This window comes from Dunckerocampus dactyliophorus, chromosome 16 (genome assembly GCF_027744805.1).
Source record: "Dunckerocampus dactyliophorus isolate RoL2022-P2 chromosome 16, RoL_Ddac_1.1, whole genome shotgun sequence".
Lineage (NCBI taxonomy): Eukaryota > Metazoa > Chordata > Actinopteri > Syngnathiformes > Syngnathidae > Dunckerocampus > Dunckerocampus dactyliophorus.
Genome location: NC_072834.1, coordinates 15,399,529 through 15,463,579, shown reverse-complemented (window position 1 = coordinate 15,463,579; position 64,051 = coordinate 15,399,529). Strand labels below are relative to the sequence as shown.

Sequence of the window (64,051 nt, the reverse complement as noted above, 5' to 3'; positions counted from 1 at the left end):
TCCACCATTGATGACATGCAAGGTTTAGAAGAAAGCGGAGACATGAAAGAAGAAGACGTTTGACTTTATTCAAACGGACAAACGTTGTCTCGCAAACTTCCGGCAATGGACGACCTTAATGAACTTCTTCTTCTTCTCATGCGTTATAGAAGATGTGAAACGTTCTCCGAGTGAAGGGCTAGATCTAATTAGGGCGCCAAATGCATCCTCAACAATGAGAATGGTCGATGAGGAGATTGGATGGATCAAGTGTGGAGACGGGATGAGAGACGCCTTTGAACAAATAACAGCCGCGCTCCTTCAAGACAATGTCAAACATGCTCAACTGTCCGCTTGACTTTTTTTTTCCTCCACAAACTTTGCTTTGACCTCACATCCCACACGGAGACTTATTTTTTTTAGAGGCCCCAAATCTCCCAGACGCCCACTGAGGAAACTTGGAGACAGACGATATTTCCAAGGTCTTAAGGACGTGTGAAGAGAGTTGGTGTTCTTGAATATTATATTGTCTTGTCATGCTTTCTGATATCTCCACCATGTGGAAGACGTTACGAGGATGCTATGTGGATGCTGCGACGACACTGCAAGGACACTACAAGGATGCTGCTAGGACGCTACAAGGATTCTGCAATGATGCTACATGAACGCTGCAAAGATGCTTCTAGGACGCTACAAAGACGCTACAAGGACGCTGCCAGTACACTACAAGGATGCTGCTAGGATGCTACAAGAATGCTAAAAGGAAGCTGCCAGTACACTACAAGGATGCTGCTAGGACGCTACAAGAACATTACAAGGAAGCTGGGAGGATGTTGGAAAGAGGCTAGCAGAACACTGCGAGGATGCTGCTAGGACTCCACAAGGACGCTCCAAGGACGCTGCGTGGATGCTACAAGTACGCTGTGTGGATGTTGCGAGGATACTGTGAGGGCCCGTAAACTTGAGTCACTATGAGGCAACACATGACAAATATTATAAATAAATACATGAATTATAATTGGTGTGTAGTAGTATAGTCCTGCCGCACGGTGGCCGAGTGGTTAGATCTAGAATGGTTAGATCTGGAAGATCTGGGTTCGAATCTTCGTTGGGCATCTCTGTGTGGAGTTTGCATGTTCTCCCCGTGTGTGCGTGGGTTTTCTCCAGGTACTTCAGTTTCCTCCCACATGTCCAAAAACATGCATGTTAGGTTAACTGGCGACTCTAAATTGTCCATAGGTATGAATGTGAGTGTGAATGGTTGTTTGTCTATATGTGCCCTGCGATTGGCTGGCGACCAGTGCAGAGTGTACCCCGCCTCTTGCCTGACGTCAGCCAGCCGGGATAGGCTCCAGCATACCCCGCGAGCCTAATTAGGATAAGCGGCATAGAAAACGGATGAATGGAGAATAACATTTATTTTAATAATATAAAAATAAGCAAGTTAGAAATTTGCCTATAATTTTCCAGGTGTGCTTTACCTTCCAGAAGAAAATTAACTATTCTTAATCAATGTTTGACCTGATATACTGCAATATATCACAGTTAAGCTTTCCAGGCTCTAAAAAGAGGACACCTGGTCACCCGTGCACACAGTGAAACGATGTAATGAGCTCCTGCAGGAGAGCTCCTCTATCAAATATTCTGCAGGACAAGGACGAACAACCCTGAATTGGATCAGCACCAAATTGTACATCCTGTATCTCCTGTACATAATTGTCTCATTGACATTCATCCCTTATTCCCTTTGGAAACTTGGAGGAATATGTAGGAGCCTTTATCCAGATTCAGAATGAGTTCCTACAAGGTTCTTATTACAATGAAATGGACAGTGTCCACGGAGGTACATGGAGGAGGTCAAAATATGAGAAACAGGCGTCAGTATAGTGTACCTAATGAAGTGTCCTGCTGCTGCTGTGACTTAGGCGTGCAAAATGGCACTAAGAGGACACTTGGGAGAAAAGCATGAAGGGTGTTCAGGTGTTGGATGTGTCATATTGCCGGTGGAGGAAATTGCTTCACTGTCCTCCAAGAGTCTTGTATGAGCTCCTCCCCATAAAACGTCCCACTCCTCAGATCTTCATCATCAAGAAGGCAAGTGGTCATTAAGGGGAAAAAACAACCCAGGGGGGTTGTTAGTGGCGTTCTAATGAAGGATGGAATATGTAAGGTCCATATGGGGCCTGCGCGGATGGATGTATCGCCAGGATGCTGCACGTATGATCATGAGTGGAGGTGTGGAGGTGTTACATAAGCATACGTGATGTGGGCACAAGAAGAAGAAGAAGAAGAAGCATTGCGATGTGGAATCTCCTTTGACGGCCCATTTGCTGTCTGGCAGCTTTTTTTTTTTTTTCCTATTCATGGTGTGTAGGTCTGCCTGCATGCATTCATGCTTTCACACAGTTACATAAGTACACAACGTAATCATCTTTTGTGTTTGTGGTCGCCAGCCTGCGCAAATATCACAACCAGTGACAAAAGAAGACGGAAGAAATGGTTGTCACGTCTCTCTGAAGGAGTCTTTGGAGACAAATATGACAAAACTAAACATTCCGTACCCTTAAAAAGTCATATTTACTGTCTGGACACTTGATTAAATAAACCAGCTCATCAGATGTTCAATACAAAAATAATATTATATATATATATATATATATATAAAAATATACTGTAATATTTGGGGGTGCCAAAGTAAAGCATCTATTGTGATTAATTAATTACAGTCATATTATATTATATTCAGTATGTTGTGTTTTTTAATCACGTTAATGTAATTTTTAATCTCTAACTGTTTCTGTATGCAAGCTGCCTTTTTTAGAAAGTTTGTTTTTATAGCGCTTCGGACGTCACGTGACTAATTTTGTTTATAGCGCCATGTTGGCAGGCCATGCAGCAGCTAAAATGAACACAGTAATATTCTCCCCGGTGATGGAACTAAAGGTAGCAGGCAGCACTTGAGACTAGTCTCAAATACACTTTGCGCTTTAGGTTTCGTGGTGTCAGTATCACTGTTTTTCAAAATATATTACTTAATAAAGCAGCTGTGCTGTTTCGTGGTTGACAACAGCCTATTATTCGTCCAAAAATATGCATAATTAAGCAAATGTTACATATTTCTGGCCTAAATCAAGCATAAAAATGGCTATCTGAAGTAAAATACAAATATCCAGAAGATGCATTCAAATAGATGTTTTTTATGTGGTATTCTACACTGGTCACCAGGTGTCAGTAACCTTACATTGATGAGACAGTAGCCACTGTTGGAAGTACTCAGTGTGACTTTCCCAATGCTAAAATATTTAGGTCTTAAATGTCTTATTTTATGTCTTTTATGTCTATTATATTGGGTAATACGAGTGTAAAGGTGACTATAGGGGGCTAATAATGTGAATAATTGTATTTAGAAGGTCATAAACATGTGTTCTACGCTCTAACTATGAAAATATCCATCCATCCATTTTCTATGCCGCTTATCGTCATTAGGTTCGCAGGGGCATGCTGGAGCCTATCCCAGCTGACTTCGGGCGACAAGCGGGGTACACCCTGAACTGGTCGCCAGCCAATCGCAGGGCACATATAGACAAACAACCATTCACACTCACATTCATACCTATGGACAATTTAGAGTCTCCAATGGGAGAAAACTGCCAATTAACCGAATGTGGGAGGAAACCGGAGAACCCAGAAAACCCCACGCACGCACGGGGAGAACATGCAAACTCCACACACAAATGCCCAGCGGAGATTCGAACCCAGATCTTCCCGATGTCCTGACTGTGTGGCTTGTGTAGCTGTGTGCTAACCGCTCAGCCACCGTGCAGCCCAACTATGAAAATATTCATGTTTTGGTGCAAATGCTCTTAAAGTTACATGTTTGACCAGGAAATAGCAAGTTCAAAAGAAGACGGCTTTTTTATGTGGAACAACTGACAGTTTGTGTGGATCTTGTGAATGATTGTGACTGAGCTAGGACTCAGTAATTAAAGTCTACACACGACGGCTTCATTGATTGAAAAACGAAACTTTTTCGTGCATGAAGCTTCTACTTGAGTTGGTAATTTGGCCGCTATATGCAGTCAGATATTGACCAAGGGAGACAAAATGGGTGGCCGCTGGCCGCGTTGGACAGGTGACTGCTATACACAGGGTCTATAACGTGTAAATTTGCTGCAGGGGATTTTTCAGTGGCTGCTATAGGCAGGTGGCCGTTCTATAAAGGTGCCACTAAGACAGGTTTGACTGTATATATATATATATATATATATATATATATATATATATCTTTTCTTTTATGAGATTAAAAAGATTAATTTGATCAATTCGTTACAGATCATAATTAATTAATCTTTACAATTTTTATACCTTTTTAAATCTTTTCACAGCACTAAGAATAGCACTATAAATATGTATTATTGTGCTTGTCACATCATACCGAGAAAGTTTCTAATATTTTGACCCTCTCATGAAGCTAGTCAAAATATTACGACCAGCACTCAGTAGGATGAGATGCAAACAAAACGACAGTAAGTTCATTTTATTTCCAACACGAAACACAACAACAGATTTCCCGTTTCAAAATGCAGTTCATATTTTTCACTCCACTGTAGCACAGAAACCTACAACACACAGCATTCCTGTACACTTCCAACATGCTAACACCCTGAGACAAAGGCTGGCACACCCCAATTACCGCACATCCCATACCCAGAAAAATAATCTAATAATACATCATTCATATACAGGTATCTTCCAATAAAAAACAGGCACGACTCAAGCCACCTCTGTGCAAGGCAAGATACGGATCAATAGGGACACTTTTCGACTCACAGATGCTAATTTTTGTCTCTAGGCACTAAATCCTTAACGGTGTCTGAAAAGCTGCTATAGCAACAAGTCAATTGGAAGCACTGGGTTGCAGAACTGCTCTAAGCAAAAATGCTAATTTGATTGACTGGTAGCGTCACGTGGGCCGCTGTGCCGGCTAGAAGCAGAGAAGCGCTGTCCTTTCATGTTGCCCAGAAGACGAGGTGACAACACGTGTGCACAGAACTTTTAACCCACATTCACGAGGAAGGGGGAGGAGAAATCATTTCCAAGGGTAACTTTATGTCAGGGAAAGGCTTGGGTGCTGAACTCCAAAATGCAGACACCTTAGTATGAGTAAAAGATGAGTTTATTGATGCTCAGAGTTCATGAATAGGGGAGGGGGAATCCTCGGAGGGCAGTGCGGGGACGGCTGGGCTGAGAACACAGCAACAGGGTCGGGCAAGGAAGAAGATGAATCCCACTGCAAAAAGTGCACCAAAAAACAGGTGGTCAAAAGGAGTAGCAAAAACACAAAGACACAATCTTACTTGAACATTGAAGCCAGTGTTACCACGAAAGGGTTGTTGAATTTGGTGAATGTTTCTCCTCTGGGTGGGCCTTTAAGGGATGCCATGAAGGAAGACACAGGATGATTCCACATCAGAGCCATCAAAGGTGTCCATAAAGGAATGCAAGGTCGGAAATGGGAAGAGGGGAAGGAGGGATCTGGGACCTGACACTTTACTGTTTTGACCTTTTTTTTCATTTTCCATCTGACAACATCAAACATTCATATAGAAAATTGATCATTCATTTGCCAGGTTTGCCAGGACACGTAGGAACCCGGTTTCAGGTGCATCCATGACCAACAACTGAATGGTGTACAAAGGAGGGCGATTCCACCCAAATGACTGCAGGTGGTTAGCAGAAACCTCACTTCACACTGTAACTTAACGGCTGTCGTTTTGCACCACAAAAGAGTGAAACCTTTCTTGTTGAGGCTGTGCCTCTACTTTAGAGGATAACTACTTTGGATCATCCCCTCAGACGAGAGCTGTCCTGTCTAGTCTTTGACTGATCGTTTATGGACAATTAGTTCCCAAGTCCCGCCCGTGTCCCTGCCAAGACGTTTTGCTGGACAGTGGCCATGTTTTTCAATCAGTCTCGCTCAGAATTTACACACATGTGCTGGTCAGTCCCCTGAAGGTGTGTACCAAATTTTGTGGCAATTCGACGAAACACCCTCAAGTTACAGCAGGTGTTTTGGGGAGCGAGTTGAGCTGAGTGACAAATTTCAAGTCAATCCGACTTATAGTTTTAACAACACTAACGCCATGTGGTGTATTTGTCCAAAAAAAACAATAGCACAAGCAACATGTGCACATTTGTGGTTGTCATCAAACTGAGCTTTTTATGTCGCTGAATGGCTCAGTAAAATATTATGACGAGTACAATCACAAATACAATAAACACTTTTAATAACACCTCTCTGACACGGAACATTATCACCTGTGATGGTGGTGTGTGAGGCATAAAGCAGATTTTGGGGGCGGTGGGAGGTTAGCCCAAGAGGAGATAATGATGGCGGCTGGCGGGGGAGCGGCGAGCTGAGGAGGTGTAAGCGAAACTGGCCACAAGGATAATGAGTCATGGCTCAATGTGACTCCGCTAGCGCGCCAGCTCCACGATGTCACAGCGACCGCCAATGCAGCAGGCGCTGATGATGATGATGATGCTGCCATCGCCTCTTTGGCAAGGCTGTTTGCTGACTCTGCACTTTTAGCAATTATGTTGGCTTTGTGACCACTGACCTTCATTCTGACCTCAGCCATCTATTTACTTCTGATTCTGCATATTTGTGTTGTACTTTGCATGCATGCACCACATATATTTTTATCTTTGATTTGGACATTCACGTAGGAAAATGACAGCTTTATATGAATTTTTCTGAAAAAAAAAAATTCTTTTAAGATGAACATGTCTACTCTTGGCTCTGGCTTTACTCTACTAAGGTGAGGTTCAATACTTTGTTTATGTAAGCATGTTTTTTTTTTCTTCTAAGAAGTAGGCCTTTTGTCTTGGAATAAAGATTTTTTATTTTTCTTAGTTCCTGACATTTTTCATTAGAAAATAGGACTTATTTATTTTTCTGGTTTTTCAATTTTAAAAAATCTGCCTTTTTTTCCTTGAATTTGTTTTCTTAGGGGGCCGCACTGTGGTCTAGTGGTCAGCATGTTGGCCAACACAGTAACAGTCTGGAGATCGGGAAGAGTCTGGGTTCGATTCTCCCTTGGGCATTTCTGTGTGGAGTTTGCATGTTCTCCCTGTGCGTGTGTGGGTTTTCTCCGGGTACTCCGATTTCCTCCCACATTCCAAAAACATGCATGTTAGTTTGATTGGAGACTCTAAATTGTCCATAGGTATGAATGTGAGTGTGAATGGTTGTTTGTCTATATGTGCCCTGCCATTGGCTGGGCTAGTGTATTTATGAATATGAGTATTTATGTACATTGTACACTTTTTCAACATGCAAGTTACAAGTCAAAATGATCTACCGCTTGCTATAAAACAAATATATGAAATCTAACCGGTAAACTTTGAAACTACTATACTAAATACTAGGGTTGTTAACAATAAACCGATGCGACCGGATATCCGGTTTGATGAATGAACAGTTTTGATGCGCTGGTCAAAGCTTCCTGTATCGATAAATCTTTAGATTAATCGATTTTGGAGACATGCACCGGGTATTGTGACGGAAGCAATCGGGTGACAGTGTCTCATAACAACGCAGGAGCCTGGGCTGCCGGCAAAAGGATCGTCACGCCATAACTTGCCATAGCTGACGACGAAAATGGTGTAAATCAGGGGTCACCAACGTTTTTCCTTGTGAAAGCTACTTTTACAAAATGAAAATGGCCAAGAGCTACTCATTTTTCTAACATTTATTTTCAGAGCTTATTTTAAACCCAAACAAAGCGAATATGCTTGTTTTACCAGAACATTAACAAAATGCTGGTGTCCACAACTCATATTTTGTATTTCAGAATGCATTTCTTTCTACTGTTCTTTCATTATTAACTGAAAACCTGAATGAAAAGCAGGCTTGCGGGCACCTCATGTGGTCGTGGGGGGCTACCTGGTGCCCGCGGGCACCACGTTGGTGACCCCTGGTGTAAATAGTAGCAGGAACGCTAGATAGCCAGCCGCTAGAAAGCCACTAGCTAGCACGCCTGCTACTATTTACTAGTCACCACTACTTACCGCTATTTCCTAGTCATCACCTAGCTAATCACTGCAAAAGATTTTCATCCCACAGACAAAAAAAAAAAGGAATACAGTTTGGAACGTCTTTGGATTTTACAAAACCTGAGGAGCCAGACCAACAGATGCGTGGTAACTAGCAACTTGTTTACTCTGAAATGTTCCACTGCTGAAAAAAACAGCATAGACTAGCATGGAAATGATGCTGGTCAGTGCTGGTCTATGCTGGTTTGGTGCTGGTTTAGCAGGTGGACCATGCTGGTCGACCACGCTGGTATGCTGGTCATGCGGAGAACATGTAAACTCCACACAGAGATGCCCAAGCAGAGATTCGAACCCAGGTCTTCCTGCTCTTCTGACTGTGTGGCCAACATGATAACCAGTCGGCCACTGTGCGGCCCCATTTAGCATTTTAACACAAAAATAAGTGTTTTTCTTACTGGGGAGTGGGCAGACAAACGAAGTTGCTGTTCATGTCTGTCGTGCTGCCCATGTGTCCTATTTTGGTCAGACACTTATTCCATCCTGCAAAGTCTGCGTTGTCTCATCCACACTATAAAAGTCAAACTGAGTCCATACTTTTGATTTGAAGTCTGCTACCGGAGCTTTCCATTTAACTTCACCATCTGAGTCTAATATTACTCGCGGTTTATTTGTTTTCTTCTTCTTCTTTCATTTATTTTTCTTCTGTGGTTTCCGCCCAATTGAATTCCGTTCTGTTGACGAGCTCCTCCTAGATGCCATGTAAAATGGTGACTCAGCTCATTGAGAAGGAACGACGCTACAAGTTTATAGCGGTTATATTTTAATAACAGTAAAAAAAAATGACGCAAGGCGAGAGCCGTAGCAGGGTTTAATATTGCGATAGTTTGAGATAAAGATGTTTTATCACACCCCTAATTGGGAGTGACCGGCTCCCAGCATGCACTGTGGTACTTGGTTTGTAAGTAGCTGAAGTCATGTGTTCAGACTTAACATAGTTGTTTATTATTCCCCATGGTAGTAGTTGCCCTATGTGTGTTTACTTACCTCTTGCATGTTGTGCTGTCATTTTGTGTTAGCACGGCAATTGTCGGCTCTGTCGAGTGACCCCCCTGTCTCCATGTGATAATACCACTGTTAGTTCAGCGCTCAGTGTTGGTGTTTACTTGTCGCGAGCTGCAATTACACTACTCTTTGATGTCAGGTCGAGGGCCGCAAAATACGAGTAGGCTGGCCGCAAATGGCCCGTGGGCCGCAAGTTTTTGACCCCTGGTTTAAGGCATTACAAGACGTTTATGAACTTTACTACTCTGGCTACTCTGGTGTCACTAGTAACCCACACCAGACTTGATTGCCAACGACAGGCTTTTATTATTTTATAATTATTTATCTCACAACAGACATAATAACATACAGTAACATAGTCATAATAACAGTCATCATCATCATCATAATAAAAACACACGCTACTGTTGTGGCCGTGCTCCAGCTAACATTCAACTTTGAATCCACGACGTCACTTCCTGTCCACGTGTTCGGAAGTCATTTATTGAAACACACATGAACATGGGTCTTATTTATGTCTTAAATGGCTTATTTTCTCTGATTATATCTACTATATTGGGTAATATGAGTATAAATGTGACTATAGGGGTGTTATTTCATGTCTAGAGGGCTCTAATAATGGTAAAAATATTTACAAAGTCATAAACAGGTTTTCTATGCTCTAACTACCAAAATTGAATTAACCGCAATATACGAGGGATTACTCTACACGGGTATTGCTTTCCTATGTCGCAGTAAATTGCTTGTCGGGTTCTATGTTCATCACTTTTTCCTTGCCAATAAGAATTCAAAGAAAAAGCAAAAGAGATATTTCAAAACAGGGGTGCCCAAACGTTTTCCTACACATATAAAAATTAAACAAAACATCTTAGCTTTGTGATAATAGCTGCAAAGCAAATGAGTGCAATATTGAATATTTGTCATTAAGAATCGCTTTACTTCATTTACAGATTATGCCGAGCGGCATGAAGAAAGTAGATCATGCCTCAAAAAGCCCTCAGGATGCACGCTGGACACCCTCTTGTTTCTGTACCTTTTCTTGCCAGGATTAAACATTGGACTTTTTTCTTCAAGTTTTATTCATAAAATTCACATTTCCAGTTCTGACTAGAAATTCATCATGAAATTATGCCTCCTGGTCTAATGTCTCCTTGAATATTAAATCTTTTTTTTTTTTATTATTATTTTACATTTTAAACTCCTGCCAAGCTAATAAACAAAAGTGGTGGAGCTTAAAAGGTCATTTAGTAGAAAATGATGGAATAATCCACTTTACTGAACAGCACTTTTACTTCTCCTAAGGGAGGAGAGAGCTAGCACTAATAAATAAGATGGGCTTCTGGTTAATTCCGCATGTGGTCTCCGCAGCGCTTAGCCAGGCCTGATCAATCGATGATGAGCGGAGGACGGCCGGAGGGGAAAGACAAGCGTAGGAAGAAGTCGAACGAGCAGCGAGAACTTACACCTAGTCTTTTGAGTGCATGTACACAGTGCACAGGGTACACAGTATTCTTACTGAAGTGTACTGACGGATGTGTTCCATTTGAGACTAAGCCCCGGGGTTTTCATTTGTTGCTTTGTCGTCAGTGACGGGGTCTCGGGGGACTGAATGAGGAAGAAAGCAAGAAAGTCAACTTTTGTGCATGGTCACGCTGATGGCGTGCTTCATCACTTGGAAGATCTCACGGATGAAATGAACTTAACTACAAAGTCAAGACAAAAAAATCCATCACAGCACATTTGCAGAACCACAAATGGTATACCTAATTGTAGGAGCATGTGGCAGAAAACATCAGACAATGTTCTTCCAAACATCTGAAGGCTTTCCACTCGGAGCTGTTTGTTTCACAGACAAGATGACGAGGTGTTCCACAAATAACATCCCAGCTTGCTTTGCCCCTTTGCATGGTAGCTTCTTTGTTTTGATGGAGTTGGGTTTCTTCTTCTTATCAGGGGGATTAGCGAGGGGGATTGGAGGCTCTACTCTGACATTTTGACAGCTTTAAAAGAACAGCGATTAGATCTTGCCTTTGCTTTCTGTTAGGAGTCTACTTTGCTCCAAACATGAATGAGACATTTATATCAGCGTAATGATTTTACAAGTTAATTATTCTCCCTGTCTGAAAGCTAAAGTTTACTTTAGCATCCATAATACCAGAGTACCATAGAGACTAACCAAACAGCAGACATGGGAGACTACAGCCTGCGGGCCATGAATCTGGCCCGCCAGACGTTTTTTTTTTTTTAATTATTTAAAAAAAAAACTTTTAACATTGAAGCTGTAGCCAGGAATAGGATTTGTGATGCTATTTTTAAATTACCCTAAGTCTTGTACTATCAAAATGATTCCAATGAATTCTGAAGCAAGAGGCTGTGCCTTCTAGTGATATAGGGGTCATTACGGTAATCAGGTAAACTACGTCACAGCAGCTCCACGAGCCCGTGTGAAGGAGAGGGACAGAGAACCAAGCTTTCGACCACAAGGTTCTGCATAAAAGTTATATTTCATATTTTATGGGTGTGTTTTACCCTTTGCTTTTGTGTTTTACTGTGTTTTTGCATGATTGCAAAACAGGTGGAGGTCGTCTGGGAAGTAAACAAGGAGGGACGTTCATAGACTCCCAATGTTTTAAAGTTCATATTTTAAATCCTACATGCATTATCCATGTACATTGTGGGTGTCTCATTCTGTAAAAAAACAAGAAAATTCTATTTGTTTTTTTGAGGCAGTCTGTCATTCTAACATTTTTAGTGTGCAGTAGTGTAACGCAACCGCCACATGTTTAAAGCGCTCGTACATACAGCAGGATATACAGTAAACCCTTGTTTGTCCCGGTTAATTGGTTCCAGACCCGTGATAAGTGAAATTCCATGAAATAGGATTCCTTAATCATAAATGGAATTATTTTTATTATAGTTTTCTATGCAAGAGCATAGAAGACCCGTTTACGACCTTCTAAATGCGGTTTTTACCATTATTAGAGACCTCTCGACATGAAATAACACCCGATAGGTGGTCGAATCTGGTGTTTTTACTGACACCTAGTGACAAGTGTAGACTGCTACGTATTATCCCAACATCTATGCATGCGTCTTTTGAATGACTCATAATTATTTGCATTTTACTTCATTTATTTTCTGACTAATAATAGGCCGTATTCAACCATGAAACAGCATGATTTATCAATATTATATTATATTTTTGTAAAATCGTGACAGAGTGAAGCTAGAAAATTCGAAGCACGAAGCGGAGAGGGATGACTGTGCAGCAGATTGTCTAATACTTTTGCAGCTAAGACGAATCATCCCAGCGAAAAAGTTTACCCATCCCTCTTGCCAGAGAGAATAATATGCTTACAGTGGAAGCTCCAAACGTGGAACAATCAGCCAAAATATTATGAAAAAATATGCCTGGCGTTGAAACCAGACTTCATCTAAACTGGTATCCAAAATGAAGCCCAGGGACCATCTATAGCTTATTCCAAAAATAAAATTAAACATGGCCCGCTTCAGGATGAGATATATTGGAACACACCAACAAAAGAGAAAAAAAGTTAAATATAGACTTTTTTAGTTTATGCTACTCATTTTTTAGGATGTCTTCAACTACATTGGATCAAGGTTTGTATGTTTAATAAAGAAAAAGGTCAAAGCATTCTAAAAGATTAACTCCATATGTGGGTTGTGCTTTTTCTTTGAAATTTGTAGTGTTTTTAAGAAGACATTTGGACAATTGTATGTTTGTGGGAACACTTTGGGGAACATCCTTTTCTGTCCATAAAGCAAGGTATGGAAGAGGTAGAACAGGGGCCAACATGAGTGATTTCTGACCTCACAAATGGACAAAAATGTCTCACATACGAGAGGTGTGGACAATGAATAGCAATGAATGTGTGAATTACATTTCTGTGCACTAAATCCTGAATGATACGTCAGCACTCTGGTCTGGTCACAATGGTCTTATTTAAAAACAATTCAAAATACATTCATTGTATTCATGGTCAATTTAATTGGTGGATTTTTAAAATGGCATTTATTTGGTAAACACTAAACAGTGCTTATGACTTGTAATGACTCAAAAATTTCAACCCTATGAACTCAAACCAGTGGCAGACTTACCATTAGGCAAACACAGGCAATAGCCTAGGACCCTGAGATTTCCAGGAGCCCACAAACGTCTCATAAAAATGGATTGATGTATTAATGTTTTCGTCCTAATTATTAATAAAAATTCTGAAGGTGTTAACCTTTTTTTTTTTTTTAAGTCACAAAAAATGTAGACACACGATGACAGCAAGGTGCCAGACGCTCTCAGCCGCGCAGAATGCAGTATTTCTACAGATGAGTGAGTTTTAAAGCGGTAAATTATTTTAATTACATATTTCAAAAGCAGGAAAAAAGTGACCAAAATTACATATACCTATTGTCAGTGCAGTACAAGGATGTGGAGGGCCCCATTGACTGGGTTTGCCGTGGTACCCCAAATATGCCCCTGCTTAAGATTTGACTTGATCTGCCTTGTCTTGACTTGAGACTTGACTTGGACTTGCATGTCTTTACTTGAGACTTCACTCGAGATTTAAAGATTAAAGACTGAGATTAAAGATGGAGGCTGTTTGTGTCCATCGATGTTTGTACTGTTCTGGGGGGACTTTCAGTATCAGTGTTTGGCCTCTACTTGATAGCTCAGCAGACAGTAAACAGGTTGTCAGTAACGACTGCAGTAGAGTTCCATTTCAGAGCCTTTACTCTGAAGCACTATAAAACCGTAAAGAAATAAAGCATGTCAGTTCTGACTTTCATAACAACCAAATCATTTCTCTGAGGCATTCAACATATACAAAATGCATTTAAAGAAAAGCCCTAGCAAGATGTTTATTTGCATTGGAGAGCGATTTAGATTAGAGCGATTTCCAAATATGACAACTAAAGCGAAAAAAATATATATATTCTGTCCCCTGGGGGGGTTACATAACAGAAAATAATGGCGAACCACTGGCGTAAAGAGATGATGAAAGAGAGCGTTAACTTCTTGTTCAGTCCGTTGTGTTCTTGTCATTGAAAGGTGGGTGAGCAAATGTTTTGTATATTCAATACGTTCTACCATCAGTGCTACTAAATGCACTGTGGTCTTAATTTCACAGCATGGACATGCGAGTGACATGTTTTCACACACAATCCATTGAGCTGATACATGTATGAATGATGGATGAGCACATGATTAGTGGTCGTATTTTTAATGGATTGTAAAAGGACAATTGGATGACGGATCATAAATGGATAGATGGATGGAATTATTGTTTCACGAGCGAATGAAGTTGCAGATTTGAAGCTCTTGAGGTGAGGGGAAACAAACGCTCCCTCGGGGATGTCTTGCCCCTGCTACACAACTGCTATCCACGGACTGATCAATGGAGCAGTCTATGATGGATGACAGACAGACAGATCGATAGTTAGACAGATGGCTACTAACAGTTTGGACCCCGTCCCTTTAACTCATCCTCTGGTACTCAAATCTCCCATGCTGAAATAGCTTTCATTGTTTCAGTCACCTGTGTTTCAAGGTCACCCGGGAGTGATTTGTATGGGCATTTAGGTTCACGTCAGCAAGATATATGCATTCAATTTTGTCATAGCCTTGTTCAGCACTTCTGATGATAGATATGAGACTATCCTCACTTTATCTTGTCAACAGGTTAGACTGAACAATTTTCTCCATTTCCACAAACGTTGCTTCAATTTCCTCCAAGTCTTTTTCCAAGTACTCTTGAAGAGAGCTAAGTTCTTTTCTCTATGGCGTTTCAACTTTGAGGACTCCAGCGTTGTGGCCTTCACTTGCTTCTATGAAAGTAACTAAGGAGTTTAGCGGATTGTTCTCGTAACTCTTTCTCCGTCATCTTGTCTGCCATTCTACACGTGAAGTTAGCTTTTTACGTTCTGTCAATTGAGCTTCCATTTTTTAATGGTTTCTCGACAACAGTTTGATTTGGAACTTTCCAAGGAACTTTATTCACTATCCTTTCCATCCAACACCTGCTTCGATGGTTATCAAACTGTCAACTGTCAAACTGCTCTTTTGGACGTTAGCCAGCCTGCATTTGAAAAGGTTGAGAAGATAGTTAGATGTAGTTACATATACAGTAGGCCTCTCTTGGCACATGTTAGGTAGCGTGACCAGAGCAGACTGGTTCATTCGCTGTACCTGTATCACTCGCCTCTGGCCTTGCATTTGCTTATCACAACCTTTGGCACTCTTAGTTTTAACCGGCGTCAACCAGCTAAGAAGACCACTGTGTCACACCTAGACACATGCGTTTGTTTCACTTGAACTACTTACAGGAGCTTGTCAGGTTAGGTTGATAACCTTTGAACCAAAGGGGAATAGCATCACAATGCTACTCAGTGTAAACACTGTTCAATGCTAAGAAAGAAAGAATCAGTATTTGCACTACATGTAGCCACATCTCAGAAGCAACAATAGTTGTTACTGTACATACCTGTGGTCTCTCCGGTCTCTCCAGTCATTTGAGTAGTGTCTATTGTTGTCTATTACATTTTCCATTTAAGTTCTGCACAACGACCTAGCTTCATATAATGCATGTCACACAGGTACCAAACAAGTCAATTTTTGCATCGTCACCATCATTTTGGTATCAGAGGTTTGAAAGATGTTTATTTTTAGCATCTTAATGGTCATAACAATTCTCATAATCTTTGATGAACACTAGTACAGTTGTGTCGTGTTAATATTTAACAGTATATTCTCAAACAGGCCAAAAGTTACCAAGATTGTGGAAGTGTTTGACCTGCCACTATGACATAATAAAGTAACATTACGAGTTTAAAAAAAATATAATTATGTTGTGACGATGGGTCACTTGATTGCATTTATTTGTATTTTGCTTTGGGGTTTTTTTCTAAAAAAATATCTATTGTGTTGTGACTTGGACAGGATTAGCCACAGTAGACTGAATTGACAACTGCATTTTATTTATTTATTATTTATTTAGAAAGAATTCAGTTATGTTTTTGTTGGTTATTTTAAATCCATATGTTCCACTTTCATCGTGTTATATTATATGTGGTTTAAAAATATGACTGTTTTGACTTGTATTTTTTTATTTTCAATGAAGATATTTCAAAATAACACATTTTAGAGCTGTAATTATAATACTGTGCAAACGTCAAACCGTGATATTTTTGCCAAAGGTTATCATACTGTCAGAATCTCATACCTAATCGATACTGTACAGTTGTATGAAAATCTATACTAATATTGGAAACCTTAGTCTCAGTAGTATCGATATGTACTGTAGGCAGGGGGCGGACTTACTATTGAGCAATTGTCTAGGGCCCCGCAATTTCCAGGGCCACCAAACGCCTCATAAAAACTGATAATTGTTTTTGTTTTTTTTCAATTTAAAGTACGTATTACTGTTTAGTCTTAATTTAGTCTTAATTTTTTTCGTTTAAAACGACATCCCTCCCCCTTCCTTCTCATGCAATGGACCATTCCGTGTTACTGCGCATGTGCAAATTGATTGTGGAAGATGGGAACGAAAAAAACACGCAGAGTTTCTCCAGTGAAGAGGAGATGACGAGAGGAAACCAAACAGATGTTATTGAAACTACTGAAGTTGTCAACCTTTTTCACAGTCACAACAAAGTAGACACGCGAGAGCAGCAGCACCGCTACTGTGGGTGTCAACCGAGGACGCAGTCGTTTCAGAGATGACGCTTTTCATCACAAAATGTGAGGACGGTATTTTGAGACTTTATCGAGCTCAGGAAATAGGAGAATTTTGTCACATTCACACTTGTTAGTCGATGAAAACATAAATATTTAAAATCGTTTTTGGCGGGGTATATACAGTAAACATGTTGCATGTAACTAGCAACTTAAGATGACAGATAACTCTAACAAAATTCAAAAGCAGGAAAATACTGGCCTAAATTACATACTCACATTTAGTAACAATTAAAATTTTAAAAAGAAGGGTGTGGAGGGCCCCAATGACTCGGTTTGCCTTGGGCCGCCAAATGACTAAATACGCGAAATCGATCCAAATGTCATTCTGGCCATACAAACACAGCCGCTATCGATCACATGATCAAAGATGGCATTCACTGATCACATGATCAAAAAAGGTGGCCATTAATTACGTGATCAATCAGATAGCAAGCATCGAGGGACTTCATTCAAGGTCTAGGATAAAAAGAGAAGTGATGCTGTGAAGATAAGCAAATAAAACGTGTTTGACAAAAGGGTTTCGTTATTTGTCTTCTCTGCTGCTGAAAGCATCCACTTATTATGAGACGTAAATACAAACAGTCAGCTCTGCTCGGCTGGGCTAATCGGACGGGCCGGACCGAGCACACTGCTGCAAAAGCTGTCATGCAGCAACATTAGCATTAATATCATCACTCGACTCTCTCGTGGTAAATATTAGTACTAACAGTTTGTTACAGGAGACCAATGATACTAAGCAATTATCACAGCACATGACCGCCGCCGTTTCACACATTAAGAACCATCTGAAGCAAATGTGTGACACCCATTCTACACTGGAAAAGAGTAATGAAGCATTTGAAGGGTTATTTCACTGTAGAAAGGCTGGTGGTACGTACAATGGTGACCTTCAAAGCATAAAGTCTCATTTTGACGCAACTTGTTACTATAGCAAAAAAAAACGGCAGTGTAGCGAGCGTGCGCTTCCTATGTGTGACCTTACAACGTGTCCTTGTGTGCCAGTTCACATTTAAAGCAGCAGTGGCAAAGAAATAAATATTTTTTTCAAGAGATCTTTGCGATAAGAGGAACATGTCTCCTTCTTGCCACAGATTGCATCAGGGTGCCGCTCCAGCTCACACGTTATTTACTTCACAGCACCCGTCTGAAAATAATTGCTAGAACGTATCACAACAACCCTCTGGGCGCGGGGAGGTGTGTGGGGTGGGGGCAATATGACGGCCTGGAGGGGGCAAAAGACGTTGTGACACGAGTAATTATATTAACATTAAAACATAGAATTGGAATTATTATCATAATAATGAACACAATGTCTGTTCTGACTCAAAGAAAGGAGGCAAAAGACACTGACACATTGACAGGTAAGTCACGGAGTCCAAATGAGGCTTGAGTGTAATGAATAGTAATTTAATGAAGCTTAAGAAACATTTACGTTTTACATCCCGCTCTGTAAAACAGGGCAAGATCCACCCTGGTGGCATCGTGCCTCACGAGTGCGTGATTCATGAACGCATAGAGCTCCATTAGTGTCCCGCGGAAGCTGAATGTGCACTGGCGGCTTGTGACTGCTTTGGGATGGGGCGGACCACAAACTGTAGAACAATACGTGCTCTCACATTTAAGTCCCCAAATACCAGAAAATTCTCCAACAACGGCGAGTCGCTTTTGAGAAAATATGTTGCCTAAAGGGTTTGGAATGTTGCCAGATTTTGCGACAGATTTGCCAAGTTGGTAACACTGAGGTGGTCAGGCACACAATTGTGACAGTTAGGCGCTAATTGTTTTTCATTTTTATTCACATACCACCTATGGCAGCTGGCGTGCTCTTGGAGGTACAGATAATCCAGTTTGGGAACCTAGGATCTAGACTACTACGTTTGCCTTTCACGTCCTATTTAGTCCCAAATGCTGATATTATGTGGGAATGCATAAAGGTCAGATTTGATGATGTTATTGAGCGTTAATGTGCATATTTGTGCTGTGCAGCTCTCTGTAAAACAAAGCCCATGCTCAGGCTGGTGGATGGTGTGTCTACAGTATATTCATTTAGTGCTTTTAATTTGATGTTCCTGTCATAGTTTTACACAATACATAATAAATAAGAGAAATTAGATCGATATAATGTTTTTCTTTTGTTGAAAATCTTTCCCGGGGACTAGCTAGCGTGCTGCTAATGCTATTTTCATTCATTTTCGTCTTCAGTCATGGTCACATTGACACAAGTGTCACAAGTTGTCCCAGGATAATTGGCTGCAGGTGTGACCAGGTGACTCCTCCCAGGCCAAAGGTGTGCTGCAATAAAGCACAGATAGGCGGCAGCACTACAGAACATGACAACAATCCCCCAAATAGCTGTCCTCGGCTATGCCTGCCAGTAACTAGCAGCTCATAGCCCAAATTTTAGCTCGCAGTTCAAGACAAAAAATCAACCGAGACACAGCTCACATCTAAAAAACACTCATTATTTGGGGCACTCGTATGCCAAGGTACAGTATAAATGACAATAAAAAAAATACCGGAGGCAATACCTTTTCGCTTCTCTCTAGCCGTCGACGTACTCCGTGACACATCAGCTCACAGCGACAGTAGATACAAATAACTTTGGTCTTGTTGCGGCAGCCATCTGCCAGGGTTTTGAAGCTAACCATACCGTTCAAAATACCCTTTTCATTGTCCATTTCTGCTCAGTATTTGTTCCTGCTTGTGGCTCCACATCCACAGCTGCGTTTTCTCAAACTATGGTGTGGACTGAGGGTCAAACAGGATGTGGGCACGTTAATTGCATCTCAAAAAAAAATACTGCGGTTAAAATTTTCTTAACGCGTTATTATTGACATTGACAAATATACATTGACAGCCCTAATAAAAACATAATTATATTGATTATGAAATTAGTATTATTTTTAGTAGTGGTTATGGTAGTAGTAGTAATAATACTAATAAGAAATATAGGTAATTTATGATTAATCATTAATAAATAAATTGTTATAATACAAAAAATAATTACTATTTTAGTTATTATTTTATCATTAGGAATTGAACATCTCAACATCTCAGGCCATGCACTTCGGGTTTGCTCATCAGAGCTAGCTGATGTGCTTGCTGACATATTTAACCTGTCGCTTGCACAAGCATCTGTACCGACCTGCTTTAAGTCCACCACCATAGTGCCCGTACCCAAGAAGAGCAACGTGACCTGCTTGAATGACTATCGCCCTATAGCACTCACTCCTATTGTTATGAAGTGCTTTGAAAGAATAGTCATGACCCACATCAAAAAGAGAATCCTGGCCACTGTGGACCCTCTACAGTTTGCATCGCCAGAACCGGTCCACGGATGATGCAGTCAACACTGCCATCCACACAGCCCTTTCTCACCTACAGGGCCAGGACACATACGTCAGAATGCTATTTATAGACTATAGCTCTGCTTTTAATACAGTCTGCCCCCACAAACTCACAAATAAGCTCCTCACACTTGGCCTGTCTCCCTCCCTCTGTAACTGGGTGTTTAACTTTCTCACAGGCAGACCCCAGTCAGTCAGAGTCCACAATCGCACATCCAGCTCAAGAATTGTGAGCGCTGGGACCCCACAGGGGTGTGTGCTGAGTCCACTCCTCTACACGCTCTTCACCTACGATTGCGTGGCCTCCCAGAACAACACCAGCATCATTAAATTTGCGGATGACACTACAGTCATCGGACTGATCACTGGTGGTGTTGAAACATCATACAGAAGAGAGGTGGCGGACCTCATAGCTTGGTGTCGTGATAACAATCTCCTTCTCAATACAGATAAGACTAAAGAGATGATCATCGACCCAAGAACAAGTGAAAAGGAGCCGCATAGACCCCTGTTTATTGATGAGACTGAGGTGGAGAGGGTGAAAACCTTCAAGTTCCTTGGCACACACATCAGCGAGGACCTCACCTGGTCTCACAACACCCAACAAATTCTGAAGAAGTCCCAAAGGAGACTGTACTTCCTGAGAAGACTGAGGAAATTTGGCATGTCCACCAAAATCCTTAGTTGCTTCTATAGATGCACTATCAAAAGTGTCCTTACCGCCTCCATCACTGTTTGGTACGGTAACTGTACAACACGTGATAGGAAGGCACTCCAGCGGGTGATCAAGACCTCACAGAACATTGTTGGGGCAGCCCTCCCCTCACTGGAAGACATTTATAAAACTAGAGTCCTACGCAGAACACACAACCTCATCAAGGACAGCACACATCCACAACACTCATTATTCACACTCCTACCGTCAGGCAGACGCTACAGGAGTTTGAAGTCCAGGACCACAAGGCTGGCGAACAGCTTTTACCCACAGGCCATCAGGCTTCTCAACGAAGCACTCACACACGCCACACGCAACACACGCACACACTTATAGCACTTTATTTATTTATTTATTTATTTGTATTATTTATCTGTATTAATGTCTCTTCTGTTGTTGTTGCTTAATTTATTGGTATTTATGTTTCTTATGTTCTTATTCTTTTTCTTGTGTTTTCTTTCTTTTCTTGGGAGAATGAACAGAATAAGAATTTCATTGCATGGTATAACTGTCCGTTTTAATCTTGAATCTTGAATCATAACAACAATAACAAGAAATATTAGTAATTATTTTAATTATTAATAAATACATTGTTATAATAATTAGATATTATTTGAAATATATTATAAGTAGGCATTTAATAATAATATTAAACAAATATTATTGTATTGCTGTATTCAAATTACAATTACAGCAGGGAACCTTATCGATAACACTTTATAACTGTAATACGTGTGCCTTATGTAGCTGGATGAGAGGGTCAGAATATTAGAAACAGCTGTTACACATAAAAAGTGCAATGCGCCTTTAGTAAAGGATTGAAATAAATACAGTACTTTGAGATTGAGTTTGGGTTGGAAGTAATGCAAGCAAAGTGCACGTTGTCTGCCCCCTGGTGGTGGTAATGCAAAGCCTTCACAATGATCTAATAAAGTGCTACATCAAAAAATCGAATTCATATTATAATAATAAGAAGAAGAATATAGTAATAACAACAATAAATCCTTTTTATACACAATCCCCCCAAATAATAACAAACATCTTGTTATATGAATGCCTCTCTGACCATGTCAATCAAAAATCAACATTCTCATCAGAATTTTTCTATTGTCTTTTTTGTTCTGTTGCACTTTATTGTCTAACTCCAAGCTTGTTTGCTATGGAATCAATGTGCTGTATATCTAACTAGTAGCTCCAAAGAAAAAACAAACCCAAAAAGTTGGCCGTCAATATGTGTTGCCTGAGGCCGCCAGCTGGGCAAAGCAGTGATCAATAATAAATCTATGCTATCATATTAAAAGGCAAAAGTACACAACTTCCTGTACTTTTTCATCTAGTGCTATTGATTGTTGTGCTCTGCTGCACCCGCACGCACGCACAGACATACGCACCCGCACGCACACACGCACGCACACAATTCAGGACTTTGGTTTGAAATATTCATTCATGTCTGCGGTCGGTGTATGTTGCAGCAGTCACCAGCAGGGCGGCGATCATGAGGCGACAGTCAACTGGTATGTGCTTATGAAGTGATATCGTTCAAAAAAGGAGGTCCTTGAAAGTTTGCGGACTAATTATTCACGCCTACAGTCCTGCACATTGCCTTGCGTTGGCAGCAGTGACAGGCACAATGAGGACACCCCATCTGTGGCGCCCCCTATGGGTTGTGTCCAAAATGCTTTGGAAGACATGCTAGCATACAGTACATGTAACACAAATATCCTTAAAGTTTAGTTAGTAAGTACTGTAATGCTGTTAGTTAGCAATGTAGTAGTAGTAGTAGTAGTAGTAGTAGTAGTAGTAGTAAACTTAACAGTCAGGGATGTTGTAATACATTTAGGAGCCAGCGGGCTTCTTTAGCTCAAAAGAGGAATGTGCAGACGATGAAGACATGCCTGTCAATAATGTGAACATCTATTGATTTTGTGTCCGTTCTGTGTCCTGCAATGCGTTTTTAATTCTGCGCATGAGTTCCTCCATTATGAAAGCATGCAGCCCACATTTGAAAGCATTTTTTAAAGCAATCAGCCTGTCTGCTTGAAATCAATTGATGCCAACTGGCAGCCACACGAAAAGTGTTTGCTTGAATGTAAACTGCAACGTGACGCAAACTGCGTGCGTGCTGCAAAGTCCTGCAATGATGAGGTTTGAGCTATTTCCTGTTCACGGGTGATGGAAGTCATGCAGACCACCGAGCGTGTGGCGCACTACAACACCACGACGTCCTTGGCTGCACCATGCATTGCATGAATGGAGGTAGGAGAACCCATCCAGGATAATATGTTGTATATATTTTTATACTGTGTATGTATATACACAGCGGCCACATCATTAGGTACACCATCTAATGAGATCCAATCCAAACATTCAGTCTTTACAAAAATAATAATGCCCAATTTGACGGACACACATTTAACAATATGTTTATTATTGCGCTTGTAGTGTGCACATCGCACTGACTGCTCTTTCTAATATTTTGGCCCTCAAATATGGTCACCTTTTATCTCCTAGACTCATGCAACCATGCTGGGCCGCATTACATTTGGACTATTTATGCTTTTATACAAATAAATGATCCAATGTTGCTTTAAGACACTCGATTGTGAATGGATTATTGCAATAACAATGTCGCTAGCTTACTTTTATATTGCAGAAATAAATGTAAAAATACTTCCCAAGGAAGATTTTAGAATTCAGGAGGGTTTTTTTCTTTGTTCCTTTTTTGCACTCTCGCATTTTTAAGGCTTCCCAAGGTAAGACCTGAGTGCAGTATATTTATTAATTCTGTATTATCTTTTTACAGTATTCGTTTAAATAAAATATTATAAATATTACATAATAGTGCCTGTTATTATGATTATATTATTTGTATAGTGCTTTTGAAAGTTCAGATTATTTTCATGTTAATGTCTGTTGTTGTGTCCTCACTGTGTGATAAACAAAAGAAGTCGTTTTTACGTCCCACTATATAAATGGTTTAGTGTCATTTTATAATATAGACATAAATAAAATTTAATTTGCATTTTGTAAACATCTGTTTTCCTCAGAGTGCTTGGTTGCACTGACGTTGTGCTCTGTGGCTTTGTTTGTTTCCGTGTGCCTCAACCTTGCTTTCTGCGTCACACGACGAGCGTCTCTGTGGAGAGGTGCGTATGGTCACTTCATTATGCACACAGTTGAATAATCACATGAATTTATTATTATAATACAGTACACTCCTGGTCAAAATTGTAAAATTGCAAGAATTTACATTTTGCACTGTTGAATCTTAAGGAGTGGCCTAATGGTTAGCATGTTGGCCACACAGTCAGGAGATGGGGAAGATCTGGGTTTGAATCTCCGCTCGGGCATCTCTGTGTGGAGTTTGCATGTTCTCCCCGTGCGTGTGTGGGTTTTCTCCAGGTACTCCGGTTTCCTCCCACATTCCAAAAACATGCATGTTAGGTTAATTGGAGACTCTAAATTGTCCATAGGTATGAATGGTAGTGTGAATGGTGGTTTGTCTATATGTGCCCTGTGATTGGCTGGCAACCAGTCCAGGGTGTACCCCGCCTCTCTCAGGTGGGATAGGCTCCAGCATACCCCGTGACCCTAGTGAGGATAAGCAACATAGAAAATGGACGGATGGATGGAATCTTGAACATGACCTATTATGCTTTTTCTCTTTTCTGACCTATAAATGTTGTTACAATGTTGTATTCTCATGTTAAACGATGCCAATACGTCAGATAATGAGGTTTGCGCATTTGGAAGTGAGACCTGAAAGCAGTTTTGGACAGAATTTACATTTTTAACACAGTGTTCCACTGACGTCAACGCAACCCAGACTTCCTTATATGGGCATGCCCAGGCAAAGGACGAGGCGCCATCATGATCTTTCAGTGGAACAATGGAGCTTCAGGTTGTGCAGGGGCGTCAAACGGCAGCTGGCTATGTGGAGATGTTGCAGGGGGCATCCCTCATGACTGAAGGCCGTTGTCTGTGTGGTAATGACTGACTTTTTCAGCAGGACACCGCCGTTGTTCACAATGTACACCTGACAAAGGACTTCTTCCAGAGGAATAACCTCACTATTTTGGACCATCCTGCGTGTTCCCCTGATGTAAATCCAATTGAGAACAGTTGGGGATGGATGGCACGGGAGGTTTTAAAAAATGGACATCAGTTCCAGACAGTGGATGACCTCCATGAAACGTTCTTTACCACCTGGAGCAACATTCCCACTAGCCTCCTGGAAACACTGGCATCAAGCATGCCTAAACTAATTTTTCAAGTGATGAACAAGAATGGCACAGCCACTCATTACTGAGTCCTTTTTTGAACATTTGATTTCTATTTTGGGGGGTTTAAGTTTTAGTTTATTTTTATTTTAATTTTTATTTTTTAGCTATGGTTTTAAACATCTGATCAGCTGATGAACAGCATATTTCACTTTAATTTAATGCCTTGAACCTCCTTAAGATCCAACAGTGCAAAATGATCTTAAAATTTTGACAGGAGTGTAATAATAATTATTCAGCAAGTGTACCAGTTTTTCCTTTTCATGGCAGAAAGCTGCTGCTGTCCAAAGAAAGGTGCAGCACCGAGGTGACTTTACTGAATATTGTTGGCTTTTTTTTCACGCTACAACAACAGTTCCACTTTCTTAAAAGAGCCTGAAATTGTTGTTTGTGTGTTGTCAAAGGCCCTCACAGAACAGAGGTGGTTATGTTGGTCACCTCCACGGAGAAAAGGCTAAGCAGGAGAGATGGGAGAATCCAATCTATGGCAACATCCATGTGCACAAAGGTCGGAAGTGATGCTTGGGTGGAGGAAAAAAATGCTTTTTGATTTTTATTTGTTTTTGTTTGACTTTTCATGGACTGAAATGTTTTTGTGTTCAGGTTGTGACACTTTAAAAGAGTCTCACTTGGACCCTTGTTTGAATTCATCACTGCAGCTGCAAAATCAGGTGTCCATGCTGGAGTTTACTCTTTTATTCTCTTCTTCTCATACTTTTACACCAAACCTAGCCTGGCATCTTCTCTACTTAACTCAGGGGTGACCAAAGTGTGGCCTGAGGGCCATTTGTGGACCGTGGCTGTTTTTTTTATTGGCCCGCAGCACATTGTAAAAATATCATTTAACAGGAAAACTGAAAAAAAAATCCAGCAAAAACGAAAAAAATAAGCAGTAATTTACAAGAATAAAGTCTCCCACTCGAAGTCAGCTGGGATAGGCTCCAGCATGCCCCCGCGACCCTAATGAGGAGAAGCGGTATAGAAAATGAATGGATGGGATGTTAGGAGAAAAAAGTTGTGATCTAACAAGAAAAGTAATTTAATGCAGCGTTGTAATATTTTAGTTCATCAATTCGATCATTTTAGTTGCATGAAGTTGAAATATTACAGAAAAATATATTTTTTTAAAAGTCATAATGTTATGAAAAACGAAACAAAACAATGAATAAAGTTGTCATTTTTGGAAATTTAGGTTGTGGAAAAAGTTATAATATTAGGAGAATAAAGTCAAAATATTATGGGAATGAAGTCATAATTACGAGAGGAAAATTTACAAGATAAAAAAACAACAACAGAAATTTTAGCTCTTTTTTTAAGGGAATAAAGTCAAACTATCAAGAGAAAAAAGGCGGATGGAAGAAAGTTGAAATATTTTTTAAAAAAGCAACAGGAAAAATGGGAATAAAAATAGCAAAGAGCAAAGTTCATACTAACAGTACACTTTTTCACCTAATGTATATCACAAAGCTGAGATGCAGTTTTTAGCATCTTTACAAATACAGTATCAAAGTGGCCCTTGTATACTTCCATTTTTCAGTATTTTGCCCCCGCTGGAGCATTTTGGACACCCCTCACTTAACTTTTTTATGCAGTAGGTGGGCGACACTTTAAATGTTGGTATTGATCCAATACAGAGTAAATACAGGACTGGTATCGCCGATACCGATATTTTTTTTCTTCAAAATTTTGAAACTCATTGAATGATTTTGTGATTTTCCCTTTAATTGGTTGACCATGATTCTAAACAGAATGAAACACGGGACAACATTTTTAGGCAAACAAAAAAAAACAATTTGTACCAACACACTTATTTGCGAACCATTGAACAATCTGTAAATACAATAATAAAAGACAATGCAATAATATTAACAAAATAATACAATTATTCCCTTTATTACATACAATCGTATGAGTAAAATACTATAAGGTGAAGACGTGAATAAGTGCAATACAAGTAAAGAAAAGTAAAAACTACTATTGGCTCTAATTCAAATCCTTCAAAGCTTACCCAAGGACCAAGGACTGATTTATTGAGTTTGTCAAGAATATATAAATATAGGCAGCGGAACCTCACTTGGTGTGTATTTTGGTTAACTTTGGAAATTTACGGCAAAATTTGATCTCAATTTGCGTACATTTTCCAGTTAGCGTACGTCTTGTTGTGTTATTAACACACTGCATGAGTCCAACTGTGTTGCTAATGTGCAGTATATATCCTTGTTGGTGTCCTATTAGTACCTATTAATACACGGAAACAGGAAGCGGAAGTCATGTCTTGTCATTAGCGTTTGACCATGTAGTTCTTTGCTAACTATTGCGCCACAGGTGTCAATAATGATGACACAAAACACGTTTTTATAGTTTTACATGCAGAAAACAATTTTAAATTCATATAAATGATGAATGAAAGGGATAAACGAACATTTAAGGTTACGTTTGCATTCAGTGAAGATGTGATTGTTGCCATAGACACGATGTGGCAGTGAGATCCACCTGCTTAGTATTTTGCTGTGAGTTATTTCTTGAATTTAATAGTGTTTCTTGCCTTCTTTCTCAAAATGTTGGCACTTGCAACTTTCCTTGGCTCCATTTTGTAGCTGTTATCAAAAGAAAAACAGAGACTTGAGGTGAGAAACACTGCTGAATTCAAGAAATAACTCATAGCAAAACACGATAGTTGGTGTTGATCCTGCTGCCACATTGTGTCTTTGGCAGCGATCACGTCCTCAATGATGGTATATGATGTATTTATATGCATTTTGAATTGTTTTATGTATGTAAACCTATAATTTGAAAACTATAAAAAACATTTAAACTATAAAAACATTTTTGGCTTTCTGTAACGAATTCATTGGATTTACATTGTTCCTTATGGGAAAATTGATTTGGTTAGAATCACACCATGTGGAACTGATTAATGACCCTATCCAAGGTTCCACGATGTCCATCCATTTTCCTCATTAGAGTCGTTTGGAGCAGGGAGCCTATCCCAGCAATACACCCCGGACCGATGGCGGGACAATCGCATGACACATATAGACTAGTTCCACCCCACTAGTCGACCCAGTACCAGTACTACTCTGGTATCAATACTATAAACATTTGGACTGATCTGCCCCCACCTTTTAATAGAAACGTTCAAATGTCTGCCAAGTAAGAGTTTGTATGTCTCAGGAGATAAAAGAATAGAAAGAGTTGATTTGCAAAAAAAAAACATGTCAGTTTTTAGACATTTTGATCTACCTCTGGTCTGCTAAATATTACTTTCAATGTGCAGTCTAGAAATATCTTTTATATAAAATATTGTTTGCCAAAACCGCAATATTTGCTTCAACATTTGGTACAGTGTTTTTACTAAAAATCTCTGGAGGTGTTTTATAGTTTACAGTGCATCATTCGCCACTGATGAGGCAAAATATTATATACATTTCATTTCCATTCAATTCAATTCAGTTCAGTCGTGTCTTAGTTACTTAGCAGCATTAAGCAAAAGCTGCAGTTTTCACCAGACTTTGTCTCCACTGCATTGTCATGGTAAGTTTTGGTGCATATCAGGATAAAGGTCTGTATCAAATAAAATACAGTATTTTCATTTTCCCACCATTCAAGTCACCGTGGTGCATGTAAAAGCCATCGTCCATATTAGCGTCATAGCTCTATGAACCACAAAGTCATACGTTTACTAATAAACACATGGAAAACATACAAATATGGTGCTTTTTTTTACTTTTTGCTAACAGTTAAGGCTTGGTGTTAATTCTTAAATCAGTTTATCTTTGTAAAACCAGAATATCCTGTACTGGATCTACTGATGACATCTTTCGTATTTAGTTTTCTGTTTAGTCATGCAGATTTGCTTTCAGAGCGGAACACATTGTGGTCACCGTTTCCAAAAATAAACTAGAGGTGTGCGCTTCTTCAACCACAAGCTGCTGTCTTACAAACGCTTCCTGGATGCAAACAACAGCACTGACCCGTGTGATGTCTTCAAGTCCTCACAGGACCTCAACTACGCCTTTCTGGACCTGAAGGCGGCAGTACAGCGAAAAAAGAAGCTCCGAGGCGACCAGCTGCAGGTGATGGAAGTCTACCTGAACAGCGAGCAGGTGGCTGAGGAGAGGCAGGACACCATGGAGAGGGGGGACATGGACGGGAGGGTGGAGAACTCGTCGTGAGAGTCCACAGCATCCAGTGGGTTTCACACCAAAAAGCTGAGTAGCCCACCAACATTTTAAAGTGCATGCAGAGCTAGATAAACTTGCACAGTAGTTCAAATGCAGCTATTGCCATCTTGTGGAGTTGATAAAAAAAATGACACCAGGAGGTTGTCTACAGCCACAGCTGTTAATGCCATTGTTTGTTGTTTTACCAGCCTGCGGTGGCTATTTGCTCTTGTAGACCACACACACGGTGACTATAGGAGACTCTGCTTTGAATTGGAGCATTGACAGTATTCTTGTATGTTGGTCTCTTCAGATTAAATGCAATTTGCTGTTTTGCACGTACACATGTGCTTTTGTCTTCAACCAAGTTGAATCCGTATCTGATCCAGATCTGGCAACGTAACGTAAATGCAATAATCAATATGTTGACATCAGATCAGATTGTTATTTAAAGCGTTACGTAGGATCCTATAGTTCATCAAAAAGTAGAATACAAAAGTCTGCTCATTTTTTTGTTTTAAGTTAGAATCTTAGAAACTACAAAAAACAACAAACAAAAAACTGCAACTGTGTGTATATTTATTCTGTGGAGTTCATAAATCAAGCAAGCTGTACTGTATGTGTGATATAGTCTTTACTGTCCCCGGGGAAGGACGGGGGGAGTGGCACCATTGTCATCTGCAGCACTTTGGAGCCAAAATCATCTTTTGAAAGGACAGCTGCATAGCAGAATGAAGTCCAGTGAGCACATTCAGCACAGACTGACAGATAATCAATGCCTAACGATGGATCCTCCCCTGGCTCTGCTCGGCCTTTTTCTTCTTCATTCAACTGGTGCCAGCACACACACACACACACACACACACACACACATAAAGAACTACATTTAGAAGTGAACAAACAGAAAAGTGTGTTTATTAGCACGGGTGAGAGAGCGAAAAACTGGTAAAGTGCTGACATAACAAAACCAAGATGGCCTTTGACCCTAGCTGCATCAAACATTTTGGGATTGGACGTCACTGAAACAAATCAGTAGTGTTCTTCTTCTTCTTCTCCCGACATAGAACCGCAACGCTGTCTGATTATTTCCACGATAAAGTAACAGATGCTGTACAACTGAAGTCAAATATCCCGTACATGGCAGGAGCGCTGCTGTTTTTTAGAAACCCACGGACCAAAAATGCTAGTCAAAGATCTTCTCTAGTGGTGTCAGAGTGTTTGTCCCCTTCCTGATTTCTTATTTTTTTGCATGTTTGTCACGCTTAAATGTTTCAGATCATCAAACAAATTGAGATATTAGTCAATGACAAACCAACGGAACACAAAATGCAGTCAAAATGAAACTTTTTATTTTTAAGGGAGAAAAAAATCCAAACCTACATGGCCCTGTGTGAAAAAGTGATTGCCCCCTAAAGCTAATAACTGGTTGGGCCACCCTTAGCAGCAACAACTGAAATCAAGCGTTTCCGAACTTGCAATGAGTCTCTTACAGCGCTGGCCCACGCATCTTTGCAGAATTGTTGTAATTCAGCCACATTGGAGGGTTTTCCAGCATGAAGCGCCTTTTTAAGGTCATGCCACAGCATCTCAATAGGATTTAGGTCAGGACTTGAACTAGGCCACTCCAAAGTCTTCATTTTGTTTTACTTTAACCATTCAGAGGTGGACTTGCTGGTGTGTTTTGGATCAATGACTATATTTACATGTCATCAATATTCGAGTTAAGGTCAATATTCCGGTTTCTGAAACATTTGGCATAACCCGTTTACAAAAACACAAAACGTTGTCCGCACGGACAACGTCTCGACGCACGGGAAATTTTCTTCCTGTTTCCAAAAACAACAACACCGGCATGGAGGTTCATGAACGCCTTTGTTTGCGTTTTGGTGCTGGTACTGACCCCCCACCAGTACTTGACACTATTCTGTCTCACTTTCTTCATTAATGGAAGGCAACAACGTGAAGAAATAGGAAATGGAGCCGGAGCTGTGCCATCCACATCCATGCTGTATAACCATGCTGTATGCCCCCCGGACACTTTTGAAGATGCATTCATACGAACCCTGCTTCGCGTAACTACTTGCTCACCTTCTGATAGATTTCGCTATTGCGGTACTTTCTACCGTCAATAAAAGACATCATGCTCCTGTCTTTCACCACCGCTCCAAAAGTGTGGGGTTTCGGAAGTTCCTGCCGAAGACACAAGATTCCTTTCGAATAGAGCATGCGCTGAACACAAATTAGTGTACCTTTTGATCGGGATATCCCGATAGGTGTGTACATGACCTGATTTTCGGTTTAGAAAAGGAGTGGTAATATATTTGGGTTTTTAAAAAACGGAATATGATCCGTTTTTTCCAAAGGGTTATTGGTGTTTACGTGGCCATGAGCAACCGGGTTATTGCTAATATTCCGGTTATGATGGGGTTATTTGACTGCATGTAAGCGTAGCCATTGTACTGCTGCAGAACCCAAGTTGGTTTCAGCTTGAGGTCACCAAAAGATGGCTGGACATTCTCCTTCAGGATTTTTTGGTAGACAGCAGAATTCATGGTTCCATTTTCCCAAAGGTCTTGGCACTCTGCTGTTTCATAGGACCTACTGGAGAACACGCTAGTCAAAGATCCTCTATATAATAAGGGCACTCTGCTGTTTTTAAGGACCAATGCTAGCCAAAGATCCTCTACATGACAGGAGCACTCAGCTCTTTTTAGGAACCTATTAGCAAAAATGCTATGCTTTATTGAAGGTAACACTGAGTGTCAATAACAGCGTGAGCACAGGTGCTAGCATGCTAACACAACATGAGTGTCCCGGCTGGTCCACCAAGATGAAAGTCCTCCAAGCAGGTGATTAGATGTCGCCATGGCAACAAAAGACAGACAGCGTTTCAGCCACATGATGAGTTGCTATTTGATGGCGAACCAATTCCATATTATTGCTTTAATTGTGATGCCCATAACACACCCCCTATGTGGAGACACGTGTCATGACGGGCCACAAGGTAGCGTCCTGCGTGTCATAAGGTCATCATCGCCAAACATCAGAGCGCTGTCGTCCCTCATCAGAGAGGAAAGTTGTCGTTCAAAGAGGTGGAAAATAGTCCAATATCCATGTAGAGTTTCCCAGAATGCTACAAGAAAGCGCACTTGGGAAGCCGAGCGAGGTTCTGACTGCCAGGAGCCGTATCGGGAAGAAGCAATGCAGCGGCCCGCGAGCCTCCAAGGAGTGTTACCACAAGCAACAGCGTGACTCCCAGTCATGCCAAGTGGAGAGTGAAATTAAGCCACAAATACACTCCAAACACACTCCACACTTTTAACGAATCCAACCACCTTAACGTCACGTGACTTGTCTCCATGACAACTGGCTGAGACTGCTGGAGTTGTACCTGACATGTGAGGAGAGGTGCACCGTGTACTGCCAACCACCATGGAGACCAGAGACAACACTCAAAGTACTTTACAAGAAGACCACCTGCAACCTGCCACCTCTGCCGAGGAGGCCCAGCGGACCTCCACAGACCTCCTGCTCACAGGACGAGAGCAGGAGGTGACCGAAGGCAACAAGCGGGAGAAAGATAAACAGGTGGGTCCTGAGGAGGAGAAAAATAGTGACCAGGAGGTTGAGGAGAAAATGAGTTACCACAAGAAGGGAGAGCGCGACCATGATGAAAAGGAGAAAAAGAGCTACCAGGAGGAGGAGAAAATGAGTTACCACAAGAGGGGAGAACAGGACCATGATGAAAAGGAGAAAAAGAGCTACCAGGAGGAGGAGAAAATGAGTTACCACAAGAGGGGAGAGCGCGACCATGATGAAAAGGAGAAAAAGAACTACCAGGAGGAGGAGAAAGTGAGTTACCACAAGAAGGGAGAGAGGGACCATGATGAAAAGGAGAAAAAGAGCTACCAGGAGGAGGAGAAAGTGAGTTACCACAAGAAGGAAGTGAGGGACCATGATGAAAAGGAGAAAAAGAGCTACCAGGAGGAGGAGAAAGTGAGTTACCACAAGAAGGGAGAGAGGGACCATGATGAAAAGGAGAAAAAGAGCTACCAGGAGGAGGAGAAAGTGAGTTACCACAAGAAGGAAGAGAGGGACCATGATGAAAAGGAGAAAAAGAGCTACCAGGAGGAGGAGAAAGTGAGTTACCACAAGAAGGGAGAGAGGGACCATGATGAAAAGGAGAAAAAGAGCTACCAGGAGGAGGAGAAAGTGAGTTACCACAAGAAGGAAGAGAGGGACCATGATGAAAAGGAGAAAAAGAGCTACCAGGAGGAGGAGAAAGTGAGTTACCACAAGAAGGAAGAGAGGGACCATGATGAAAAGGAGAAAAAGAGCTACCAGGAGGAGGAGAAAATGAGTTTCTTTGTGACGAAAAAGGAAGGAAAAGAGGATGGCGTGGATGAACACTATGAGGAGAAGGAGGTGGAGAAAAGGACATACCACAGGGAGAAAGAGGGGGACCATGAGGAGGACGAAAAAGAGCGTGACGAGGAGGAGGAGGGAAAAAGTTGCCACCAGAAGGAGAATGACGAGGAGAAAGAAGAAAACAAGAGTGATCCGGAGGAGGGGGAGCGTGATCAAGAGGCGGCGTGGCACCAGAAGGCGGAGGAGAGTGATGAACAGGAGAGTGGCCAGGAGGAGGAGGAGAGTGATGAAGAGGAGAGTGGTCAGGAGGTGGAGAGTGATGAAGAGGAGAGTGATCAGGAGGTGGAGAGTGATGAAGAGGAGAGTGATCAGGAGAAGGATAATGATCAAGATGAGGAGAGTGACCAGGAGGAGGAAAAGAAGGACAAGGAGAAAGAGCGTGACCAAGAAGAGGAGGAGAGTGACAATGAGGAAGAGGAGGAGCAAAGCGACCAAGGGGAGAAGGAAACCGGGAGTGACTATAAGAAGGACGAGGAGGAGGAGAGTGACGATGATGACGAGAGTGGCCAGCAGGAGGAGGAGGAGAGCAACCATGAGGAGAAGAGAAATGAGGAGCAGGAGGGCGACAATGAGGAGGAAGAGGAGGATAAAGACAGTGACCGTGAAAAGCATAGCGAGCAAGCAGAAGAGAAGGAAGACGTGGAGAATGGAGGTGAGCAAAAGGACAGCGATAATGAGGAGGACGAGGAAGAGGAGGTGACGAGTCTTGAGGAGCAGGAGGAGAAAAGCATCAAAAAGGCCATGGGTGACCACGGGGAGGAGCACAACGTCCTCCAGGTAGGGCAGGTGAGACTGGGCCACGAGTGGAACGAAGCATCAAGGAGGCGCTGGCTGGAAAGATGGAGGAGCGGGAGGAGACTGAACGGAAGGCGCTCAGTCATCATGAGGGGGAGGAGGTACAGAGCAATGAGGAGGTGCTGGATGACGATCAGGAGGAGAAAAAGGGCAAGGAGGAGAGTGGCCGTGATGAGGAAGAGGCCTAGGAGAGCAACAGTGTGACCATTGAGACAATAGGGGCATGACCACGAGGAGCAGGACCGCAAAGAGGAGGCGTGACTATTGGGAAAGGTGGTGGGGGGGAAATGCTGATGAGGAGAGGATCACCAGGATGAAGATAAAATGAGGAAATGAGCAGGCACAGTGTGAAACAATGTATCAGTGCCAAATAAGGAGAGATGAGTTTGAATATGCAAATAATATTTATGAGTAAATTAACTGCAGCTATTATTAACATACAAACTTTAATTACAGTATTAATTAGTAGTATTATTAATATAATTAATTGCAGTTTAAGTGTGTGTTACAAATAACCCAATAATAAGAATAAATTCATCTGAAATTTTGCTGTTTTGTTGTTGTTTTTTTCATTAAAAAACAACCTTGTTTGCTGTTGCCGAATTTGTAGTGACGTAATATGGTGCCCAGCAGCCGGGAAGTTGCACTGCTGTGCTTCGTACACTAGAGGGCGTCCGTACACCGCTGTGCCTCCACAATACAATGGGCGAGGCTTCCCCACTGACGACCACCGCGCTTCCAGTTTGGAGAGCCAAGACTTTTTTTAAAGGTCTTGTGGGAGGAACGAAAGAGGACGATAGAGCTATCGTTTCGCCGCCGGTAAGTCGTTTTTGTTCCCCTTATGTATAACTTCCTTTTCAGTGTTTTGTTTTGCCTCACTTTGTCAACGTCAGATTTCAAACACCAAGCCTACCATAGAGCTATAGCTTATATCCCAAATGAGTCTCACTAAAACCTTTTATTTCCTACTTTTTTACTTTTCCTACAAAGCCATGCGGTTTTTATGATTTAGGTCAATCAGCTATGTGGTGTCTCTGCTTTAAATTCCGAATAAAGTTGTGCCAGTCCCACCGATGACACAATGGACAAAAATAGCTTGTACATACATTTGATATGAATTGGACTTGTTGAAAGAGTTTCTATACATTCCAGGCTACATGTCCCAGAGGCCAAAGGGCTTGAAAGGAGCATTCCAGTGTAAACATGGATGATATCTTCACACAGTGTCGGGAAGGGAATTCTGTGGCTGTGCGCTTGTGGTTGGACAACACAGAAAATGACCTCAATTTGGGGTGAGTAGACACAAATAGCCTGCAAAGAAGAAGAATCTAAGTGTTCCGTGTTCCATCAGATGCGGTCAAATAGTTTCCACATTGTGCATGCTGAGCAACTCTAGTTTTCCATTCCATCGTTTTCTTTTTTAAATTATGATGTCATCTACCTAAAATGAGAGAAATCAGAGCGATTTGGACATCATTTCACATTCAGTGCAGGCAAACCCGTGGAAAAAAACAATGACGGGGAAAAGTGCATTTTGGCCGGCATTCCCAGAAAGGAAGCTTGAGGACGTCACAGGCCAACATGATCTCACTGCCGGGCCAAGCAGGCCATATATGAGCAGCGTGTTGACAGCCAAGCGCACTAACACCCGAGGCCATTTCCTCTGTGCAGCTCCATCCTGGCCTTTGAGACGCTAGTCGTTATTGTTAAGGAGGAACACCTATGTTGGCCTTCCAGGCTGTTCAATCACAGCTTCAAGGACTTAGCAGCAAAGGCATGCAGTCATGATGAGCAGCTTGGAAATATTTGGACCCCCTGATTCTTTTTATAGCACACAGGGTTGCTGGATTCCACAGAGAGTGTGACGTCACGTCAGTGTCGGTCCCCTCCAACAACCTTTTTCAGCCCACCGGCGTTTCTGTTAAACTGGAGCGGTGAAAAAACAAAAAGAACTCGTAGAAATGGAACATACTGTCATGTAGAGATGCATAAAACAGAGAAAAGAAGATGATAACCTGCTTGTTCTCCGATAAAAACAATTCTCAAATTAAAGATCATTTAAAAAAATATGACTAATATACACTCCTGATCAAAATATTAAGACCAGTTGAAAAATTGTAAGAATGTACATTTTGCACTGTTGGATCTTAAGGAGGTTTTAAGTAGAGCTTCATAATATAAAAAAAAGACATGGGAGTGAGACAATAAATATTTTGTGTAAGCAATTTATTACAAACAAGCATTCAAGTTAAACAGGCTGTTCATCAGCTGCTGAAAAGTTTTACACCACAGCCTTTAAAAGCCCAAATCTTGGTAAAAATGTGGATTGAATGTGATTTTCTGTCACATGAGTCACACTGTCATGATCTCTTGATGGCAAAGGCAAAAAAGCTTTCTCCCTTTGAACGAGGTCGGATTGTTGAGCTGCATAAGCAAGGCCTCTCGCAGCGCGCCATTGCTGCTGAGGTTGGACGCAGGAAGACAGTCATTTGACACTTCTTCAAAGATCCTGAGGGCTTTTGGAACAAAAAAGTGTCAGACCCAAGAAAATGTCACCATCCCTGCACCGGAGGGTCCATCAAGACACAAGACCATCCTTGGCCCAAATGAAGGTTGTTACTGGTGTCGAGTGCCGTCTAATAACCATCAGACGGCATCTGCCAGAGAAGGCTTTTAAGAACAAAAAATGTCTTTAAAGGCCTCGTCTTTTTCAGTGCCACAAAATTGGCCGTTTGGAATTTGCACGAGCGCACCAAACATGGGGCATTCAAATGTGGAAGAAAATGTTATTCTCTGATGAGAAAAAAATGAACCTTGTGAAGCTCCTGATGGCTTCCAACGTTACTGGCATGACAAGGAGATCCCACCTGATCCCCCGTCATGATCTGGGGTGCTTTCTCTGTCAATGGAACAATGGAGCTTCAGGTTGTGCAGGGGCGTTAAACGGCAGCTGGCTATGTGGAGATGCTGCAGGGGGCATTCCTCATGACTGAAGGCCCTCGTCTGTGTGGTAATGACTGACTTCTCCAACAAGACAGTGCTGCAGTTCACAATGTACACCTGTTAAAGGACTTCTTCCAGAGGAAAAACCTCACTCTTTTGGACCATCCTGTGTGTTCCCCGAATGGACATCAGCTCCAGACAGTGGATGCCCTTCATGAAGCCATCTTCACCACCTGGAGCAACATTCCCACTAGCCTCGTCACGTTCTGGTTCAAACCGTGACCCCGGGATGCCGAGGCAGGATCCAAGTGCAGGTAAAAGTCTTTTAATTATAATAAGCAGAGCAAAAAACACAAACTAGCAGAACGCACATGGCAAAAACTGTGCTCTAACAAACCAGAGAAGATACCAGCTGAACTAAATAGGGGGAACTCGGTGCACATGAACTGCAGGTGCACATGAACACAAAAGTAAAGTCAGCAGAAAACAGAACAGAACAAAACAGGAAGTTATACAAAATAAAAGCCTGATAACCGTAACTAAGGTGGAAAGTAAATTGTCACGCGGATCATGACAGCCTCCTGGAAACACCAATTTTTCATGTAATTAACAAGAATGGCGCAGCTACCTATTTCTGAGTCCTTTTTTGAACATTTTATTTCTATTTTAGGGGGCTTTCAGGTTTGTTTGTTTTTTAGCTATGGTCTTAAACGCTTGATCAGCTGATAAACATCCTATTTCACTTATGCTTGTTTGCAATAAATTACTTCATTATGCTTTTGTGTCACTCCCATTTCTTATTTTTGCATTTTGAAGCTCTACTTATGTAGAACCTCCTTACGATCCAACAATGCAGACCAATGCATGATTATTTTATTTTTAGTGGGCATATAACAAAATACCGATGTAGCAAACCAGGGGTGTCCGAAGTGTGGGCACCATTTGCGGTCCCTTCGAATGGGCTGGGTTGAATGGGTTGAACTTGAGCTTCACTTTTGTCCACTTGCAATCGCTACGATTTAAGTCTGCGTATTAATTTGATACCAAACTGAAAAGGAAAGCTTAACAAACATGATAAACATGATAAAGCAGCATCCAAAGTACAAAAATACATACAACCAGAGATAAAGCCTCATTTTCGGGGTAATCTCCACGCTCTCATCCAGACACCTCTACTTTGGGAACTTAGGTACTAGAATAAAGACAAAATATTAAGAGAAAAAAGTTGTCATCTAACAGAAGAAAGTAGTAATTTTACGAGAATGCAGTTAGCGTCGTAATTTTATGAGGAAAAATAACATTTTAGTAGCGCAAAGCTGAAATATTAAAGAAAAAAGAAGACGTTATGTTTTTAAAGTTGCATTATGGGAAACAAACGAAACAACGAATAAAGTTGTATTTTTTGGAAAATTTGGTTGCGGAAAAAGTTCTAATGTTATAAGAATAAAGCCAAAAATATTATGGGAAAATTCCAAAAATACGACAACAGCAAAAATGGGTAAAAAAAGAGCAAAGAGCGAAGCATCACAAAGCTGAGATGTAGTTTTTTTTAACTATCTATATATATAACTATATATATATACACTGTATATAGATATGTGTGTGTGTGTGTAAAATATCAAACAGAGAAAACTACCATGCTATTTAACATTACGGTGGCTCCTCGATGTGCTGTTTATTATTATTTAAATATAGCTGCTATAAACTTCTTTCATAGTTCCTCCTTCGGTCACTGTCTTGCCTGTCATCCAGGAGGTGCTCCTCACACGAGGGGCTGATCATACATGGTTCAATAGATCCTCGCCATATCGTGATCGTGAGGCATGTATCGCGTATCGCATCATATCGTGAGGTTCCCTGAGATTCCCAGCCCTAATTTGGAGTGAATTTTCTGATTGGTTGAAGTGTTCCAGCTTGTATTCCCGTTCCCCATCTCTACTGAACAATGTCAGCACACTGCTTTCTTCTTATCTGCTTTTCTTTGGCCGTATTTCACCGCCAAGTGTTCCAAATGCTTTTCAAGCTCTTTCTACTCCTTGGCACTATCGCTAGCCATGACTCCCGTTAGCCAAAGACTGGACTGCGGTGGATTCGTCTGCACTGTGTGGGAACTTTGTCTGTACCAAATGTTCCATACGGGAAAATGCGACTACGAATACATGTACCTATATGTCTTGTTTTGGTAGCGCTCAGCACCCCAAACCTAGTCTGACACAAATAATTGGATGGGAATGGCCAAGAACAATGTCTGGTTCCTTTTTAACTTTAATCCAAAACAACAGAACATTGAACTTCTCCCCAGGCACAACACAAGGGCTGCCTGGAAGTGACAAGACCATATTTGAAGTATATTGATTGAATTGTACTTACATCCCCACTAGAGAGCTTGTTAACGTACTTCGTCTCTTTATGGACGTACTTCGTCTCTTCATGGACGCAACTTTGATCCAGACGTCTTATAATTTGTAAATAAAAGAATGCAGATTATTAGCAAAATGGATATACGTTTACATTTAATTGGTCATAGTTATTTATCAAAATAAAAGGTGTGGTGTTTCCACAGGATTGCGACCAATTTGTGGAGGTGGTGGGTTGCGGGTCGGGCAGTAGTTGTCAATTGGTTTCTGGCATGCCCCCACTGGGGGACAGAACTGTTTTTGCGAAAAAAAAACTATTGAGAAAAAACTGATCTATTTACTTATCTGTACTGTACGGACCGAACTCGAACCTGAAACCAGCGAAATGCAACAAAATGGAGAGCAGTGAAGCATGCAAGCGTATTCAAGAGTAGAACTGCATGCTGAGTACAACAGATTCAAACATGTTGGCAGGTCTGCGCTGGTGTTGAAAGTACTCCCTGGCTCTCACGCCTCCCTGACAGGTACCCCCCAAGGGGGCCCACCCCACTATTTGAGAAACACTGAGGTGGGGGGATACTTTATGATGTGATAGTCAGTTAATTGGCATAGTGCATAATTGGCATGACGCCTTAGCAAAACATGATTCAAACACATAAAAAGCAAAACAAAATGTTAATAATACAAAATAACTTTTATCTGTCACTTCTTTTTGTTGTTGTTTTTTTTTTTTTAATGTCACAATCACATGGCAATGGCTCAGGAGGAGCAGGAGCAGGTCGTCCAGAAACCGGAAGGTTGGCGGTTCGAGCCTCGCTCCCTCCACCCGGTCAGCGTCGTCGTGTCCCTGGGCAAACACTTCACCCACCTTGCGTCCGGTGCTGCCCACACTGGTGTATGAATGTGAATGAATGCTTGGTGGTGGTCGGAGGGGCCCTTGGTGTGAATTGGCATCCACGTTTCCATCAGTACTACTAGATTACCACAACCAGTGTGTGACTGAAGAGTGAATGAATAATGGCTTCACTTCATGTGAAGCGCTTTGGGTGCCTTGAAAAGCATCATATAAAATTTAATCCATTATCATTATTATTATTATTATTATTAATCAAGACACAGCCGCCTGTGAGTGCTTTTAGATGGGGGAGGAGCCCCGAGAAGAGCAATACATGCTTTCATGTTAGAGTCGCCAAAAGTCTCCTCTCTGTCGCTGTAGCCGCTTTTTTTGAAAAACTCGATGGGCCTGAACACTTGCTAAATATAGTGACAATGGAGACCAGTGCTCAAGCATTGAATCCAGTTTAGAAACTTAGTAAGGAGTGGAGATGACCCCGCCACCACACGGTCCCGCCCACGCCCTGGCAGCTGGCCGAGGTCAGGGCGGAGGAGGCTGAAGGTGATGGTTTGCCTGCATGTGTCAGCAGGCGTTTTATCACTGGAGCAGGCGTCCGGAGGCTCAAGACCACCGGCAGTGCAAGGAAGCGTGCACTTTTGTCTACATAAAGATTAGCACAGCGAGTCAGGCGGCAGGCAGGGTCTTCCCGCCAAGCTGTCATGGAGGAACGTCAGTCAAGAGTGCTGAGAAAAAACACATTTTTTTTTTTTACATTCCAGAAAAACAGGAAGTTGGAAAATGTTGACCTTTGACGTGGAAAAGAATGTCACTCCAAAGTTGGCAGTAGTGTGTGACCCCTCACTAAAAGACCACGTGACAAACTATATTCATTGCTAATATTGTACAGCACCTCTCTTCAATAGCACTCATCATAAATACATTGAAAAATGTATACTTAATCCATGTAATGGATATTGGTATCAGACGATTTTCCTCCTGGATGATTGGTATCGGCACCCCTACGAAGACGTTATTTATACTTCAAGAAAAAAGCTATCTCAGTTTGTGATATACGTAGGTGAAAAAGCATATCATTAGTGTGAACTTCGCTTTTTGCTGGGTTTTTTTGTTGCATTTTCAAAATATTTCAGCTTTCTTTGAGTACATTTTCTTCTTGTAATTATGACTTTATTCCCATAATATTTTGATTTTATTCCTGTAATATTAGGACTTTTTTCCCCCCAACCTAATTTCCCAAAAATTACAACTTCATTGTTTGTTTTGTTTGTTTCTCAAGATATTACAACATTAAAAAAAATGTTTTTTTTTTCTTAACTATTTCTACTTTAGGCTACTAAAATGATGTTACTTTTTCTCATAATATTCAGAGTTTGTTCTTGTAAAACCTTTTTTTCTCATTAGAATGTTTTTTTTTTCTTAGCATTTGACTTTATTCTGATAAAATGACAGTTTTTTTCCATTTTTATTGTGGGTTTTTTTTCACAAATATTTTAACTTTCTTGTGATACATTTTCTTCTCATAATTATGACTTTATTCCCATAATATTATAACTTTTTCCCCAACCTAATTTTACACAAATTACAACTTTTGTTTGTTGCTCATAATATGATGACTTTTTTTTTAAAGCATTCTTTAATATTTCAACTTTATGCCACTAAAATGAAAAATTGTAAATTATTTTTCCTGATATTATGATACTCGTAAAATTACAGCTTCTTTTTTGTTAGATTACAACATTTTTGTATTAATATTTGGACTTTATTCTTGTAAAAGTTATTGATTTTTCCATTTTTGCTGTTATTTCTTTTTTTTAGAATGTGTCACGGGCCAATAAAAAAACAACAGCAGGCTGACATTGGCCCCAGGGCCGCACTTTGGACACCCCTGATGTACAGTCATGTGAAAAAACCCCAGGAAATTTGTTACACACCTTTATGGGCCTGACAAGCACACATGTGGAATATTTGAGCAAGATTGAAAAACATGGCCGTCGTCAAGCAAAACGTCTCTGAAGGGGAGGGGGAAAATTTTCCCAAAGTCACTGAGCATTTGTCTAATGATTATAAAACTTATGAATATTACACGTATGCTAGCATGTCTTTAAAAGCATTTTCATTACAAGTGTCAGCCATCATCTTTGCAAAAACGATTCGCTTTGTTGTTTCTTCGCACACAAAACAAATACTAGCTTCATTGTGCTCGTTAGCCATGTTTTTTGTTTCCATTTGGCCCGGACAACTTTAAAGTCTGGCTTTATAAGCTCCTAGTGGGATATTTTCTACTTCCCATCAGTCTCAAATGCAACATCAGCAGGCAGAAAATAGCCATGCAATGCTAACCTCACTAGTCTCTGGAACCTCACTCCATTTACTTTTATTTCGAACGGGTTTCAGCTCCACAGCGACCCGTTTAGTCAGCAAACTGCCATTGTTAAGTCTGGCGCCCTCTGTTGGAAGCTGCCAAAACAACTCCTGTTGCTTTTTCTGTCCATTGCGGCGTCCCCCCCAGTGACGACCACGGCTTCAGCCCGCTGCACTGGGCCTGCAGGGAGGGGCGCGGTGGCGTGGTGGACATGCTGATCATGAGGGGCGCTCGCATTAACGTGATGAACCGCGGCGACGACACGCCTCTGCACCTGGCGGCCAGTCACGGCCACAGAGACATCGTGGCCAAGGTACGCCCGCATAAGAACGCCACAGTGACACACGTGCGTAGTGACGTCACCTCACATAACTTTATGCAGCTGATCCAGTGCAAGGCGGATCCCAACACTGTCAATGAACACGGGAACACGCCGCTGCATTACGCCTGCTTCTGGGGCCAAGACCAAGTGGCAGAGGTACTAACACCCCCACACTCACGCAGCTTGACAACGCCCTCTGCTGGAGAGACGTCTTTTCTTCTTTTTTCATCAGCGTGGGCTTCTTCTTTGCGTAAAGCTTTTTACAGCAGAGGTCACGTACATAAAAATAAAAGGATGGGGGGGGGACACTTTGATATATTTTGTACATTACAAATGCTGAAACTAATTCAATATAGGTCAATATATGCTCAACTATCTGTACAAAACATCACAAGGCAAGTTAGTGTCATATCTCATAACACAGTGGAACCTCGGTTAGCCTACGCCCCAGTTAGCATTTGTTTCGGTTAATGTCAAAGATACATTGCGTACTCGGGATGTCCCGATGCGATCTTCAGGATCGGGATCGGCTGCCGATCAGCTGAATTTGTGAAGATCGGATAATAGCGGCTTCCGCCACGAAATCGGGCCGATCCGGTGGCCGTATCACGTTCCTAACTGTGAGCCACACTCCAACATGGTAGGTGCAGCAATGCGCCTCAAAGCTGGTTGCCACTCTGCATCACCACCATGCAGACATGTCCGTGGTGAAGTCAGTTTCACGTTGGACATTGGATATTCGGCTCCGTAGCAACAGTGGTAGTTCCCTCTCACTGTGCCCGGACTGCTGCGTCATGGTGTAGGGAGCTCGCACGGGAAGTGCCGCTCTAGTTGTTTATAGTAGGGACCGTACAAGCACTACTAAACACGTCGAAACGGCGCTGAAAACTTTGTAAACTCCTCCGTTACAGAGTGTGAATGGAAGCTAGAGCGGGGTTCGCTTAGTTTAGCTAGTACAGCTGTGTGTGCGCGCGTGTGTGCGTGCGCGAATCAGGCTGGATGAGTGTATTGGATGAGTATATTTTCACTGTGTTGTGTTATACTGCTTTAATGTAAGGACCATTTTACAATGGCCACTGACGACGTACAGGTTCTGAGTGAAAAAAGACGAGAGGCACGTTTATTCTTGCACCCAGCGCATGTCAACCGTCAATTGCCATTCTCAACACACACAACACATTCCGGCCTTCAAAATAAGCGCGCTCTTTGTCACATTGTCAACTGTGTAAACAAAATAAGGGCGTCATTAAAATATTACATTAATAACAACATAAATGACATCTGTGACTCCATCTTCCTTAATCCAAAAAGCGCTTTGACGTGGGAATAACAAATTATTTACAATACAGTCAAGTACAATAACAATCAGTCATATTGAAAATGTTTATTAATAAGAATACAGTGGATCCCCTCATAGTCATGATTCAGCATTTATGTCCCTGCAAATTTGCAGATTTTTGGTCCAATTAGGTCCAATGCTTTTTCTCTCTGAAAATAGGGCGTTTTTCCCAGAAAACACATTTCCTCCCCCCTTAGTTGGTAATAATTTATAAATACATGATAATAAAGCATAAGATGTATAGCATGATTATATAGCAAACTGCAACCCCTGCAAATAGAGGGTATCTATCCAATGCAGATCGATGCCCATTTGAAAGAAATGTAAATAGAACATCTCTTCAGGTAATTTACTGGTGGTGAAGGGTTTGCTTACATTTGAGTTGCCTTAAATTGACGTCAATTCAATGAAACCTGACCTGCTTTACCTTCCTGCATGGGAGATCTTTTCCTGCTCTAAAGTTGAAGCCTTGCAGATGGTCTGAGGAGGTTTATTTTGAAGAGTATTGGTATTTGCTTAGGACCTGCTGGCCAGCGGTGCTCAGGTGTGCGTGTGCAACAGGTACGGCCAGACACCTCTTGACAAGGCCAAGCCTCACTTGAGGCAGCTGCTTCAAGGTGAGACATCATTGAGGAAGTCACGAAATGTCCCGAGAAGAAATTTGCCACTTCTGTTATTATTCTTTGTTCAGAAAGGGCAGAGAAAATGGGCCAGAGTCTGACCAAAGTGCCTTATAAGGAGACCTTCTGGAAGGGCACCATGCGGACGCGACCTCGTGGGTGAAAAAACCTCAATCATGAGATTGAGATTATGTTGACTCAAATTGTTATTTTCCGCTTCCAGGCAACGGCACTCTCAACAAACAGGCCGGGATTGATTACAAGCAACTTTCACTGTTGGCAAAGATCAACGAAAACCACTCAGGAGAGGTTTGTGCTACTGTGAGCGCTGTTCTTAGTCGTGTTGTTCTGAAGCGTCTGCGTGTCCTCTCAGTGCTGGCAGGGTCGTTGGCAGGGTGATGAGGTTGTTGTCAAGGTGCTGCAGGTGAGAGACTGGACCACCAGGAAGAGCAGAGACTTTGGCGAGGAGCATCCCAAACTCCGGTAGGTGACTTCTTCCAATGAGCTGGTTAGCATGCAGTGGAACCTTGGTTAGCGTCATTAATACGTTACAGAAGGTCAAGCTCTAACCAAAACGGACGCTAACTGAATACATTTTCCCATAAGAAATAATGTAAATACAATGAATCCATTTCAGAAAGCCAAAAATTACATTTCAGGTTACTTTTACCTTCATTGAAGATGTGATTTCTGACGTGAATGTTCCCAAAGATCAGAAAAGATCAACACCTTCCTCTTCATCACCACCTCCCTGTTTTGCCATTTCCTGAGTTATTTCCTGAATTCAACAGTGTTTCTCACCGCAATAATCCGAAATGGAGCCAAAGAAAGTTGCAAGTGCCACCATTTTACAAAGAAGAAACACTACTTCATTCAAGAAATAACTCATGACAAATCAGAAAAGTGTTGATCTCACTGCCACGTTGTGTCTTTGGGAACAGCCACGCCTTCAATGAAGGTAAAAGTAACCTTAAATGTTCATTTATATCTTTCATTTATCATTTATGTGCATTTAGAAATGCATGTACAACTATACCTGTAAAACTATAAAAATGTGTGTTGTGTTAACATTTTTGAGAGTCGACTGATGATGACATCGTAGCTTCCGGTTCCGGTTGTCATTTTGTTAGCAAGCTAAGGATGATGAAAGGACTTTTTGTGATAAAGTATATTGTATATTGTACGCTACCCGGACAATGTATGCAAACCAAGGCAAAATTTTGCCATTCATTTTTTATGTTAAGTGAAAAAAAGGTAACCAGGGCGGATGCTAACCGAGGTTCCACTGTCCTTCCAAATATACAGTAGTACTGACTACGTTCCATGAACTAAAACAGTCAGTCTGGTCTGTCCGTCCCTCCCCAACATATAGATTACAGTTCTGTGGAAAACATGTTGACATGCATTTTCAAAAGCTGCTTTCAACCCAAATCATGCAATAATTTGTTTTTCAGTGCTAATGTAACCGGCGTAAACAACATTGTTGGAACTGCTGCCATCTTGTGGTAACATGCTTCTAGTTTGCGTTGCTAAAACACTAGAGGCGGAATGAGCCACAATGCTGTCGGAATGAAAATTCCTGGTTTATTCCTAGATATTCAAAGTGCATTCTAAAAATTCTGACTGCATTCTGAGTGCATTCCAAATACTATATACTTTTGAACATTCCAAAAAACTTCTGAGGTGGATTCAGAGTGGAAAAAATATCAAAGGATATTTGAAAGGTATTCTGAATGGACTCTTACGGTATTCCAACAGCATTCCAAACATTCTGATCGCATTAAAAAAAAAAAAAAAACGCAGCAAGCTGTCACGTCACTATGAACCGTCTTATTCACATCACTTCATACGCCAAGAAAAAAGGAGCCAAGGTAACTCCACCAGCGGCCGCTGGCGTGAGCAGTACAGAGGCGCTGTAACCCCTGAAGCCCCTGAAGAGCCAGCTCCTATTCCTGATGATGCTGCACCTTTCGACCAGACTTCGGCCAGCAATCGAATGGCACTCGTACGGCGTTCAAAGTACTTTGTAAATATTCTGACTGCATTCCAACCGTGTTCTTAATATCCCTACTGTGTTCTAACTACATTCGAGTCGAATGTGGAAGAGTGATTCGAGATGGGTTTGAAACGTAATCTAAGTATTCGAACGGCATTCTTACAAATTTCCCGAATGTGGGGAGAATTTTGTGGCTGGTTCTGCTTGATTCGTGCTGGTTCGTGCGGCGGGGGCTTAACACAATTAAAGCCTCTGTGTAATTGTCTACGGTTGCCGCATTCATCCTTTAGCTCTCCTTGTTGTGTCTGCAGGATCTTCTCTCATCCAAACATCCTTCCTGTTCTTGGAGCGTGCCAGTCGCCGCCCTCCCCTCACCCCATCATCATCACGCCCTACATGCCCTACGGATCTCTGCACAGCCTCCTCCACCAGGGCACCGGTGAGTCTTCTTTTTGTGTGTTAAAAGTGATGAAATAATGCAGCAGTTAGCATCATCTTTGTACGTCTTCTTCAGCTCTGGTGGTGGACCAAAGCCAAGCCGTCAAGTTTGCGTTGGACATCGCCAGCGGGATGACGTTCCTGCACACTTTGGAGCCGATGGTGGCGCGGCTGTACCTCAACAGCAAACACGTCATGGTGAGCTCTGCTGCTCCAACGTCTTGGTGACGCTGAATGGATCGACAAGATGATCCTCATTTCTAACCGGCAGATTGACGAGGACATGACGGCCAGGATAAGCATGGCAGATGCAAAGTTCTCCTTCCAGTGTCCCGGTCGCATGTACGCTCCTGCCTGGGTGGCCCCTGAAGGTATGTTCTTCTTCTTCTCTCATCTTCTTTCTCAAACATGAGAAACGACTTCACGTTAGAAGTGTTCAAGATTCTTTTGTGACGTTTCAGCCCTGCAGAAGAGGTCTGAGGACATCAATAGGAGGTCTGCAGACATGTGGAGTTTTGCCATGCTGTTGTGGGAGCTTGTGACCAGAGAGGTGCCCTTTGCAGATCTTTCTCCTATGGAGATAGGCATGAAGGCAAGCAGGACTTACTAAACCCTACACCGCCACTGCTGTTTTTAGGAATCTACTGTAAAAACACTAGTCAAAGATCCTCTATACAGTATGAGTGGTTCTCAACTGGTTTGGCTATGGGACCCACCACCACCTGTCAGTGGCAAGCGGCAACCCAAACTAAGGACATTTTTCACCTAAAACTAAAATATCTTATCTTTAAAGGGCCTGTTTGCAACAATTATGCAGCGGAATAGAGGGCGCTTACTTTCTAACGTGCTGCAAGCATTATATCCCGCCCGCTTCCTCAGGAACAATACATTTTTATCCACAAATTCAAAAATGATTTGAAGAATAAGTGTGTGTAAAGGTTTTCAGTACATGGTGTATCTGAGGAGTTTAAACCTGGACTAGGACTTGGATAAGAGGGGAAACATCTTTTAAGAAAATCAAGCTAGTCCAGTTGCTCTGATTCAACTCCTCGGATCATTCATTCATTCATTCATTTTCTGTGCCACTTCATACAGTTAAAAGTACAGACTAGAATCCAACTAGGCATAAAACTGTACCTGCAACACAACAATCGTTGAGACGTTCGTCTCTTTATAGCACCTTCTTGTCTAGCAGATATGAAGGTGATGTAGCTGTGTTAACTTCACACTTGATGTCCTTCCCCTCCTGCTCGACCTTGGCCAGGTCGCCCATAAACATGGCACACACCTCATGGTGCACAGCGTAGCAAGCAAAGAGCAGAGTAGCGAGGTGCGTTCAGGGAGGACTCTGCTGTTTTTAAGCACCTAACACTAGGTCAAAGATGACGGGAATTTTCTGCCGTTTTTAGGAATTATCCCCAAAAGCAAGCCAAAGATCAGGGATGCTCTGATGTTTTTAAGGACGTACTGCAAAAACACTAGTCAAAGATCCTCTGTCCTCTATATGACAGGAGCACTCTGCTGTTTTTAAGGACCTAATGCAAAAACACGAGTCAAAGATCCTATAAATGACAGGACCATTCTTCTGTTTTTAGGAATGTACTGCAAATACACGAGATCCTGCACATGACAGGAGCACTCTGCTGGTTTTAAGGACCTACTACAAAAACACTCAAAGATCCTCTCTATATCCTATCTATATTTTCTGCTCTTTTTACGATTCTGCTGCAAAAAACCTCCGTATAACAGGAGCAATCTGCTGTTTTGAGGACTCTACTTCAAAAAAATATACTGTATATATCCACTATAAATGCATATAAACATTTATGTCCTCTATATGACAGCAGCCTGTTTTTAGGTATCTGCTGCAAAAATGTTAGTTTTAAAGTGAACTCACATTTAATGGGCCGGATTTGGCCCACGGGCCACCAGTTGACTGGGACTACCCCCTACACCACGTGCCGAAAAAATAACCCCACGTTTCCTTCCTCCTCTCAGGTGGCTCTGGAAGGCCTTCGACCGACCATTCCGCCAGGGATTTCCCCTCACATCTGCAAGCTGATGAGGCTGTGCATGAACGAAGACGCCGCCAAGAGACCCAAGTTTGACATGATTGTGCCCATCTTGGAAAAAATGCAAGACAAGTAAACATGCGTTCACGCTATAACTTGTAGCTGCTCTGCAACTGTACATAATGTCACTTTCACCACCCAATAAATAGACAACTGTTACCGGAATTGCTGTTAGTGTAATGTTCTTTTATTATGGCAGACTGAAATATTGGCTTTGTTTTTTTAATGGCAACCAAACCAGCAACCAAATAGCAATGCAATAAAAGTTTTATATTTATGACAAAACGTTGTTTTCACTTTGCAGTTGTCTTATTGAATATGGATTGGCGCCTCAAAGTGGGCGTAAACCTAGTTTGGGGAGGCAGCAAATAGGAGCGAAGAACTTCGATGACTGACACACTGTAATTGCTACCTTCAGTTCCATTTTGTGTTATATAGCCTTAACAGCGCTTAATTCATAAACTACGTGAATTGATTCACAGATTTGTAATAAAAACGAAATGTTTATTACAAAGTGTTTACCTTAAACTAACGAGTTCAAACAGTTCAACTAAAGTATTTGGCAAGAGTTCGGCAAGACACTTCTGACAAGACAATTTCCGAAACTTTAGTTCCTATCACTGGTTCCCTTTTTTATCCTAAATTCATCACGTTCACACAGCAGTTAATGTTTTGTTAACTTAATCCACGGTGTGATTAACTATCGCCAGGACAGTTGTACAGTTTAGCTATCAGCTACTTCCGGTTTCACACGGACTTATTATAAAGTGGGACTCATACCAGCAGATTTCCAATGCTACACTCTGAATGAGATTTTTGTGAACACATTTGACGATGTTACTATAGAATGACTGAATGGATTTGTACCCTAAAGGAAAATAAATAGAATATGCTGTCATTCACACACTGACGATGTTGCCACCGAAGGAACGTAAACAGCGTATTGCACAATGATGACGTACATCAAGACCAGTCAGTTTCATCATATGAATAACTGTTTAATTCACTGTAGCTTGTTTGTTTGTCGTCCATCTGCAGCTACACATTAAAACGGATCCATGTCATGCCTAAAATAAAGAGGAACTAACAAGTGATTATACTTCCTACCGTAGACATACATACATACATAGATGCCGCATCGAGCGCTGAGCCGTACGTCAACGTCGCCGCCATATTGGATGTGTCAAAGCTGCGCTGTAAATAAATACAAGTGAATGTACTTACTTTTATAAAGCGCTTTTTTACAAATAAATTTAAGTTAATGCCTTTCGTTTATACATTCAGACACGTAATAATATGCTTGGGCAACAGTTCGGCACCAAAAAATTGAGAAGATCAAATACATAGTTTTTATCGCAACGTATCGCAACAGTGGACAAATACACGCGATGGGGCGTCTATCCATGTCTGTGCTTCCTACCACGTGCCCTTCATCTGGCATCCACCGTCATCTTCCCCGCCTCCCTCCCATCCTGTTCAGAAGTGTTTTGCTCTGCATTGCTGCACGCTGAGACTTGCTTCATCATCCTGCACTGACTGCAGGTAAGTAAAAAACGTTAGATTTGACATATTGCCGTCTGGATGAAGTGACAGCAGCGATATGTGAAATAGAAATCACCTTTCGGTCTGATAAGTGGAGGAAAGAGAGGAATGTTTATTGTACATCAGGTCAGAGCATTCGGATCTTTTTTTGCAAAGAAAAACACCCCAAATGTGCAGTGTCATTATCTTAATGTTCTTCGCTGTTTTTGCTCTTTCTTCAAGTTGGATGGGTGCATTTCATCATGCTCCGCTCTCTGTTTGTGTCCGGTGTGCTGGGAGGTGAGGATCATTAAATAGTATATCTACAGGGGGAGTTCTGAATATGTTTATGGTTTCCCCAGCAGTGTTGCTTGCCCAAGTACGGTGTGACCTCATCAAGGTGTGTGTTGAAGACTATGTCAACCTGAGAGTGGACTGCCTGGTGAAGGCCAAGCCCAACCACATCAGCAACTATGAGTTCTCCTGGTCTTCCGGCTCCAAGGAGTCGCTCATCAACACCAACGTGTCTGGTTTACCGCCAGAGTCCAAATTCAGAGGCAAGAGCGAGGTAACGGAGTTGGAGCCTCATGGCTACAGGATGACGCTGAAAGGCTTCAAGGACAAGCTGCCGCACAACACCACATATATGTGCAAAATAACCGGCGTGGGCGCCAGCGTTTACGCCGAGAACGGTACATTGAACGCATCTGTATGCACTAGCTTGAAAATACCATTTGCATTAAACACTTTTTTTTCAAGGACTTACTGCAAAAACGTTAGACAAAGATCCTCTACATGACATGAAAGTTCTGATGTTTTTAAGAACCCACTACAAAAACACCAGACAAAGGTCATTTATATGACAGGAGCTCTCTGTTGTTTTTAAGAATCTACTGTAAAAATGCTATTGAAGATCTTCTATATGACAAGAGCTCTTTGCTCTTTTTGGGAATCTACTTTAAAATGCTAGTCAAAGATCGTCTATATCAGAGGACCACTCTACTGTTTTTAGGAATACACCGCAAAAAAATGTTAGTCAAAGATCCTATATGCGACAGTAGCACTCTGCTGTTTTTAGGAATGTACTACGTAAATGCTAGTCAAAGATCATCTGTATGACAGGCGTGCTGTGCTGTTTTTTAGGACTCCACTGCAAAAACACTAATGAAAGATCCTCTACATGACAGGAGCGCTCTGCTTTTTAAAAGGAATTTTCTGCAAAAACCCCAGTCAAAGATCCCACATATGACAAGAGTTTTCTGCTGTTTTTAGCACTCTAATGCAAAAACACTCGTCAAAGATTCGATGTGGCAGTAACGCTCTGCTGTTTTGGGGAATTTAACACAAAGATACTAATCAAAGATCCTTTATGTGGCAGTAACGCTCTGCTGTTTTGGGGAATTTAACACAAAAATGCTTGTCAAAGATCCTTTATGTGACAGTAACAATCTGCTGTTTTTGGGACACTACCACAAAAATGCTACTCAAAGATCCTTTACATGACAGTAACGCTCAACTGTTTTGGGGAATCTACCACAAAAATGCTACAAGTAATCAAAGATCCTATATGTGGCAGGAGTGCTCTGCTGTTTTTAGGACTGTACTGCAAAAAAAAAACGAGTCAAAGATCCTCTATATGCCAGGAGCTCTCTGCTGTTTTGAAGAATCTACCGCTCGTCAAAGATCCTATATGTGGCAGTAGTGCGCTGCTGATTTTAGGACTCTACTGCAAAAACACTAGTGAGAGAGCCGATATGTGGCGGTGCGCTCTGCTGTTTTCGGGACTGAAAAATGCTCGTTAAGAATCCTGGATACTAGAATGACAGGAGCGTTGTTTTTCAGACCCTTCTGCGAAAGCACTAGTCAAAGATCCTTTACACCACAGGAGTTTTTTGCTGTCTATGAGAATCGACTGATGGTTCTTTCTCTGCAGATCAACTTGTCCCTTGTTGTGCTGTCAGCGTGTTCCTCCAGAGCTGCTGGACTGTCGGCCTGCTGCTTTTCTTCCATTTCACTCACGTGTAACAAGACATGCCGTGTAATAAAAGATGTGCAGCGACACACTCCCAGAAACACTGCACTGGCTGCTAAACACATCTAGTCAATGGCTTGCTACACTCATATCCAACAGTATATCGTAGGCGAGATCCAATGTGCTGCAATGGCTCATTCAAGTAGTTTTCTGGATTGTTAAGAAGTACTTTTGTACTGTAGAAACACACAGTTGCCATGGAAACGTTGCAAGTTAATGTGATTGTTTTCATTCAAGACAATAAAGCTTGTTATTGTCTTTGGTGTTTTAATGACAGTATCATCTTTCCCATCAGTACAGAGCTTTTTGTATCAGAAGTACATACTTAACTTAAAGAAGTCTCTCTTTGTTTTGAGTGAGAACGTATTTGGTTGGAAAGTCCTTGCAGTGTTCCGGTGGCGCCGCTAGAGGGCAGTGAGCACCAATTATTGATAAACTCCTGATTTCTGTTGTCCAGCTGCACCGTGACTGTAATGATGGCGTGCGCGTGTGTAAATTACACATTTCTTTGCATACTGAATGGGTCAAAGGTTTACACACGCTTTCTCACTGAACAACGTTAGGAAGTGTGTCTAAACCTTTGACTGGTACTCTACAATACAGTCATTAAGGAAGCCTCAGGTCAGAGGTCGGCTGTAAAGTCCACAAGAAAGAAAGCGAAAGTGAGGCTTAAAACAAAATAAAGAGATACTGTCTCTCCGAACGACTCTTGACGACACTCGGCAGCCATTTTGGTTTATGATTTCTTATCGCTGAACAGGAAATATGAACAAAAACATCAACAAGGACCCTGAGTTGAGTTTTTGTATTGCTTAAAAGTATCAAAAATCCCGCATATTACAACTGTGGATGCCGTCATTCGAATCCACTTGTGCTGAGGGATGTTATTGCCAATGATGAACGTAGAAATATAAAATCAAGAATCAAAAAAAGAGATGGAACTTATATGCAGGTGGGTCATAATAATTACCTCTAGAAACATCCATCTAAGGCTCATCCGTGTCCTCAAAATGTTCACTCTCCCCCGTCATTGACGCAGCATCATCCAGACCAGACGATGCAGGCCTGGCCTTTTGAGGTGAGAGGACCGAGTCCACGTGGGCGGACAGAGGGCATCCAGGAGACGTGTACCTGGCAAAGACCTGGAGCTGCTCGGGCTGCAGGTGGGCTTCGCTGCAGACCTTCTGATACAGCGTGTCCACGCTGCGACGGGTCGTCTGCTGGAGCTGGCTCAGGTGGTTCTTCTCCATCTTCAGCTTGTCACGCTCGCACTTCTGAAACACACCAGTAGTTCTAGTCATGTCTACGTGGCAGGAAGTACTCAAGAACACCTTGAGTACCACAGAACTTCCATCGCCACACAGTATTATAGAACATATACAGTAGTATACATCTGTACTGATGTCGTTTTTTTGTACTGCAATGAAAAATTTCCAAAAACTAAAGCCGTAGAACCTCAGAGCTAAAGACATTAAAGCCTATGAGTAGGAAACTAAAGTAACACGTGTTCCCTCGCTACATCACCGTTCAAAATGCACAGTGTTCTGCGTCCTTGTGGTGCATTCCAGCGATCTATCCGTGTTCTGTTGTATGTGTCTGCTATTTACTACTGCAGCCAGCAGAGGGCGTTGTATACTCATGTTGAAGACGTGTGCAGCTCCACTTGTCTCAGCGTGTTTACGTGCCTGTGCTAGCATATTAGGAACCCACAGTAGACAATAGCCGGCTAAATATAGAGCCACAACAGTCATTACTGGCTGAGGGAGAACCCGCCCATTGTGTTCTGCGTCCTGATTGGCTGTAGACCATTGTCAATCAATCTCCTTTGCGCCATCACCAGCAAACTAGCTAACTGAATGAGCTGCTTGCTAACCCCCAATAAACAATAGCAGAAGAAGAAGAAGCAGCTTCATGAATCTTCGGTTCAAGGAGTAGGACGAGGAGGACAAGGATACAAAAACCCCACAGCCGAACGGCACCAGAACCAAGCACGGTCAGAGGAGTGAATACGTGTCAGTCACTTAACAATTTATTGTGTCCAACCTAAGCAGGTTGATCATTAAAATTCATACAAAATCTGAACTTTGAGAGTGCTTAAAATGTGAAAAACTCTGTCTGTCTGAGAAAAAGTGTATAAAGTGTATTGTGAGGGGGTTTACAGCCTTAAAACATACATAATTACTGGAAACAAGGAGAAACATGATCTTAGGGAAAAACCCAACTTGAAACACTTATATGCGAGAACAACGCTAAAACCCAAATTATGGAACGGACTGAGTAAGGAGCTCAAACGATGCATCAAGATGAGCCAATTCAAGAAACAATACAAGCAGCTGGTGTTTGCAAAATACAGGGAAGAAGAGTCTTGTACTTGTTTATGTTTGTCTCAATTCATGATTACTTTATTATTACACTGATTATTATATATGATTTCTATTTATTATGAAAAAAATCTTCATAATTACATCAGCATGATTTAAAAAATCACATACGGAATACAGGAAGTGAATAAATAAGGCTTAAATAATCAGGATTAAATAAGCTTTGCTTCTTGCTACCCCTTTTGGACATGTGGAACTGTGAATTGTATTATGTGATGTTTTCCAATGTAACTTCTATGCATGTTCAAATCAAATTCAGCCATTACCATTACCAAATAAAGTTGTCTACTTCCCCAATTTCACTTATTGCGGGCTATTTTGGGAACCTACCCTGAGCCATAAATGAGAGAACACTGTAGTAATCTTTTAGGGATGCTCTGATCAGGGTTTTATACCGCTATTGATCATCCGTGAGTGACCTCGGCCAGTATCGATCACATGGATGAACTGTGTATGTTTAAATGTATTTATGATGAGGGCTATGGGGCTCATCATAAAGGGCTGCCGTTACACAATTCCAAACACCCTTGGCAAATAGGTAATTGTTTTTAAAAAATTAATTGGGTTTTTTTTGCCCTCATTTGTGTGAAACGATTTTTGTACTATTTGACACAACCCTAAATTGAATTTGGTGCATGTTTTGGAGTCGTACGAATGCATGGGAAATCAATTGTTCAATTATTTACTAGTTCAAGATTACAATATTAACAGAATAAAATAACACAAGTAAATATCTTTATGAAATAGAAACGTGTCCTGCTTAACGTGTCCAGATTGCAGGGGTGTCCAGCTTTCATCGCTCTTAGAGCCGCAAACTGTGTTTTATTTACGACTGGCAACATATAAATCGTACACTACTTTATTTACCAAGCACATCTCCACTCAGTGTGGCCATCGTCTTTATGCTATTTTGCGCTCATTTGTCATTAATGAATCAATGAATTCAACAGTTATAATAAAAAACTACCAAGAGTTGAAGCAAATATTCTTTGACGTTTTGGTGAGCTATTCAAAATCAGCCGATGTGCTAGGAGACGGACGCCCCATGTGTTTATGTTCATTAAACGACCACACACAAATAGTGTTTGGAGCACAAGACATAATTAGTATCATGACAACAAGAGAGCAAATTGTTCAGTGACACTTGAAAAAGTTAGTACCGTACACACCCCGAGAACGTGATATCCTCTTGTAGCTTGTAGCTTCCCCGTGGGACAAAAACGAGCTCCGAACTAACCACATTGCTTGTTTGTTTTAAAAACAAAAGGCCACCGTTTTAAAAAGTCACGTATGGAGTCCGCAGACCAGAAGCTAGCCGTAGCTAGAAGCCAGCTAGCTGCTGCCAATGTCAGGTACAGCCGGTGACAGCTAGGCAAAGCGTGTAAACAAAGACGTAAGAAAAATGGAACAGCAAGAGGTATAAGGGAGTGATCAAACACGCGGGCATCGATTGGCGTAGCCTGTGGCGAGCTTTCAAACTGAAGCCATTGAGATTTTACAGGCTAGTTTTGAAAGTGTCGGCTCCATACGGGTGTTGGCAACCCTACGTGACACATGCACTGACATGTCCTGTAGGATTTGACATCTGTTTATGTGATTTGAAAGGCATTTATCGGCATATGCCGATCTCGTGTTTTTACGGATGATATTGATCAGTGGACGATGGATCGGAGCATCCCCGCTATCTTTAGGTCTACATGGTCCCACGCCAAACCGTCTCTGATGTCGGCGACAACCCGTTTGAGGGGCAAACGTTTCAAGACACCAAACAGGAAGTGGTTACCAGCTTGTTGATTTCACCCTGCAGGTTGGAGATGCACTCCAGCTTCTTCTGGCGGCAGCGCTGGGCGGCCAGCCGGTTGTTGCTGCGCCGTCTCACATCGTGGATCAGGTCCAGCTGTTCGCGCGTGAACGCCTGCTGCCTCAGCAGCCGCTGCAGGTCCGTCCTGCTCAGGTTCACGATCCAGTCCACAGAGAAGGGAAGCTGCACCTGGAGACGAGAGAGAGGACGCCACGGAGATGGGCACCAGGACATTACTGTCAGCTCTCTGACTGTCTTTTTTCAGGGCAAGAAACCAGTTCATTTTGAGATTGTTCCATGCTTTGTGTCATAAATCACAATTCTATGCTAATCTTGAGCGAGAACCCTCATGATTTTTGACGAATATGAACCCTAGTTGTCCCAAGTTCAAGTTAAAATTATTATATGCTCTTTCTCGCATGTCTACAAGTCACAATTCTCGCCTGATCTCCTCCAGAACTTCAGGGATCTTTGCGCTCTGTCAGAGCAAGAACCCAGTTGATCTTGAAAAATATCTATTTGCATTGTCAGAGGTTAAAATGTAAATTGTCTAAAAATGCTTTTGTTAAACAAAAATCATTTCAGATGCAAGATGGGAGCTGAAGTCTACCGTTGAGGTAACCTTTCTAGCGACGTCCATCACAACCTTCTACACTTACTCCCTTCTATGTGGGAAGAAGAACACAATTGATTTTGAATGGTTTCCTTTCCAGCCTCTTTGAGACCCAAGATGCAGCTCAGATCCAAAGATTAAAAAATCTGTGCCTCGCACTCGATCGACCAAACCCGTTCCACCAATCATATTTGCCGCTTCCTGAAAAGCAGAGGTCAAAAGTCTTCTTCCGACTTTAAGGGATTATTTGTAGACAGCAAGAGCATTATTGATTATGAAAGACTTTCTTCCTTTCTGTGAAATAAATACTTTTTCCTCGCAACAACTTTCAAGCAGCCTTTTTCTTCCCTCATCTTCGTTCCATGTGACAGCAAGAATACTATTGATATTGGACGGTCAGCTCTAGTAGTGATGAATTATGGGCTTCATTTTCTAAAATAAAAGTAAAGACGGTAAAGTTACATTTTGACTCAGCTGTCAATCATTAAGTACACACATTTAGCACACACACACACACACACACACACACCTTGTCTTACCGGTGAATAATTAACTGATCAACTGTGCTCGCTAGGACATGGGTATAAAACGTACTTGTTACTTATTATTGTACCGCTAACGTTTGCTAACGGCTAATATTTTATCATAGTTAATTGTGTAAATGTAAGTGTAAAAAGAAGCTATATGAGTAACTGTTTATGGTAACACTTCAAAACAATAGAATGTGTCCATTGTGAACACTACAGAGTATTTTCTTTGATCTTTTGGCACCAAACGTTGACGTCTTCTTGTTTACTTCTCGTTTTAACACACACCTTCCCATTTAGGCAGAAAAGACATGTTGGATCTAGGAAGTGAAGGTGTCTACCTGTCGTGCCCTCTCCCTCGTGTACGACTCGCTGTCTCCCTCCGTCTCCGAGTTCCCATTCTCGTCGTCCTCGCCCGAGTTGAGGGACGACAGGCCAGACATGGACGCTCCCTCGCTCTCGGACAGCATGGTGCTTCCCTTCCACGAGGGTCTGCTGCTGTCCCGGTCCTGGCCGAGGAAGGAGCACTTGGTGCTGGTGGAACCAGTGGAGCCAGCGAACCAGAGGTCCATCTCTTCCGGGTCATCTTTCCGGGTATCACCTGCTGGATCTTCTGGTACCAGATCAGAACCACCAGAGAAGCTTGTTCCTGATTCTTGTCCTGTTTCTTCATCTCCAACAGACTCTACGGGGCAGCGATGAGACATTAGGCCTGGTGACCTCTGGGTGGTGTCCTCATCCACCTTCACTTGGTCCTCATTCTGGACTTGAACCTGTGGTCCTGTCTGCAGCTCACACGTTTCACTGGTACCATGCTGGCTGTCCAAGGCCGCATCATTCCCGCTTTTTTCAGTTTCTTTCCCACAAGTCAGCTGGAACTTGCGATATTTGGGCCCCAGCGTGAAGGCTGCAGGCGGAAGACGGCATGTCGTGGGCTGAGGCGCTTCTGAGTCGTCAGAAACCGGTTTGACGTCTTCGTCACTGTCAGTGTCCTCCTTGGCCAGGCGCCTCTTGCTCTTCTTCTTACAGCAGCTCTTCCTCCACGATGATGCCGCCACGCCCGCACTGGTGGAGCAGAACTTTGGAAGGAGGAAGTAAAAACAGGCCTCGTCCAGGTCTCTGAATCCCAGGATGAACGCAGAGTTGCGTATTTCCAGGATGTTGTCTTTGCTGAAGAGCAGCTTGGACGTGTAGGCAAACTTCAGCAAAGGCTCGAAACCACTAACGGTTACCTAGGAGACAGACGACAACACCATCTTGACAAAATATACTCTACTATAATAAAAATGAACTGACATTTAATAATAACTTCATTCATTACATTACTTTACAGAATGCACAACACGCTGAAAAGACTGGCCACTTTATTAGGTACACGAGTGCAAAAACACTCGTCAAAAATACTCTATATGACAGGAGTGCTTTGCCGTTTTCCAGCAACAAACTGCAAAAACACTATTCAAAGATCTTCTACACTGTATGACAGAAAGTGCTGCTGTTTGAAAGCACCTACTCCAAAAACACGAGTCAAAGATCCTGTAAATGACAGGAGCACTATGCTGTATTTCAGCACCTACTGCAAAAAATAATAACAGGAGCGCTACAGGAGCATCTACTGCAAAAATGCAAGTCAAAAGATCCTCTGTGTGACAGGAGCACTCCGCTGTTTTTAATGATCTACTGCAAAAACGGTAGTCAAAGATCCTCCGTATGACAGGAGCGCTCTGCGGTTTTTCAGTACCTGCTAAAACACTAGTTCAACGTTCCTAGATATGACACGGGAAATCTGCTGTTTTTAAGGACCAACTGACAAAAATGCTATTCAAAGATCCTCTATACAACAGGAACACGTTGCTGTTTTTGATGACCTGCTTTAGGAATCTGCTGTAAAAATGTTTGTCAATCCAAAGTTTTGAACTGAACTGAAAACGGGTCGCTCTGATGTCATTCACAGGCCAGCTATGGCTCGTGGGCCGCCAGTTGAATAACCCGATAATATACCTATATGAGAGGGTCAAAACCTAATAAGGATAAGCGGCCTAGGAGATGGATGGATGGGGAGGATGGTGTGCAAGCCACACGCACAATAGATTTTATAACTTTTTTTTTTATTTTATAACTCTCCAAGAGAAATTCACAATAAAGACGTTGTTCTGTGAATTCGAACGATCCTTGTTCCCAATGAAGTGGCCGCCAAGTGACATCATCCTCAACTGCCTCGCCAAGCTTGTGTCGCCATGACAACGTTAAGCACACCCCCCCAGACACACCCACGTTGTGACGTCATCTCACCTCGGGCGGCAGCGTGACGACGTCGACGTCTCCGTGGAGCCGGCGCGCGAAGTACTCGCTGCACGAGGCCAGTACGGCACGGTGGGCGTCGAACTCGCGGCCCTCCACCTGAACCGTGACGTCACAAAGCACGCCCCGCCGACGCAGCTCGTCCAAGCGGCGCAGCACGTGCACGGAATGCGCCGTGGACGCGTACGTGTACGAGGAGGAGGACATCTGCACTGGCGCGCGCGCACACACACACACACACACACACACGCGCGCGCACACACAGTAACGTAGACGTTCCATCAGCTTGAATGACATTTAAAAAGTGGAGAAAGAAAGCAGCCTACCTGTCCAGGTGGACTCTGAAGGTTCTATGCACTTTTTCCTCAACTCACCAACAAGCTAAGCGAGCTTGACTCAGTCATCTGTCAAAGTGTGTGTGTGTGTGTGTGTGTGTGTGACGGAGAGAGGGAGGGTGTGTGTATTGCAACAGAGCTGACTCATGCTGATAAAGGATGAGCAAGCAGGTTTCCCGTCCATTACCATTCCCTCTCTTACCTGTCAACTCACACGCTGACTTCCTAGTAAGACACTGATGCAAAACCAACGCGCAACAATGGCCAAAATATTACAAATGATCACAAAACATTTAACAATATTTCATCCATCCTTCTTCAGTTGCACCCTGTCCTCATTTGCGAGACAGGTGAGCCGGAGCACACCCCAGCTGGCTATGTACACCCTGGACTGATCACCGATCAATCACAGGGGACAAACAACCATGCAGACAGCATGCTTACAGCAGAAATAAAACCAACCCTTGATAGCGATCCTGCATTAGATGCCATTGTGAATGAATGAATGAGTCAAGTCTTGTTTCCTCAACATTGGCATTGTTGTGTGTGTGTGTGTGTGTGTGTGTTCATGTGCATGTATTCAAGCTAAGAAATACAAAGAAACATTTAGGAACATTCTAGAACCTTGCCTGTGCTCCTTCAAAACGAGGAAGTAGCAGCTAACAAATAGTCTCCATCACTGCCATGGTAATAAAGTAGTGGCAATGTGTTGGGGGATTTTTTTTTTTTTTTAACGAGACAGACAATAAAAGCAGAAGTGCTGACAGATTATGAAAGCACATGACTGAGGAAGTCAGAGCGACCAATCAGGTGACTGCTTCATAAATCCGATGAAGAAATACACAATAATTGTTCTTCCTGTTTCTTTGGAAGTGCTGCATGCTGGAAAGTGGTCACAAACAAGGAAGGAGATGGTAGGAATAAAGCGTATTTATTCATGGATTGTTTTGTTGTGTACTTCTTCTTCTTCTCTTACTCTTCCTTACACATGCTTCCATTGCCCTCCAGAACCTCACATCATTGACCAGAAGTGGACTTGCAAAGGGGGAAGGGGCCTGGATGACTTTGGCTGCATTTACACAACAGTGCCATACGTGCCCTCCCGTTTAAGCAGTTTCCTCTAAATTTCCCATATTTTAACTTTCATCCAAATAAAATCCCTTATTTTCAAATATATTTGCAAATATTGACAGTATTATTGACAATTTCAATGTAGCGCCAATATCTGACTTTTTGGACTATCCTTTGATCTTTAGCCATTGTTGCTGCATTTACACTTTACAATCTCGTACGTCTCATCCAACATCGCATTTGTCCATATATGATCCAAGGCCTGTTTCAGATTTGTGCGTATTTTCCTCCTTAAGGCTCATTTATGCTCCCAGCGCATACGAGGAGGGATGTTTTTAACAACGTAAACAGCTCTTCTAGGCTATTTCAATGCGTTTATTCCGTCACTTCTGGAAATGATTCGCTACGTATCTCAACACTGCCCCCGCAGTTTCAGGTTGTACTGCAGCCTTAGGTCTGTATCGGCAAGCTTCCAGGAGACTGACGGAAAAAAGGGTGGAATGAAAGCACAACACGTATCAAATGTAGAGCATAAGTGAGCCTTTAAAATGGGAAATGTAAATGCAGCCTTGTTGAAGGACATTTGGACCACATCACAGCACCTTGGGCTGCCTCCACGTAGCTCCAGTAAAAGACAACTGTGAACATGACGGCTAATCTCGTAGCGCCTTCCACAAAGATGGCGGCCGACGTTTCACCGATGCACGGACGACCTTGGCTCGTAAAAAAAAAAAAAAAAACTGCGCTCATTCGGACTTGTTTTTTTCCAGTTTCTCTGCCTGACACCAGGTTTGGAATCTCCCAGGGGGTTAAAGGTCACGAGGAGTCGGGCCTACTCCGGCCATGAACGTTGAGCCTCTGCAGCTGCCGGGTGCGCTCGTCGTGAGCTGTCACCAGCGTGCGGTTCTCCTCCGTCAGTCGGCGGAACTCCTCATCCAGGCGGGCGATCTTCAAGGCCACCTTCTCGTCCTCCACCAGCTCGGCCAGCAGCTGACACCTGATGACCAGGAAGAGGCATGAAGGTGGCCACGTACGTGTTAGCGTTGATGCTCATGATGGCCGCAGCAACGGTCTTACTTATGAGCTTTGACCTCGACCAAACTGAGCATCTTGGATGACATATGATTCCAAATCACTTCTGGCGCTAACATAATCCCTAAAAAATTAAGCCCGACGGGTCTGATAGAGAAGGACCACATACTGATCTTGCCTTTGATCTCATGAACCGCTGCCATTTTGTTTCATATGGCTTTCAAAACGGGTTCTTGCTGTCCCAACAACGTAAAGAAACAGGACTAGACGAGTGTGTCTACACCAGCAGGTGGGGTTGCTTTGGTTAATTCTTCTTCGAAATAGTGACGCACGCGACGACACATTTATATGACACTCGAGTAGCTGGACGAGTTACATTCCCGTCAAAGCCGTGATTCACGTTCAGGCTCCTGTTCTTGGAAGCGCGTGTGGGCCGGCCCGCTCCGACAGGCATGATTCACTGCGTGGCGTAAATAGCAAAGTACATTGTTTCTCGTTCCAGCCTTCCTGATAGAAGCCATCAATTGGAATGACTCATGAGGAGGCGGAGTCAGC

At 42.1% G+C, this 64,051-nt stretch overlaps 3 protein-coding genes and 1 long non-coding RNA gene across 8 annotated transcripts; 3 read left to right on the top strand and 1 right to left on the bottom strand.

The window, feature by feature from the left end:
- Positions 1 to 22,947: 22,947 nt before the first annotated feature.
- Positions 22,948 to 29,952, top strand: LOC129168712 (uncharacterized). Its single transcript, XR_008566321.1, has 5 exons — positions 22,948 to 24,057; positions 25,462 to 25,498; positions 25,596 to 25,699; positions 25,795 to 25,862; positions 29,184 to 29,952. It is a non-coding gene; the product is annotated as an uncharacterized LOC129168712 (long non-coding RNA).
- A 2,834-nt stretch (positions 29,953 to 32,786) lies between these two features.
- On the top strand, positions 32,787 to 35,326 carry LOC129169384 (golgin subfamily A member 6-like protein 24). The gene is made up of 2 exons (XM_054755761.1): positions 32,787 to 34,434; positions 35,188 to 35,326. Exons 1-2 carry the CDS (start codon positions 32,787 to 32,789, stop codon positions 35,193 to 35,195), a joined length of 1,656 nt encoding a protein of 551 aa, XP_054611736.1. The 3' UTR covers positions 35,196 to 35,326.
- Positions 34,863 to 50,176, top strand: LOC129168710 (integrin-linked protein kinase-like). 2 transcript variants are annotated; one of them, XM_054754285.1, is made up of 13 exons: positions 34,863 to 35,396; positions 35,802 to 35,869; positions 43,243 to 43,408; positions 43,478 to 43,573; positions 45,277 to 45,373; positions 45,448 to 45,531; positions 45,600 to 45,685; positions 45,750 to 45,859; positions 47,684 to 47,811; positions 47,887 to 48,008; positions 48,082 to 48,181; positions 48,272 to 48,402; positions 49,809 to 50,176. In XM_054754285.1, the coding sequence occupies exons 1-13, from the start codon at positions 35,280 to 35,282 to the stop codon at positions 49,956 to 49,958; spliced, it is 1,455 nt and encodes a 484-aa protein (XP_054610260.1). In that variant the 5' UTR covers positions 34,863 to 35,279; the 3' UTR covers positions 49,959 to 50,176. The 2 variants fall into 2 exon arrangements, with proteins under 2 accessions (XP_054610260.1, XP_054610261.1); XM_054754286.1 differs by having other exon boundaries at positions 35,229 to 35,396; positions 35,730 to 35,869; positions 49,809 to 50,171.
- On the bottom strand, positions 44,810 to 63,281 carry LOC129168709 (transcription regulator protein BACH1-like). 4 transcript variants are annotated; one of them, XM_054754283.1, is made up of 5 exons: positions 61,050 to 61,366; positions 59,099 to 59,989; positions 57,600 to 57,806; positions 54,406 to 54,709; positions 44,810 to 45,881 (listed from the first exon to the last, which is right to left on the bottom strand). In XM_054754283.1, exons 1-4 carry the CDS (start codon positions 61,353 to 61,355, stop codon positions 54,422 to 54,424), a joined length of 1,692 nt encoding a protein of 563 aa, XP_054610258.1. In that variant the 5' UTR covers positions 61,356 to 61,366; the 3' UTR covers positions 44,810 to 45,881; positions 54,406 to 54,421. The 4 variants fall into 4 exon arrangements, with proteins under 4 accessions (XP_054610258.1, XP_054610257.1, XP_054610259.1 ...); XM_054754282.1 differs by lacking the exon at positions 44,810 to 45,881 and adding an exon at positions 48,069 to 51,076; XM_054754284.1 differs by lacking the exon at positions 44,810 to 45,881 and adding an exon at positions 61,385 to 63,281 and having other exon boundaries at positions 53,658 to 54,709; positions 61,050 to 61,265.
- Between the last annotated feature and the right edge of the window lie 770 nt (positions 63,282 to 64,051).

Coding starts and splice junctions, on each gene's coding strand:
- LOC129168710 (XM_054754285.1), top strand. CDS start 35,280: ATGGGCGAGGCTTCCCCACTGACGACCACCGCGCTTCCAGTTTGGAGA. Junction 48,009..48,081: donor TCAACAGCAAACACGTCATG/GTGAGCTCTGCT, acceptor TCTAACCGGCAG/ATTGACGAGGACATGACGGC. Junction 48,182..48,271: donor TGCCTGGGTGGCCCCTGAAG/GTATGTTCTTCT, acceptor GTGACGTTTCAG/CCCTGCAGAAGAGGTCTGAG.
- LOC129169384 (XM_054755761.1), top strand. CDS start 32,787: ATGGAGACCAGAGACAACACTCAAAGTACTTTACAAGAAGACCACCTG.
- LOC129168709 (XM_054754283.1), bottom strand. CDS start 61,355: ATGTCATTCAAGCTGATGGAACGTCTACGTTACTGTGTGTGCGCGCGC. Junction 59,990..61,049: donor TCGTCACGCTGCCGCCCGAG/GTGAGATGACGT, acceptor TCTGTCTCCTAG/GTAACCGTTAGTGGTTTCGA. Junction 54,710..57,599: donor AGGGTGAAATCAACAAGCTG/GTAACCACTTCC, acceptor GGTGTGTTTCAG/AAGTGCGAGCGTGACAAGCT.